Genomic DNA, 72,089 nt, shown 5'->3' with positions numbered 1-72,089 from the left:
TTTAAAAATAATTTTCATTTAACTATAAAAGTGTTCAAATTGTTCAAGAATTGTAAAAATTATTTAGTAATACACAATTATTTTTTACGTGTTCATGCGAATTTTTGAAAATACACGCACAATTGTTTTAATTTGTACATGCATTTTAATAGAAGTCCATACAATTTTCTAAAATGTCCACATGCTTTTCAAAACAATATTCCTGTAAATGAAAAATTGTATTCACATATAAAAAAGTGTATTTCACGTGGAAAGTAAAACCAGCTAGTAAGCTGAGAAAACCGAGAAAACCCCAAAATAACGAAGAAAAAAGACGCTCGGTATTAGTAGAAACAGTGCCACATTCAGAAAGCGGGGCAGGAGTGTGTGCGCGTGCTTGCCCTATCTGAAGAAAATATCAGTGGAAAATATCCACTCAAAAAATCTGAAGAAAACATACTAAGATCGTGCCAAGTGTAACTCAATTACTATGCAGCTTTTTTTCGTTTGAGAAATCGATCATTATGCCGCCTAAAGCAGTCTTTAGTCCCGGGCCTCCCAGATGTGCCGGATGTGGACCATTTTTGCAGTTTTTCATGGGTAGCGTATGACGACGGTTGTCGGTTCTGCCATTTTCCAAAAGTTTTCTTTTATCGCTACATTTTTTGTTGCATTTTTTATTTCATTTTCCTTTGTATTATTTTCCCTGTTGTTCGTCACCATTCTTTGATTTATCTCGCTTTCTGTTTCTTTTCTGTTTTGCCTTTGATTTTCTCATTCGTAATTGTTCAACGGAAATGCGATTTTTTTCTAATAATATGCATGAACTTGTTTTTTATTTACATAAACATTTTTTGAAATGCATAGCACTTTTCAAATTACATGAACACTTCCAAAGTTACTTGAATACTTCTTTGAGAATGCAAGAACACCTTTAGAAACAAATCAATAACACATTTTCAAATTACATGAATATTTCCTTGAATTATACGAATATTTTCTAAAATACGTCAACACTTCTTAAATTACATGAATATTTTTAAATTATGTACGGGTTATAAAAAAACTTGATTTTTTTAAACGATGAAGATTTTTTAAAGCCAACATATTTCAAAATGCATGAATTTTGTTAATATTATATTAATATTTTATTTAAATAGGAGTACATTTTCAAAATTTATATTAGCTCTTCTTAATGAAAAATAAACAAACATTTTCCAAAAGTACATCAACTTTTTTAGAACAAACAAAACATTTCAAAATTAGTTGAATATTTTTCTACAATTACGCAAACATTTAAAACAATTTAAAACTTCTAAATTACACAATTTTTTACAACTACACATTTTTAAAGCAAAAATACATGAACAAATTTCAAAGGTAACAAAGCCTTTCTAAAATATACATACTTTAACTTATATTTTGTTTCAATATGCTAGAAAGAAAAAATATTGTACCAGTTGTAGCCTATCGAGTTCTTGTTGCAGGCGAACTGTTGCTATTGCCCACATCAAAGCGGCCAGGGGTTCTTGTGCTACTGGGCGTCTGGGCCAACCCAGTGTTGTACCTTGTAGCTGTCGAGCGAGTTTTTTCTCTCTATCATTTGTTATCGGTTTCTCACAGTTTTTGCATTCCTTTTTTCTCTTTTAACCATTCCTTTTTCCTTTATTTTTTTATAGTTTTACTATTTTTTTTGCTTTTACCGGTTTTCTTCATTTTTTAGTTTCTAACATTTCCGTTTTTCATGCACATCGTATAATTTTCATATACACCAGAATCATTTTGTATACACATTTAACATATTTCAAATAAATAAATAATATATTTGATCAATGATGTCTAATTTTTTAAAAATATATTGTACATTTTCCATATAAATCTGAAACATATCTCAAATACATGATTAACATTGTTTATACATGTCTAACATTTTCCAAATATATGATTAGCAATTTTTCCAAATTAAAGTTTTTGAATAGGTGCTAAATATTTTACAAATACACGTTGAATCATTTTTTGATTGGTAGAAACCATTTCTAAATTACACAAACATTTTTGTACATTGTATAAACAATTTTGTACATTGTATAAATATTTTTGAAAATGCACGATTATATATTTGAAATATGTGAACACTTTTTTATTTTTAGCTAAATTGTTTTTAATGGTAAGTTCTTTAATTAACCTACCATTCTGATATGGTATAAACATTTTTTTTAAATGCCACCTGCATTTTATTGAATGCTATCATCATTTATAAAATATTATGCTAACAAATTTTCTAAACTGCGTCAACAATTTCAATTCATGGTTTTTTTTAATTTATTGAGTAAATTTATGATTTTAGAACTAAATGAGCTACTTGGGCCGACCCACTAGTGATGATGCCTGAGGCGAGATGAGCTTGTGTCATGTTATAACTTATGAGCGAGACAAACGTCGTCCCATGAATGGTGCATATATAGCAACTGGAAAACGAGACTAATGAAAATCAACGTTGGCGTGTGTGTTATATGCAGAGATGAAACATGGGCATTCCAAGGAGCTTCGGTGATGGTTATCAACAACATCACCGATCTCCAGGTGCTAGAATCCCTCGACATAAGAGAAGGCGAGGCTCTCGTAGAGGACCTATATATTCAAAAGTTCACAGTTGCTTCAGTCTGTGAAGTGGTAGTTGATGCGATTAGAGAAGGTAGTAGTGCCACTTTTGGTGCACTAGTTAGAGAGATGGTGGCTAGAGCTAGAGAGTTTCAAGTGTATAGCTTTAGCCATGAGTTTAGAACCTCAAATGTCAAGACTCATAATCTCGCAAAGTATGCTTTATCCCTATGGTTTGTCATGTGTTGTTGGGCCACCATGCGACCTTGTATTCATTGTTGTAAACATCCAGATGTCGTAATAAAGTTTTGTGAGATTCTTAAAATAAAACAGGAACAAATATCTGACGCTCTTTGTGACAAGTTGTTGCTGTTTCACACGCGCGCAAGCAACAAACCTCGATGGGCCGGCCCATTACCTACAATACAACCAAAGTGGGAGGGCAACAACAGCCTCGTTTTTTGTTTTGTTATTTTTCACATTTTTTTCTCTTTGTTTTTTGCTTTCTTTTTTTAGTTTTGTTCATATTCCAAATATTTTAAATAAATATAGTACATAAATCACTCTAGATAAAACATTGAAAATATTGACCAAACATTTGAAAAATGTTAAATGCGTATAGAGAAAATATTTATCACGTATATGAAAAATGTATAAAAAATTGTATGAAAGTATTAATCAAGAATTTGGAACAGTTCAACAAGTGTTTGAAAAATATTAATTAGGTATTTGGAAAATGATAAATGTATAGAAAAAATGTTGACCATGTATTAAAAAATGATGAAAGTTTTTTATCATGCATATAAAAATGTTAATCAAGCTTTTGAGAAATGTTGAGCAAATATTTTAAAGACATTATTCAAGCATTTGAAAAATGTTAAATGTGTATAGAAAAAAATTGATATGGTGTTAACAAAATGTTAATCAAGTATTTGAAAATGTTTAAAAATATGTATAGAAAAACTGTTGACTATGTATTAAAAAAATGTAATCTTATATTTAAAAAAATTTAATCAAGTATTTGAAAAATGTGTATAGAACAAAATTTCCAACGTATTCAAAAAATGTCAAATTGCTATTGAAAAATATTAAACGTGTATTAGAAATATGTTATTGACATATACAAAAAATGTAGAGTGAAAAGCAAAACAAACATAAGAAAAAACAAAAGAAAAAACAGAGAAGAAATAAGGAAGCCAAACAAAAAAACAAAGAAACAAAAAGAAAAAAAAAGATGAGAAACGAGAGAAAGAAACAAAACCGAAGAAAAAAGGAAAAGCAAAGGAAAATCAGGAAAGAAGTAAGAAAACCAGAAAAGAAAAAGAAAAGAAAAGAAAATCCCAATAAGAACATAGAAAACCGGTGAAATAACAAAAGAAAAAACCCTGAAAAACCCCGGAGAAGAAACAGTGGGAAGCCCGACTCGTTTCGCCTTAAGTAGTCCCGCTCTACTACTCTTTGCGAACCCGAGGCAAGCCCCACTTGGTCTCAACTAGGAGACCAGGGTTCGAATCCCCCACGCGCTCCCCGAAATCACTAACTGAAGATTACTCGTTGCAAAGATCATTCCCACTTTGCCAGCTTGTGACAAGTGGCGCGCTGCATGTGCGCCACTTGTCACAACCTGGGAGTTTTCCCTTATTTCGTAGATTCGTTTAATTAAAATATTTTATCTCTTAAACCGTGCGTCCAAATCTAAAACCGTTTTCACCGTTGGATTCCTCGCGTCGAGATCTTCAAAATTATATCCCATGTTGATAGGTTTTGACGAACTTTTTTTCAGAAAAAAATAGGACCAAGAAAACCGAACGAAAAAACCGAACCAGGAACACGGGGTTTTTTCCCTTTCCGAAAGAGGCACGCCCATGCCTTTCGCGCAATCACAATCGTGCCTCTCGCGAAAGCAAAACCGTGCCTCTCACGAAGGAAAATAAAGAATAGAAAACACGTTTTTTTTGTTTTCCGAGGAGGCACGACCATGCCTCTCGCGAAAGCATAACCATGCATCTCGCGGAAGCAAAATCATGCCTCTCGCAAAAGAAAAAAAAGAAAACACGTTTCTTTTCATTTCCGAGAGGCACTGCCGTGCCTCTCGCGAAAGCACGACCATGCCTCTCGCGGAAACAAAATCGTGCCTCTCGCGATAGAAAAAAAACAGAAAACACATTTTATTAGAGGCATGGCCGTGACTCTCACGAAAGCATGACCGTGCCTCTCGCGGAAGCAAAACCGTGTCTCCCGTGGAAGGAAAAAAACAAAAAGAACACGTTTTTTCGTTTCCGAGAGGCACGGCCGTGACTCGCGAAAAAACGCGTTTTTCTAGCAACCAGGACGAAACTACACTTCCCACGTCCATTTACTGAGAGAGAACCACCTACACTTGTATTGAGATCAAGGCATTCCAATCCAACCATTTGAACCTTGATCTCTAGCTTCCCCAAGTTACTTTCCACTCCAATAATTATCCTATCCCAAGCCAAATCTCTGAGAGAGTGATTGAGTGTTGAGGAGACTATCTTTTGAAGCACAAGAGCAAGGAGTTCATCATCATCAACAACATCTATTACCTATTGGAGAGTGGTGTCTCCTAAATTGGTTAGGTGTCACTTGGCAGCCTCCAAGATCATGTGGAGTTGAACCAAGGGGTTTGTAAGGGCAAGGAGATCGCATACTTCATGAAGATCTACCCCGAGTTGTAAGTACCAGGTTATTAAGCTACAGTAATCCCCTGCTAATGATGCCATGTCATCATTTTTACTGTTGCTAATCCTCGCTGGCTTTCAAACACCGTTCAAATTTCAAATCCAAATTAAAGTCAAAATTCATTTTTTTCAAACATTCAAACTAAAATGTTCTGGGTGTGGCCAATAAATCATGAGTAATATTGGTGGAGAGGCCACACTTCTATAAAGGGTTTAAGTACTCTAAAATTAAGTAAAAACAATTAAGCACACAAGGTTAAAGAGAAAACAAAATAGAAATATAAAAGGAAAAAAATGAAAAGCTTCCCGTGCCCCCCGGGGCCAAGCCCACTTGGGCCGGCCCAACGCCTCCTCACCCAGGCCGGCCCACTCCTCCTCCCCGGTCACCTCCTCCTCTCTCAGTTCATCCGACCAGGCGCGTCCCGCTCGTCCCCGCCGCACCCGGCTCGGCGCTCCACACCGCCACGTCGCCGGCAAGGGGATAAGCCTCCCCCGGTGCCTCGAGTCCTCCCCCTGCTCCACTCACATACTCGCGCCCCACTCGCCCTCTCTTCCTCTCCACCTCGCGCGCTCTGTCTCGCCCGAGCGCCTCGTCGCCGCCATCTGGCACCACTGCAACGAGCGCCGCCCCCTCTCCCCTCCGACGTGCCCTTCCGCTTCGCCGGCCTCCGCCGCATCTTCTCCGACCACACGCTCGAGCCGGACGCCCCCGCGGCGCCGTCCCTGCCACCGGCTTCTTCCTCGGCTCCGACAGACTCCATCGACGAATCCGGACACCTCGAGCCTCCATCGAGCCCGCTGCCATCCCCTACAGCTCCACGGTGAGCTCCCGCGCGTAACCCGTCGCCGCCTCGTCCGTTTCCATGCGCGTAACCGTCGTCGCCATAGCTCTCGTAGGCCACCGCCGCCCTGCTCCATCGCCGCCATGGCCACCGCTCGTTCCAAGCTAGCCGAGAACGGGCACGTGCTGAGGGCCTCGCGGTGAAGCCGCCCGTGCCCTCCGCTTGTCCTCCCATGTCCCCTTGCTCCGGATCCGTCTGCGCTTGACTCCGGCCGGCGCGTCGCTCGTCACCGCCGTCCCCACGGGCCTCCCCGTAGCCTCCCGCTACCTCTATCGGACGCGCGCGACCGCCAGCTGCTCGTAGGGCCTCTTCGCGCGCTGACCCGTGCCCCGCATCACCGAATCCGCCATCGCCGGCCACCGCCGCCGCCGCCTCTGCTCGACGCCGCCGTCATTGCAGCCCGCCTCAGCCCGAGCTGAGGCCACCGCTGGATGCGCCGCTCCTCCCGCTTCCGAACGAGCTCGGCCGCGCTCGAAACGGCCCCCTGTGGCGCGTTTCCAGCGAAGTCCCGAGCCCTGCCGCCGTGATCTGCGTTGCCAGAGCTTCACCGCCGGCTGCGCCGACGTGGCCGCCTCGGGGCTACCCGCTGGGTCACTGACCGGTGGCCCCCGCGTGCCCCCTGACCTGTTCACCCAGTCAATGGCTGACTGGGAATCGCCCAGTCACTGCCAGTGGGCCCCGCGTGGGCCCTCTTGACTGGTCAGCTGGTCAGTTGACTGCTCATGCGTTGATGACGGCATGCCGACGTCATATTCCTTTTTCTGACTTAATTTAAATGATAATAATATTAGAAAATCAATTAAAACTTTGAAAATTAATATAAAATAATCTATAACTCGGATGAAAAAGTTTTCTACGTGAAAGTTGCTTAGAATGACGAGACGTATCCGAATACGCGGTCCGTCGTCTGGCACATACCCCTAGCATAGCGAACATGCAACCTCCCCCCTTTGGTCCGTGTGTCCGAAAATGCCAAACTTCGGGAAAACTTTCCCGGATGTTCTCCCCCTTCACCGGTATCGTGTAGTGTCGCGTTAGAACACTCCTACCGCCGCGTATTGCCATGTTATGCCTTGTGATGCTCTATGTGCCTTGTATTTATTGTTTCTCCCCCCTCTTCTTCTTCGGTAGACCCCGAGACCGCTGTTGATGCCGCTGTGATCGACTACGTCGACGACGACCCCTTCTTCCCTTTCAGCGGAGCTTCTAGGCAAGCCCCCCTTTGATCATCCCGATATCGCCCATTCTATTCTCCCATGCTTGCATTAGATTTTGCTACTGTTATTGTTTGCTCCTATTCTGATGCATAGCCTGCTTTCGTAACCTGCTTATTGTTACCTACCTGCTTATCCTAAACTTCTTAGTATAGTTGGTTAGTGATCCATCAATGATCCCCACCTTGTCCTTGTTGCCCCTGCTTCATCATCGACGACTCGATCAACATGATCGACGACCAGAGCCCGACACCTCACATCACATCACGCCCCTTTTGGTGCTCGACTCTGCAGAGCTACTATCGAGTGCCGAGGGTGATACCTCATAACGCACTCCTGGTGATGACTCTATAGTGTAGCTATTCGGTCATGGTCATTGAGGGTGATTCCTCCTTTACCACTCCCGATACGACTCTGTCGTGCAACCCATCAAGTGTGAACCTTGAGGGTGGTTCCTCTTACGTTCACCTTGACGATTACATCGAGTGAAACCCACCAAGGGTGATTCCTCGGGTTTTCCCCTTGATGTTTGGACACACGGTTACCTTGGCTTTACTTGAGACCTTTGGGAAAGTCGGGCGGGCCCGGAGAGCACCCGCAAGATAATTACGTGGCACGGCCGAGCATTCTGGGCCCTTGCCGTAAGTCCACGAGACAGGGTGACGGGTCACATCGATCGTGAGTCTCTGCTCGTCTCCGCAAGCTAATAATACACTATGGTTTGGGTATTTGTTCTGAGTTGGCCTTTACGCACTAACCACCACACGAGAATAGTTATGGGCCTCGACGACGTAGTATCAACCGAAGCTTTGTCAGACGTCAGTTCAGCATTGCGGCATGGCTGGGACGGCACCATCCTGTAGTGGTGGAGCCTGGACCCGCCCTGCGCGCAACGACCCAGAGTGCAACGGGCGATGGGCCCAGACCCCGGAGTGCTTAGGATGTAGACCGACGGGGACCTCTCTGCTGAGCTTAGGTAGGGCTACGACATGTTGATTTTCCGAGGCCAGGCATTGACCCAGGAAAGTGTGTCCGGCCAGAGTAATCAAGCGCGTTGGAAAACATGGTGCACCCCTGCAGGGAAGAGTATCTATTAATAGCCATGTCCACGATAACAGACGTTCAGACTTATATCCTGATCTATTATAACTAGAAATGGATACTTGAGATATGTGGCTCCGGGATTGCTTTCTCGTAGGGAGTCGAGGAAGGATCTCTGGGCATTAATGCTACAACATGCTTGTTAATTATAAACTGCTATTCTTTACTCTTCTACATGCTGCAAGATGCTTGGAGCTGCTTGAAGATGCTAGTCTTCGATAGGCTAGGCCTTCCCCTCTATTCTGGCATTCTGCAGTTCAGTCCACAGATACAACCCTTCCATTTGATACCAATGCATACTTAGTATAGATCTGATGCTTGCGAGTACTTTGGATGAGTACTCACGGTTACTTTGCTACCCCTTTTCCCCCTTCTTTCTTCTTTCCGGTTGTTGCAACCAGATGGTGGATCCCAGGAGCCAGATGCCACCCCAGACGACTACAACTACTACTATCCGGAGGATGCCTACTTCTACGTGGAGACCACCGACGACCAGGAGTAGTTAGGAGGTCCCAGGTAGGAGGCCTCGCCTCTTCGATCGTGTTGCTTTTGTGCTAGCCTTCTTAAGGCATCCTTGTTTAACTTATGTCTGTACTCAAATATTGTTGTTTACGCTGACTCTTGTGTATCGAGCTATGTATTCGAGCCCTCGAGGTCCCTAGCTTGTAATATAAAGCTAGTATTCTTTCAATTTGTGTCTAGAGTTGTGTTGTGATATCTTCCCGTGAGTCCCTGGTCTTGATTGTACACATTTGCATGTATGATTAGTGTACGATTGAATCGGGGCGTCACACGAGTGAGGCTAGTCCTTCGTGGGCGCAAGCCATGGTGGAATAGACAAGGTTGCTTCTTTGTGGACCCTTTGTGGGTGGAGCCCTCCGTGGACTCGCGCAACAGGTACCCTCCGTGGGTTGAAGTATCCATAAACGTGGATGTACGATAGCACCACCTATCGGAACCATGCCAAAAATCACCGTGTCTTCACTGCATTTGATATCTTCGATCCCACCTTTACGTTCATATGTAAAGTCTTTACTTTCCGCTGCACAACTCTTAGACTTGCATGTGTAGGGTGTTGCTTGACTTTGTAGAATTGCTAAAACTTGCCAACAACTAAAATTGGTAAAAGGGTAGGTTTTTATTTGGTTAAGTAGTCTAATCACCCCTCTCTAGACCTAGTTTCGATCCTACAAGTGGTATTAGAGCCTTGGTCTCCATTGCATTGGTTTCACAACCTAGGATAGTATGGCGTCTAGTAAGGGAACATATTGTAGAAGCTATGATGAAAGCTTTTGAAGAAAAACTAGAGTCGAAAGTTTCAATACCTAGGAAATTATATGATGAATGGGAACCTACTATTACAGTAAGGATTAAATATTATGAATGTAATGCTTTATGTGTTTTAGGTGCTAGCATTTCCACTATACCAAAATCTTTATGTGATGTACTAGGTCTCGTTGATATGGATGAATGTTCCCTTAATTTGCACCTAGCGGATTCCACTATTAAGAAACCATTATGTAGAATAAGTGATGTGCTTATTCTTACTAATAGTAATTATGTGCCCATGGATTTCATTGTACTTGATATTGAATGTAATCTTATTTGTCCTATTATACTTGGTAAGCCTTTCCTACGAACCATAGGTGCTATGATCGATATGAAAGAAGGAAACACCATGTTCTAGTTTCTATTGAAGAAATGAATGGAACACTTCCCTAGAAATAGAATTAAGCCACCATATGAATCAATTATGAGGGCCACCTATGGAATGAAAACTAAGGAAGACAATACTTGAAACTGTGCATTATGCCTAGCTAGGGGCGTAAAACAATAGTGCTTGTTGGGAGGCAACCCAATAGCTATCTAAGTTTTCTTGTTTTCTTTTCTGTTTTGAGTGTTCACACAATTATGCTACTTTATGATCGTGTTTTTATGTTTAGTTAGTGTTTGTGCCAAGTAAAACCTTTGGGACAATTTGGTTGATACTTGACTTGATTATGTGAAAAAACGGAAACTTTTGCACCTAGTGCTTGAATATCTATGACTTACTGGAACATGAGAAAATTCTGATTTTTTACAAATTATTTATATAAAAATTTCCCACATTTTCCTATTTTTCAGAGTTTTTGGAGTTCAATAAGTATTAAGTTTGTTCAGATCATTATAGACTGTTCTATTTTTGACAGATTATGTTTTCCTTGATAATTTGCTTGTTTTGACGAATCTATGGATTATATCGGGGGGTATAAATCATGGAGAAGTTAGAATATAGTAGGTATTATGCAATAATAAAATATGAATGTGTTCATAACAGTACAAAAAGTTTATGATTTGTTGGTTATAATAATGATCTCATGAGGTTTCTCTTGAGTTTTGTGTCCTGAAGTTTTCAATTTTGGGTGAGATCATGATGGATGAAGGAATAAGGAGCGGGAAGACCCTAAGCTTGGGTATGCCCAAGGCACCCCCAAGTAATATTCAAGGAGAACCAAGCATCTAGGCTTGGGGATGCCTCAGAAGGCATCCCCTCGTGCTGATAGAGGCGAAGGTGTCCCGATGTTTCGATGAGATAGCAATCGTTTTCTGTGGGAGTCGACTTTGACGATCCGACTACGAATGTGCGAAGACGTCGCGCCTTAGCAATCGCAAAACCAACTTCCGAGGGGTTATTGACCACACCGGAGCACGGTCAACCTAACCACGAGGGTCTATTTCCTGCGAGCAAACGAAGAACAAGCAAGAAACTGAGATTGTAATCTAGATATTGCGAATAAAAGAGGAAAGCTTTATTAATGAAGGTGGGGTTCTGTGACGCCTTTGTCTGGTCGTTGAACACAAACGAAGTACGCGAAGTTGCAGCTATGGCGAACTTTTAATCTAAACAAAACCCAAAGTCTAAACGGTGCCCTAAGGGCTGTATATATGGAGGAAGAGGGGGAATTTCGTGGCCCTTGGGGAAGGGGTCCGAAACCAACCCTATCTCTTGTTTCCCCACACATACGGACTCTAAAAACAGCCTATACTTATGTATTTCGAAATTACATGGGCCTGGCCCAATAATAAGGTGACGCAGCACCTAAAATAGCCTCTGGACGAAATTTATGAAGTGGCATCTTGTATATTTAGTCCAAGGCTTCATGCACTCCTTATGGTGGCTTCAAAGTCCTGAAATCATCACTTGTAACTCCGTTCTTGTTCCCCTTGCGCATGCCATCAACTCCATGCTTGTTCTTGCTCCAATGTTCATCCTTCTCCAGGCTAGGCCCTTCATTTGTAAGCAAAACAAATGTATCCAATTTAGGCAGCATCATATTGTCATGAACAGTAGAATCATTACCAAGAAACGAAAGTACCTGGTAATTTAATTGGCGTGCGCGAGCTCTAGTAATTGGTCCAGTATATGTAACAGTAGGGGCTGTGGGTGTAACAATGGTATTGATGTCCTCATCATCCTCCCCTTCTTGAAATGAAGTCGTCCTCGACGGAAGCTCATCTTCCTCACCCAAATAAGGCTTAAAATCTGCAATGTTAAAAGTGGGACTAACCCCAAAATCTGCAGGTAGCTCAAGTTTATATGCATTATCATTTATTTTCTCTAAAACCTTAAAAGGACCAGCAGCACATGGCATTAGCTTTGATTTGTGCAAATTGGGAAATCTATCCTTACGCAAATGTAACCAAACAAGATCTACAGGTGTAAACACAACATGTTTTCTACCCTTATCTCCCGCAAGTTTATATCTACCATTCATACGCTCAATCTTTTCCTTAGTTAACTCATGCATTTTTAAAATCAATTCAGCATGTTGTTTAGCATCAAAATCAACCTTCTCCGAAGATGGAAGAGGCAACAAATCAATAGGTGCACGAGGTAGGAAACCATACACAATTTCAAAAGGGCACATCTTAGTAGTAGAATGCAACGAACGATTATAAGCAAATTCAATATGAGGCAAGCATTCTTCCCACATTTTCTTATTATTCTTCAAAACAGCCCTAAGCATAGTAGACAATGTTCTATTGACTACTTCAGTTTGTCCATCAGTTTGGGGGTGACATGTAGTACTAAAAAGCAGTTTAGTCCCCAACTTAGCCCATAAACATCTCCAAAAGTGGCTAAGAAATTCAGTATCACGATCTGAAACGATAGTATTTGTCACACCATGCAAGCGAATAATTTCACGAAAGAACAAATCAGCAACATTAACAGCATCATCGCTTTTATGACATGGTATAAAGTGTGCCATTTTCGAGAATCTATCCACGACAACAAATATGCTATCCCTCCCCTTCTTTGTTCGAGGTAAACCTAAAACAAAGTCCATAGATATATCCTCCCAAGGAACACTAGGTACAGGCAAAGGCATATATAAACCATGAGGATTGAGTCGTGACTTAGCTTTTTGACATGTAGTGCAGCGAGCAACAAAACGCTCAACATCCCGTCTCATCTTTGGCCAAAAGAAATGTGTAGCAAGTATATCCTCCGTCTTCTTCACGCCAAAGTGTCCCATTAGTCCTCCTCCATGCGCCTCCTGCAACAACAAAAGACGAACGGAGCTAGCTGGAATGCATAGCTTGTTAGCACGAAACACAAATCCATCGTTAACGACGAACTTGTTCCATGTTCTACCTTCTTTACAATTCTGCAATACATCTTTAAATTCAGCATCATGCACATATTGATCTTTGATGGTCTCCAAACCAAATATTTTAAAGTCAGGTTGTGAAAGCATAGTATAACGACAAGACAATGCATCAGCAATAGCATTTTCTTTACCCTTCTTGTGTTTAATGACATAAGGGAAAGTCTCAATGAATTCAACCCATTTAGCATGTCTACGGTTCAGTTTTGCTTGACTTTTAATGTGTTTCAAGGATTCATGATCAGAATGTATAACAAATTCTTTGGGCCATAAATAATGTTGCCATGTTTCTAAGGTCCGAACAAGAGCATATAATTCTTTATCATAAGTAGAATAGTTCAGACTAGGCCCACTCAATTTTTCAGAGAAGTATGCAACATGTTTGCCATCTTGTAATAACACACCTCCTAATCCAATTCCACTAGCATCACATTCAAGCTCAAAAGTCTTATTAAGATCAGGAAGTTGGAGTAAAGGAGCATGTGTCAACTTATCTTTCAAAACCGTGAAGGCTTCTTCCTGTGCGGTACCCCAAACAAAAGGCACATCCTTCTTTGTAAGCTCGTTGAGAGGTGCAGCAATGGTGCTAAAATCTCTCACAAAACGCCTATAGAAACCACCGAGTCTAAGAAAACTCCTCACTTGTGTGACCGTTTTGGGCTGCGGCCAACTCTCAATAGCTTCAATCTTGGCTTTATCAACTTCAATTCCCTGTGGAGTAACAACATAGCCAAGAAAAGATACTCGGTAGGTGCAAAAGGTGCACTTCCCAAGGTTACCAAACAAACGTGCATCACGTAGAGCAATAAAAACAACACGTAAATGTTCCAAATGTTCTTCCAAAGATTTGCTATAAATCAGTATATCATCAAAATAGACTACCACAAATCGTCCAATGAAAGCACGTAAAACTTCGTTCATTAGTCTCATGAAAGTACTAGGTGCATTAGTTAACCCAAAGGCATGACTAACCACTCATATAAACCAAACTTAGTTTTAAATGCTGTTTTCCATTCATCTCCCAATTTCATACGAATTTGATGGTATCCACTACGCAAATCAACTTTGGAGAATATTGTAGAGCCACTCAATTCATCAAGCATATCATCTAGCCTAGGAATAGGATGACGATAATGAATAGTAATATTATTAATGCCTCTACAATCAACACACATACGCGACGTACCATCCTTTTTAGGCACTAGTATAATAGGAACAACACAAGGACTAAGAGATTCGCGTATATAACCTTTGTCGAGCAGCTCCTGTACTTGACGCATAATCTCCTTCGTCTCCTCTGGATTGGTACGGTATGGTGCACGGTTGGGTAGCGATGCACCGGGAATTAAGTCAATTTGATGCTCAATCCCTCGAATAGGTGGTAATCCCGGTGGCACGTCTTGTGGGAAGACGTCAGCGAACTCCTGCAAAATGTTAGTGACAGCAGGGGGCAAAGAGGAAGGCACGTCCTCGAATGAAAATAATGCCTCTTTGCACACAAAAGCATAGCAAACAGATTTGCTAAAACTAGCTCATCAATATCAGATTTGGTGGCAAGTAAACATGCACTTTTCAATTTAATTTCAGAAGCAACACTAGATGGTTTATTATTAGGCTTCATTTGTTGCTCAAAATCTATTGCCACAATCTGATTTTCACTCTTATTTTTCTGCTGTTTTGCTTTATTAGCTCTATTAATATCATCTTTCAAAATGGAATCAGGAGTCATAGGAAGCAAAGTAATATTTTTATCCTTATGAACAAGAGTATACTGATTGTTTCTACCATGGTGTACATAATTTTTATCAAATTGCCATGGTCTACCAAGTAATAAGGAACATGCTTGCATAGGTACCACATCACAATCAACATAATCAGCATATGTAGAGATACTAAAATGCACATGAACAGTACGTGTTACCTTAACCTTGCCGCTGTTGTTGAACCATTGGATGTAGTAAGGATGTGGATGTGGTCTTGTGGTGAGAGATAGCTTCTCCACCATCTCCATGCTAGCCAAGTTGTTGCAGCTCCCTCCATCTATGATGACGCGAATAGAACGTTCCTTCACAACTCCCTTTGTATGGAACAAATTATGCCTCTGATTTTGCTCAGCTTGTGTAACCTGCACACTCAAAACACGTTGAGCAACTAAACATTCATACCTGTCAGCATCTTCAGGAGCCATGTATTGCGTCTCATGATCAGAATCATCTCCACCGTGTTCTTCACGTGTAATAAGAGCCAAAGTCTCCTCATCATAGTCACTAGCGGACTCATACCCACCATCCTCAGTAGCCAATCATCACACGCTGAGATTTGCATTCTCTCGCATAATGACCTCTTCCCTTACAACGACGACAAATAATATCACTTGTGTGGCCTGTTGATGCCATGGAAGAAGAAGAGCTCTGTGCAGGCCCGACAGGTGTGCTCTTGGCAGATAGTGGTGGTTGTGCCTGCTTTCTTGTATCACGGTTGGAGGTGGCACCTGATGGAGGTGATGGTGCAGTGGAAGTAGAGGATGCATGTGGTGTCCATGATGAAGGTCGACCTGCAGAAAAGTTAGTTCGCGCCAATGCCTGTCGATCCTGCACTTCACGTTCAGCTTTACAAGCAAGATGGAATAAATGAGTGATATTATTATAATCCTTATACTCTAGAATGGTCTGAATCTCTCTATTTAATCCACCCATAAAATGTGCAAGCATAGCTTCATTATCCTCAACAATACCACATCTAATCATGCCAGTTTGTAATTCCTGATAATATTCCTCTACATAATTTTTTCCTTGTCTTAAATGCTGCAATTTTTGAAGTAATTCACGTTGATAATATGGTGGAACCCAACGAGTACGCATAGCAGTTTTCAAAGCAGCCCAAGTAGTTGGAATATTATTCGGATATAATCTACGATGTTCAGACCACCACACACAAGCAAAACTAGTGAAAGCATAAAGTGCAACAGCAACACGTCTCTCCTCGGGATAATCTAAACATGTAAAACGTTGTTCGGTTTCTAACTCCCAAGTAAGATATATATCAGGAACATATCTACCCTCAAATGGTGGAATATTCAATTTCAGTTTAGGAAGATGGTCATGATCTCGTACCTGAAGGAGAGCCCTACCATTGTGATTATTTGCGTGTGGACGACCTGGCGGTTGTGGTGCTGGTGGTTGCACATAGTTCTGATTTTGATCAACCTCATCCTCGTAATCTCCCGCATAATCATCCTCCGCCTCATCAGCAGGAGCCACAGAAGTATCAACAGCAGCACCAACAGTTTGGCCAGGCTAAAGAAGGACACGGCTCGCTCGGCGGAGGGCTGTTTCGCGACGTGGAGGTAGTCGTCGTCGTTGTTGTTGTTGTTGTTGTTGTTGTTGTTGTTGTTGTTGTTGTTGTTGTTGTTGTTGTTGCTGCAGAGGTGCGGCAGGTGCAGCTGGTGGTGGAAGACGCGCAAGCAGTTCATTGAATCTGTTATCGAGCTTTGTTTCGAACGTCTTCTCAAGGCCAGTGATCTTCTCCATGGCCTCTTCAAAATTGTTCAGCACATCTTGCACCTGTTCAGTCATCATTTGCTGAAACTTATCATGAAGCTCCTTGTTCGTTAAGTTCTCCCAGTCAATCTCGTCGGCTTGTGATCCTGGCATGGTTAGCAGCAATAGAAACACACAAGAATATGACCGTACAGACTACTAACGAGTGGTGGTGGTGGTGGTGGGTGTCACAAATCTGTCAAGCAAATCTCAAATTCTTACCAGTTCTTACCCAGCAGCAGGTGGTCATCGGCAACCGATGTAGTCAAAACTCTCAAAGCTTGGATAGAGCGATTACCAGGGAGAGTCAAACGCACGATGTAGATGTATGTGGAGCTGGGAAGGCTTATAATATGGTAGCAAAAAGGGTCAGCAATAATCAATTCAGAGATGCAAAGTTGAATAAACGCTCAACGACGGTACTGTGCTGGTCCTAGGCTAGACCGTGCTAGAGACGCGAGCCTAGAACACTAACAAAATCACGGTGCTGCACGTAAACAAGGGAAAAGCACACTCTGGAACTTTTTTCGCTCTGTTTTTTTGGCGCTTTTTTTTGCGCTCTTCTTCTTTTTTTGCGAAAAATCACTATAATGGCGAATGTCTCAGAACTCTTCCCAGGTCAAAATGACAGGATGGGCACGAAATTTTTTGACTATTTTTTCGGAAATCAGGGCAGCGACGACGAAACAGTGCGACAAAAAATCACTATGATGGCACGTGGCTCAAAAGACTCAGAAAAGCCTAAAAATAGGATAGGGAAAAATATTTTTGGTCACGGAAATTTCTAAACTGCCCGGGGGTCTCCAGACTCTTCTTTTTCCCGAGACCTACTCAGGCAAGGAAACACGAATTGGAAATTAGATGGATCTCGAAAACAAACCTAATATGAAAAGAACTCGGATTGGTGGTGGATATATGGTGGTAGGATATGGCAGCGGTGGTGGTATATGGTAGCGGTGGTGGTATATGGATACGGATCGGTGGTGGTATATGGATACATATTGGTGGTGGTATATGGATACGGATTCAGAGCGGTGGTGGTAGATGGCAGGGGTGATGATGATGGTGCGGCGGCGGCGTGACAACTTATGACCAGAACTCAAAACTCTAAAAGACTAGACTCTAAGACCAGCAACTTGACACGACGATGCAACCGCAAATTCAACAAAGCAAAAACCCTAAAAAGATTATGCAAAGGCTCAGATTGCTTCGGATATGATGAACTAACCCTAATTTTTTTGTGGCTTTTTCGTGGAATGTAGGTATGAAGAACAGACTCGATCTAAACTACGAAAAACTGTAAAATCTCACTGAGCATCCTGGAAATCTGATACCACTTGATAGAGGCGAAGGTGTCCCAATGTTTCGATGAGATAGCAATCGTTTTCTGTGGGAGTCGACTTTGACGATCCGACTACGAACGTGCGAAGACGTCGCGCCTTAGCAATCGCTAAACCAACTTCCGAGGGGTTATTGACCACGCCGGAGCACGATCAACCTGACCACGAGGGTCTATTTCCTGCGAGCAAACGAAGAACAAGTCAGAAACTGAGATTGCAATCTGGATATTGCGAATAAAAGAGGAAAGCTTTATTAATGAAGGTGGGGTTCTGTGACGCCTTTGTCTGGTCGTTGAACACAAATGAAGTACGCGAAGTTGCAGCTATGTCGAACTTTTAATCTAAACAAAACCCAAAGTCTAAACGGTGCCCTAAGGGCTGTATATATGGAGGAAGAGGGGGGAATTTCGTGGCCCTTGGGGAAGGGGTCCGAAACCAACCCTATCTCTTGTTTCCCCACACATACGGACTCTAAAAACAGCCTATACTTATGTATTTAGAAATTACATGGGCCTGGCCCAATAATAAGGTGACGCAGCACCTAAAATAGCCTCTGGACGAAATTTATGAAGTGGCATCTTGTATATTTCGTCCAAGGCTTCATGCACTCCTTATGGTGGCTTCAAAGTCCTGAAATCATCACTTGTAACTCCGTTCTTGTTCCCCATGCGCATGCCATCAACTCCATGCTTGTTCTTGCTCCAATGTTCAACCTTCTCCAAGCTAGGCCCTTCATTTGTAAGCAAAACAAATGTATCCAATTTAGGCAGCATCATATTCTCATGAACAGTAGAATCATTACCAAGAAACGAAAGTACCTGGTAATTTAATTGGCGTGCGCGAGCTCTAGTAATTGGTCTAGTATATGTAACAGTAGGGGATGTGGGTGTAACAATGGTATTGATGTCCTCATCACGTGCGTTGATGAATCTATCCCTGACGTCACAACAGTGATTGGCCTGGTGCTCATATTTGTTAGACAACTGTTGTATCTCAGATTGTAAATACACTAACTGCCGAGGAGATATGGAGAGCATGTTCTTCCTCAATTCCTTATCCTTCTTCCGTTTTTGTTTCTTCACCCGCTTAGCATGACCAATCTTGTGTTTCTCATTTAAGATGAAGGAAGTCAGCACATGACTAGGACCTGGAGGCAGGTCGAGGTCGTCAAGTGGTGTGTTAGGCTTCTTACACCATATATTAATAAAATCAAGGATCTTCTTCGGATCTAGTAGCATAGGGACTGAAGGATTCTTGATGATGGTAGCTTGTTCCTGTTTTCTTCTCAGGAATTCGGAAAGCTCGTCTTCATCAGCCATCCCGTGTTCGTCAGCTTGAGGCACTACATCCTTGCTCTTGGGACTTGGTCTGACGCCACGACTTGCAGTAATCTTGGTCTTCGGCTTGGGCATTGTTGAAGAAATGTACCCACTAGCTGAGGCAGTTGATGTAGCAATGGTGGCTCTTGGAAAGCCTTCGATGCACTTGCAAGATGCGAGCACAACCGATGTTGAAGCTCTAGTTGCAGCCCCTAAAGAACTTGTGGCAAGCGGAAGCGTTGAAGACTTTGTAGTATTTGGAACTGATGCCTTTGAAGTTGATGGCTTTGCCACTGAGGGCTTTGTCTTGTGAGAAGCCTTCTTTGGAATAGCCTTCTTTGGTGCAGTGGCACTAGCACCAACTTCAGTTGAAGCCTTTGTGGCTCTGTTGAATTTGTCAACAACCTTCTTTGTCCGTTTTGCCAACTTGGCATGGCGTGTAGCCTATTCTTTGGGGAATTCTTCACCCCTTCTGATGCTCATGCAGTCAGCAACTTGACATTCAACAAGTGGTGGCCTCTTGCATGGAGGCTTAACTACAAAGTCCTTCATGTACTTTGGAGTTACATATCTATATTCTCTCCATTCATACATCCAGTATCTCTTGATTTTCTGCACACGCGTTTTGCGTTGCTCCTTGGTTTCCTTTCCATGAATTGCTTCATCAGGTGTGCAGTACCCTGAGTAAATCTCCCCAGGGATCTCGAAAGCAGTTTGCTCCTCCTTCCTCTTTCCTCCTTTATGAGGCTTTTTACCATCTGACATGTTCTTCAACTAAGGTTTATGAACTCTTGATGACTCTGAAGATGTTTGAAGGTTTTCCTCAAGCAATGCTGCAAATGAATTAATTTGATAAGAACCTAGAGATTCGACGGCAGACATGTGTACATGTGAACAGAGTATAGTTGCAAGGAAATTGGGAAGAGTCACATGCGTTCTCGGATGTTTTTCAAAGTAAAATAGTTGAGGAAATTGACCCTTATCGTCTTGAAGAAATTCACTAAGTGTTCTTGACTTGGGTTCCAGAATTGTATCAATTGAAGCAATTGCACAATTGAGGAATGTAATAGTTAGACATAACTTAGTTGAAATACTCAAGACTGACCAAAAGGAAGTGCTGAAGAATTGAGAGTGAGGTAAAAACATCAATTGAATATTTTTAGGTAGTGGTGAGATCAAACTAGGTAGTAAAAGTGAACTTTTAATTACTCCAAGGATGAACTCGATGAACTGGGCGATGAAATGAAGAAAATTGTTAGTTCAGATCTTCCATGCCCTAACTTGGCGATGAAAGACAGCTACGGCGGCGGCAGAGGTGAAGAAATCCATGGCTGGTGTGAGTACGTCGATGAATAAGTCAAGGCAGTGAAGCTTTTCTTCTCCGGCGGCGATGAAATCCAGCAGCGGCTCTAGGGTTCGGGAGTGAGAGTGACACGGGCGAGGGACCAAAGTGAAATTAGGTTGACAGGGTCAAGCCTATTTATAGCCGCGGTGAAAACTCAGCGGTCCAAAGATGATAAGCTCCTGGCAATTCGCATCTCTGTGACACGCGTCACGCATGCGATTTTGATGTGCTTATCCACGCGAAGGATGGGCAGGACTAAGTTACTGTGTCAACCGCCAAAAATGATTTGAATAATTCTTAAATGTGTTCGCAATTTCTTCAGTTGTCAAGGATACAGTGAAGACTTTGAATGGTGTCAAATAGAACGCATATGAAGAATTTGTGAACAGAGTGGGTTGAGTTTAACATAGAGGGGAGCAGGTCCGATCACATTCACATAGGCGAAGAAATCGACTTGAAGAATTAGCTATATGTGAATGTTGTTGAGGACATGGAAAAAAATTCTGTGCCACTTGAAATCGGGCACACATGCAAATGCCAAGCATAATATCTGGCCTGGATGCACATAGGTAAAGCAATGCACCAATGATGGAGTGATATACCTTCTGATCAAAATCTTTACCATTTTCGTTAGTGCACAGCTGACCATTGGTAGGCATTGGAATTTTGAGGCCTTTGCAGTCTTGCATGCCGAATTTCTTCAGGCAATCTTTGAGGTATTTATCTTGAGAATTGAAGATGCCATTGGGTTGTTGATGAATTTGAAGACCAAGGAAGAATTTCAATTCTACCATCATAGACATCTGATATTCTTCATGCATCATATATGCAAATTCATCATTGAAACACCTGTTAGTGCAACCAAAGATAATATCATCAACATATATTTGGCATATGAACAGTTCACCATCATAAGATTTTGTGAAAAGGGTAGGATCAAGTGAACCGGGTTTGAAGCCCTTTTTCTTCATGAATTCCTTCAGTGTATCATACCAAGCCCGTGGGGCTTGCTTGAGGCCATAGAGAGCCTTGTTGAGTCTGAACACCGTGTCAGGATGCTTTGGATCCTCAAAACCTGGTGGTTGAGAAACATATACTTCTTACTCAAGCTTACCATTGAGGAATGCACTTCTCACATCCATTTAATATAAGAGAATATCATGATGGTAGCGTATGCAAGCAGTATATGAATATCTTCTAGCCTAGCAACAGGTGCAAATGTTCATCGAAATCAATACCCTCAATCTGTGAGTAGCCTTATGCTACAGGACGGGCCTTGTTCCTCACCACTTGGCCATTTTCGTCTTTGTTGTTGTGGTAGATCCACTTGGTGTCGATGACATTATGCTTGCGTGGATCGATACGCTTGACAAGCTCCCACACGTTGTTGAGCTCGAATTGATGCAATTCATCTTGCAAGGCTTGAATCCATTCAGCCTCCAGAATTGCTTCATCAACTTTTGTGGGCTCTCTGATAGAGTCAAATGCAAAGTGCCCATAAAAGTTAGCTAAATATGAAGCTCTTGAGCGAGTGAGGGGACCAGGTGCATTGATGTTGTCGAGGATCTTCTCAATCTGCACTTCATTAGCTACTCATGGATGAGCTGAACCAGGGCCTTGTTGTTGTTGAGCATTTTCCTGAGTATCATTTCCTTCAGGATCAACAGTTTCTTCGTGACGGGGAACGATTACTTCTTCATCGGCTATTTCTTCACTGGGCACAATTTCACCAATGCCCATCAGCTTGATAGCTTCCTCAGGAGGCATGTCGTGTAGCACAGGAGGAAGGTGCTCTCTTTGCGAGCCATTAGTTTGATCGAACCACACATCTACATTTTCAAGAACCTTGTAGTCGTAGGAGTTGAAGACTCTGTAGGTGTGCGAGCCCTTTCCGCAACCAAGCATAAAACCCTCATGTGCTTTTGGTGCAAATTTAGAACTGTGATGAGGATCTCTAATCTAGCATTTAGCACCGAAGACTTTGAAATAACTCACATTGGGTTTCTTCTCAGTGAGGAGCTCATATGAAGTCTTCTTGAGGAATTTGTGAAGATATACTCAATTTATGATGTGGCATGCAGTATCAATTTCTCAGGCCACCCATTGACGAGAAGTCTTGTATTCACCAAGCATAGTGCGAGCCATCTCGATGAGTGTCTGGTTCTTGCATTTTGTGACCCCATTCAGCTCAGGGGTATATGGAGCAGATAGCTCATGAGTGATACCAAGTTCCTCAATATAGTCATCAAGCCCTATGTTCTTGAACTCGGTGCCGTTGTCGCTTCTGATGTGCTTGATCTTGAGACCATAATTCATCATGGCCCGATTGGAGAACCGTCTGAAGACATCCTGCACTTCAGTCTTGTAGGTGATGATATATACCCAGGTGTAATGAGAATAGTCATCAACTATGATGAATCCATAGAGTGATGCTGCATTGGTTAGTGTGGCATAAGCCATGTGAAGTAATTCAAAGGGACAAGTAGTGGTCATGATTGTCTTTGTTGAATGCTTGGATCTGGTCATCTTTCCAGACACACAAGCACCACAAAGGTGATCTTTGACGAATTTGAAGCCCCTGATGCCAATGATGTGCTTCTTCTTGATGAGTGTGCTCAACTTTCTCATGCAAGCATGTCCAAGTCGTTGATGCCAAAGCCAGCACTCTCAAACTTTTGCCAGTAGACAAGTGGCAGGCTGAGGAACTAGTGAGAAATCTATAATATATAAATCACCTCTCTTAAAGCCTTCAAAGACTTTGGACTTGTCAGATTCCATTATCGTGATGCATCTATATTTTCCAAAGATGACAATCATATCAATATCACAAAGCAATTAGACAAACATGAGGTTATATCCAAGGGACTCGATGAGCATCACCTTTTCCATGTGTTGATCCTTCGAGATAGCAACCTTACGTAGACCTAATACCTTGCTTTTCCTTTGTCAGCATAGGTGATATGCTTCAGATGAGACGGAGTAAGGGGGTCACCCGTGAGGAGATTCCTATCGCCAGTCATGTGATTCATGCAGCCACTGTCCATAACCCATTTAGTGGCTTTTGGTGTGTCATCCTGTAGAAGCATTAGTCTGACTTACAAATTCATATACTCTAGAGTGAAGAATATGATGATCAATTCTGTCATTGAATTTCATCAATAGAACACAACTAGTAGCATAGGAGATGTGTGAAATGAAAGATTCATTTCATCATGATTATCTTGCATCCAAACAAGCATATGTTAGGTCTTCAGAAAATTCATCAGACATTCATTGTTGTCTAAATACCTGACCCTCTAGAAGAGACCAGTTCTTCTTCTTAACCACCCACATTTGAATGGGTGGCTGAGAAGCAATGTAGAGCAGAGCATTGATAGAGAACTTAGGCATTGACGAATGTGGAATATGCATTTCTCTTCACAGGGGGTTATAGTACTCAAATGAATATGCAAAGAAATTCTTTGAATTTTTGTGCACACAGAGGTTTGAAGAATAATGCACATATTCCTCAGATCTCTGTTTCTTTCCCTCCACAAAAGTATTAGTGTGATCATAAGTAGATCTTCTTCCATTTGACGACTTTGGTCCATGTGAAGTATTCGTCCTGGGGTTTTTCTTCTTCTTTGGTGGAGTCATGATGACATTCACCTGAAGATTTGAAGGACACTTTTGGGCACCCAGATTTTCTTCACTGGGGGACCGTTCCTGCAGTTAGTACCAACAAATCTAGAAAATACTTCACCATTCTGATTTTGAACAGTTTGTAATTGGAGTTGAATGACTCATCTAAAGAATGCGAAGTATCACAGTTGTAACCAGATAAAGTGGACGGATCAACTAGAGGTCTTTTTGCAGCAACCCACGTGGTTTTCGGACACTTCTTAGGTTTCCAATATGACCCATCAGCATTGAGCTTTCTCTCAAAAGCAATACCCTCTTTCCTATGGTTCCTATTCAGAATCTGCTTCTTGAGCACATCACAAAGAGTTTGGTGCCCTTTGAGGCTTTTGTACATGCCTATGACATACAATTTCCTCAATCTTGCATGTTCGTCAGTAACACTTGTGGTCTCCTCAGGTGAGAGAATTGAAACCACAGAAACATTTGAAGATATAGTAGTAGCTGAAGCATTTGAACATTCAGCTGAAGAATTTGCATTTTCATGTTCAAGGCATTTTAAGCATGGTGCAACAAATTCTTCCTGAGTAGTACTCATCTGTTGAGCGAGTAATGAATCGTTCTCTTTATAAAGATCATCATGAGACACAAGTTTCTCGAAATCTTGCTTCCTTTGAAGAAATTCATAGGACAGTTTCTCGTGTTCGGCTGAGAGGGCCACATGATGACTTTCAAGTTCATCATACTTTGACTTAAGACGTCTGAGTTCTTCAGACAAAGCTTGACTATGATCCATTTCCTCACCTAACAAATCATCAATTTTGTCTAGTAGTTTTTGCATCTTTTCCATAGCAGTTTATTGCTCAGTTGCAAATTTAGCCAATTTCGTATAGCTAGGTTTTGCCTCACCCTCTGAGTCGTCATCATTGGAAGTATTAAAGTAAGCTTGTCATGAGGTTACCTTAGCACCTCTTTCCATGAAGCAATAGGTGGGAGTGTAGTCATTAGCATAGTCCTCAGAGTTGGCGGAGTCACCATTGCCTTCAGCATTGAAGATGGAATTGCTGACGAACTCAGTAGCGAGGCTAGGCTCGCCACCCCAGTGTCGGTCTCCTCCTCAGATTCCCCGGCTTCCTCTTGATCAGATTCTACCTCAAAATCCATTTCCTTCCCAATGAAAGCACGAGCTTTGCCAGAACTGCTTTTCTTGCGTGATGAAGATTTTGATGAAGACTTTGAGGATTTATTCTTTTTGTCATCAGAGTCATCATGTGTTGGTTCAACAAACCCTGGCGTATGTTACCTGGATCATACACAGGCTCAAGGGCAAGGTTACAACTGATAACCCACAAGTATAGGGGATCGCAACAGTTTTCGAGGGTAGAGTATTCAACCCAAATTTATTGATTCGACACAAGGGGAGCCAAAGAATATTCTCAAGTATTAGCAGTTGAGTTGTCAATTCAACCACACCTGGATAACTTAATATCTGCAGCAAAGTATTTAGTAGCAAAGTAGTATGGAAGTATCGGTAACGGTGGCCGAAGTAACAGTAGAAGTTTTGTAGCAAGCGTAACAGTGGCAACGGAAAAGTAACTAAGCAAAGATCAATATGTGAAAAGCTTGTAGGCATTGGATCAGTGATGGAGAATTATGTCGGATGCGATTCCTCATGCAACAGTTATAACATAGGGTGACACAGAACTAGCTCCAGTTCATCAATGTAACGTAGGCATGTATTCTGAATATAGTCATACGTGCTTATGGAAAAGAACTTGCATGACATCTTTTGTCCTACCCTTCCGTGGCAGCAGGGTCCTATTGGAAACTAAGGGATATTAAGGCCTTCTTTTAATTGAGTACCGGACCAAAGCATTGACACCTAGTGAATACATGAACTCCTCAAACTACGGTCATCACCGATAAGTATCCCGATTATTGTCACTTCGGGGTTAATGGATCATAACACATAATAGGTGACTAATGACTTGAAAGATAGGATCAAGAACTCATATATATATTCATGAAAACATAATAGGTTCAGATCTGAAATCATGGCACTCGGGCCCTAGTGACAAGCATTAAGCATAGCAAAGTCATAGCAACATCAATATCAGAAAATAATGGATACTAGGGATCAAACCCTAACAAAACTAACTCGATTACATGGTAAATCTCATCCAACCCATCACCGTCCAGCAAGCCTACGATGGAATTACTCACGCACGGCGGTGAGCATCATGAAATTGGTGGAGGAAGGTTGATGATGACGATGGCGACGGATTCCCCTCTCCGGAGCCCCGAACGGACTCTAGATCAGCCCTCCTGAGAGAGTTTAGGGCTTGGCGGCGGCTTCGTATCGTAAAACGCGATGAATCCTTCTCTCTGATTTTTTTTCTCCCCGAACGTGAATATATAGAGTTGGAGTTGAGGTCGGTGGAGCATCAGGGGGCCCACGAGGCAGGGGGCGCGCCCAGGGGGTAGGCGCGCCCCCACCCTCGTGGACAGGGTGTGGGCCCCTTGGTCTTGATTCTTTCGCCAGTATTTTTTATTAATTCCAAAAATATTCTCCGTGAAGTTTCAGGTCATTCCGAGAACTTCTATTTCTGCACAAAAATAACACCACGGCAATTCTGCTGAAAATAGTGTCAGTCCGGGCTAGTTCCATTCAAATCATGCAAGTTAGAGTCCAAAACAAGGGCAAAAGTGTTTGGAAAAGTAGATACGATGGAGACGTATCAACTCCCCCAAGCTTAAACCTTTGCTTGTCCTCAAGCAATTCAGTTGATAAACTGAAAGTGATAAAGAAAAACTTTTACAAACTCTGTTTGCTCTTGTTGTTGCAAATATGTAAAGCCAGCATTCAAGTTTTCAGCAAAGATTATGAACTAACCATATTCACAATAACATTTAGGTCTCATGTTTACTCATATCAATGGCATAATCAACTAGCGAGCAATAATAATAAATCTCGGATGACAACACTTTCTCAAAAACAATCATAATATGATATAACAAGATGGTATCTCGCTAGCCCTTTCCGAGACCGCAAAACATAAATGCAGAGCACCTCTGAAGATCAAGGACTGCCTAAACATTGTAATTCATGGTAAAAGAGATCCAATCATAGTCATACTCAATATAAATTAATAGTAATGGCTGCAAATGACAGCGATGATCTCCAACTGGTACTTTTTAATAAGAGGATGATGACTCAACATAAAAGTAAATAGATAGGCCCTTCGCAGAGGGAAGCATGGATTTGTAGAGGTGCCAGAGCTCGATCTTGAAATAGAGATAAATAATATTTTGAGCGGCATACTTTCATTGTAAACATAACAACCGAGAGATCTCAATATCTCCATGCTACACACATTATAGGCGGTTCCCAAACAGAATGGTAAAGTTTATACTCCCCCACCACCAACAAGCATCAATCCATGGCTGGCTCGAAACAACGGGTGCCTCCAACTAACAACAGTCCTGGGGGAGTTATGTTTGCATTATTTTGATTTTGAGCATGGGACTGGGCATCCCGGTGACCAGCCATTTTCTCGTGAGTGAGGAGCGGAGTCCACTCCTCTTGAGAATAACCCGCCTAGCATGGAAGATACAAACATCCCTAGTTGATACATGAGCTATTCGAGCATACAAAACATAATTTCATTTGAAGGTTTAGAGTTTGGCACATACAAATTTACTTGGAACGGCAGGTAGATACCACATATAGGAAGGTATGGTGGACTCATATGGAATAACTTTGGGGTTTATGGAAGTGGATGCACAAGCAGTATTCCCGCTTAGTACAAGTGAAGGCTAGAAAAAGACTGGGAAGCGACCAACTAGAGAGCGACAATAGTCATGAACATGCATTAAAATTAATAAACATTGAGTGCAAGCATGAGCAGGATATAATCCACCATGAACATAAATATTGTGGAGGCTATGTTGATTTTGTTTCAACTACATGCGTGAACTTGTGCCAAGTCAAGTCACTCGAATCATTCAAAGGAGGATACCGCCCTATCATACCACATCACAACCATTTCAGTAGCATGTTGGCATGCAAGGTAAACCATTATAAACTCCTAGCAATTAAGCATGGCATGAGCAACTATAATCTCTAATTGTCATTGCAAACATGTTTCATTCATAATAGGGTGAATCAGGAACGATGAACTAATCATATTTACAAAAACAAGAGAGGTCGAGTTCGTACCAGCTTCTCTCATCTCAATCAGTCCATTATATATCGTCATTATTGCCTTTCACTTGCACGACCGAACGGTGTGGATAATAATAATAGTGCACGTACATTGGACTAAGCTGGAATCCGCAAGCATCTTAATACACAGGAGAAGACAAGATAATATGGGCTCTTGGTTAAATCAACAATAATGCATATAAGAGTCACTACAACATTTTCATTATAGTCTTCTCCTCTCGACCCCCAAAGAACAAGAAAAGAAATAAAACTATTTACACGGGAAAGCTCCCAACAAGCAAAAGAAGAACGAGAAATCTTTTTGGGTTTTCTTTTAATTATTACTACTATAGGCATGGAAAGTAAACTAGCTAGAAGCTACAACTATTTTGTTTTGTTTTTCTCAATGTTTTTCAAACACACAAGAAGAAAGAGAGAAAAAAGAAAATAAACTAGCATGGATAGTACAATGAAAAAGTATGAGCACCGACAACTGGAATGAGTGTGTGAACATGAATGTAATGTCGGTGAGAAATACGTACTCCCCCAAGCTTAGGCTTTTGGCCTAAGTTGGTCTATGCCCATGGATCAAAGCTACTCTGTCCGGTGTACTGAGGAGGATCCTCGGGGTGCCACTGGTTGACGATCTCCTCCGGATCCCACTGATAAATAGACTGATGGTGAGGATCAAGTGGTGGCTCCAGCTCGGGCTCTGGAGCTAGTGTTAGGCTCTGGTAGGCATGAATAGCCTCCGGCAGAACAAGGTACTGCCTGAAAATATGTTGAACAAAGAAGGAGCAGGCAAGGTGATAGTCTCAAAGTAATTTTTATCAAATATCAGTCTATAGTTAAGCAACTTTTTCTTATTCTTAACAATAAAATCATGTGCTACCATACTCTTATAGTCTAGAAAAATAGGAGGCAGCAACTTTTCCTCTTTCTCATAGTGTCTAATAGGTAGCTCAAAATATTTAGCAAGACGCGAAGCAAAGATACCTCCAAAGATGGGACCCTTCGTATGGTTTAGATTTAACCGCTTAGCAACAATAGTGCCTAAACTAAAAGTGGTATCACAAAACAAAGCATGGCGCAGAATAACAATATCAAGGGCACTAAGATTTCCACAGTTCCCGCAACCAATTAAGCATCTACTAGCAAATATTGCAAAGTAACATAGAGCAGGAAAGTGTATGCTAGTAATTCTTGCATCGGAAACCTTCCTCGTCTCCCCTACATCGATCATATCAATAAACCCTTCCACATCGTTACGATGTGGTTCCTCTATGCTGCCCTCAAAGGGCAACTTGCAAACCCCACGAAAGTCATCAAGTGACATCTCCTTATACTCATCATATAAATAAAAATCCACCGAAGGTGGTGATTTCCTAGCATGGAAATGAAATTTTTTCACAAAAATATTAGTGAGTAGGAGATACTGATCGAGCTGGTCGTGGAGGAAGTCGGTGAGGCCTGCAGCCAAATAATAAAAATCATCATGAATCCCGGCTGCTCTCAAGAACTCATCACAAGGCCATTCACACGGCCGAACCTCCGCGGTGCGAGGGATATTATATTTGGGCTTCTTATCCTCTTCACTTTTCTTATCCTTCGAGCTTCGGCTCGAAGAGCCCCTCAATAATCTCTTCATCATTTTATGATTTTTTTGAATTTTTTAGTAACTCAAAATAAAAGTGAACCAAACTCAACAATATTGATAGCAACTACTCCCACAAGTGCCTAGAGACTATATCATGCATTAAAACTACTTGGGACCAAATAAATTTGACATGCAAGCTCAATAATAGGGTCACGTAAGCAGCAAAATTTGAAATAAATAAAGCACTATAACAAAAACTAATTGGACCATTGGAGGAGTCACATACCGAAGAACAATCCCCCAAAGCAGTTTTGTGAGTGGAGCTTTGAGCAAGGAGATCGAAAATTGCAGCAAAACGAGCAAGAACACGGGTTTGAGCTGGTTGGTGATTTTTTCTGGAGGAAGAAGGAGTGTGTGGCTACTGGAATAAGTGGAGGGGGCCACCAGGGGCCCACAAGGCAGGGGCGCGCCCTGGACCCTCGTGGCCAGGTGCTGGCTCCCCCTGATGTGTTCTCAGTGCCAGATATTCTTAAATATTCTAGAAAAAATCATATTTCATTTTCGGGGCATTTGGAGAACTTTTATTTTTGGGGTATTTTTTATTACAAGGATAATTCAGAAAACAGACAAAAAATACTATTTTTGCTTTATTTAACCTAAATAACAGAAAGTAAAAGGAGGGTACAGAAGGTTGTGCTTTCTAACTTCATCCATCTCATGCTCATCAAAAGGAATCCACTAACAAGGTTGATCAAGTCTTGTTAACAAACTCATTCCGAATCCCATAAAACTGGTGAATTTTCGAATAGCACTAGGTTACCTCAACGGGGATATGCACATCCCCAACAATAAGAATATCATATTTCTTCTTGACAGGAGGAAGAGGAAACTCAAAACCTCCAATAGTAATCGTTGGAATTTTTCCAATAGAATTGATACTGTGGACTTGAGGTTGTTTCCTCGGAAAGTGTACCGTATGCTCATTACCATTAACATGAAAAGTGACATTGCCTTTGTTGCAATCAATAACAGCCCCTGCAGTATTCAAAAAGGGTCTACCAAGGATAATCGACATACTATCGTCCTTGGGAATATCAAGAATAACAAAGTCCGCTAAAATAGTAATGTTTGCAACCACAACAGGCACATCCTCACAAATACCGACAGGTATAGCGGTTGATTTATCAGCCATTTGCAAAGATATTTCAGTAGGTGTCAACTTATTCAAATCAAGTCTACGATATAAAGAGAGAGGCATAACACTAACACCGGCTCCAAGATCACATAAAGCAGTTTTAACATAGTTTCTTTTAATGGAGCATGGTATAGTTGGTACTCCTGGATCTCCTAGTTTCTTAGGTATTCCACCTTTAAAAGTATAATTAGCAAGCATGGTGGAAATTTCAGCTTCCGGTATCTTTCTTTTATTTGTAACAATTTCTTTCATATACTTAGCATAAGGATTCATTTTAAGCATATCAGTCAAACGCATACGCAAAAAGATAGGTCTAATCATTTCAGCAAAGCGCTCAAAATCCTCATCATCCTTTTTCTTGGATGGTTTAGGAGGAAAAGGCATGGGTTTCTGAACCCATGGTTCTCTTTCTTTACCGTGCTTCCTAGCAACGAAGTCTCTCTTATCATAACGTTGATTCTTTGATTGTGGGTTATCAAGATCAACAGCAGGTTCAATCTCTACATCATTGTTATTGCTAGGTTGAGCATCAACATGAACATCATCATTAACATTATCACTAGGTTCATGTTCATTACCAGATTGTGTTTCAGCATCAGAAATAGAAATATCATTGGGATTCTCAGGTGTGTCAACAACAGGTTCACTAGAAGCATGCAAAGTCCTATCATTTTTCTTTTTCTTCTCTTAGAAGGACTAGGTGCATCAACATTAGTTCTCTGAGAATCTTGCTCAATTCTCTTAGGGTGGCCCTCAGGATACAAAGGTTCCTGAGTCATTTTACCCCCTCTAGTCACAACTCTAATAGCATTATCATTCTTCTTATTATTTAATTCATTGAGCAAATCATTCTGAGCTTTAAGCACTTGTTCTACTTGAGTGGTAACCATAGAAGCATGTTTACTAATGAGTTTAAGTTCACCTTTAACTCTAGACATATAATCACTCAAGTGTTCAATCATATAAGCATTTGTTTCAATTGTCTACCAACATAAGCATTGAAGTTTTCTTGTTTAACAATAAAATTATCAAACTCATCTAAGCATTGGCTAGCAGACTTATAACGAGGAATATCACCTTCATCAAATCTATAGAGAGAATTTACCTTTACTACCTGTGTCGGGTTATCAAGACCATGTATTTCTTCAATAGGTGGTAAATTCTTAACATCTTCAGCTTTAATACCCTTTTCTTTCATAGATTTCTTTGCCTCTTGCATATCTTCAGGACTGAGAAATAGAATACCCCTTTTCTTCGGAGTTGGCTTAGGAGTTGGTTCAGGAAGTGTCCAATTATTTTCATTAGTCAACATATTATTCAATAGCAATTCAGCTTGATCAACTAGTTCTTTCCCTGAAAACACAACCAGCACAACTATCCAGGTGGTCTCTGGAAGCATCGGTTAGTCCATTATAAAAGATATCAAGTATTTCATTTTTCTTGAGAGGATGATCAGGCAAAGCATTAAGTAATTGGAGAAGCCTCCCCCAAGCTTGTGGGAGACTCTCTTCTTCAATTTGCACAAAATTATATATTTCCCTTAAAGCAGCTTGTTTCTTATGAGCGGGGAAATATTTAGCAGAGAAGTAATAAATCATATCCTGGGGACTACGCACACAACCAGGATCAAGAGAATTAAACCATGTTTTAGCATCACCCTTTAATGAGAACGGAAATAATTTAAGGATATAGTAGTAACGAGTTTTCTCATCATTAGTGAATAGGGTGGCTATATCATTTAATTTAGTAAGATGTGCCACAACAGTTTCAGATTCATAGCCATAAAAAGGATCAGATTCAACCAAAGTAATTATCTCAGGATCGACAGAGAAATCATAATCCTTATCAGTAATATAGATAGGTGAAGTAGCAAAAGCGGGGTCATATTTCATTCTAGCATTCAAAGATTTTTCTTTCAGCTTAGCTAATAATTTCTTAAGATCATATCTATCATTGCAAGCAAGAAAGTCTCTAGCAGTTTCTTCATCCATAACATAACCCTCAGGCACAACAGGCAATTCATATCTAGGGGGAGAATCTTCATCATCACTTTCATCAATATTATCAGTTTCAATAATTTCATTCTCTCTAGCCCTAGCAAGTTGTTCATCAAGAAATTCACCTAGCGGCATAATAATATCAAGCATAGAAGTAGTTTCATCATAAGTATCATGCATAGCAGAAGTGGCATCATCAATAACATGCGACATATCAGAATTAATAGCAGAAGCAGGTTTAGGTGTCGCAAGTTTACTCAAAACAGAAGGTGAATCAAGTGCAGAGCTAGATGGCAGTTCCTTACCTCCCCCCGTAGTTGAGGGAAAAATCTTAGTTCTTTCGTCTTTCAAGTTCCTCATAGTGATCAGCAGATATAAATCCCAAGTGACTCAAAGAATAGAGCTATGCTCCCCGGCAACGACGCCAGAAAATAGTCTTGATAACCCACAAGTATAGGGGATCGCAACAGTTTTCGAGGGTAGAGTATTCAACCCAAATTTATTGATTCGACACAAGGGGAGCCAAAGAATATTCTGAAGTATTAGAAGTTGAGTTGTCAATTCAACCATCCTTGGATAACTTAATATCTGCAGCAAAGTATTTAGTAGCAAAGTAGTATGGAAGTCACGGTAACGGTGGCAGAAGTAACAATAGCGGTTTTGTAGCAAGCGTAACAATGGCAACGGAAAAGTAACTAAGCAAAGATCAATATGTGAAAAGCTCGTAGGCATTGGATCAGTGATGGAGAATTATGTCGGATGCGATTCCTCATGCAACAGTTATAACATAGGGTGACACAGAACTAGCTCCAGTTCATCAATGTAACGTAGGCATGTATTCCGAATATAGTCATACGTGCTTATGGAAAAGAACTTGCATGACATCTTTTGTCCTACCCTCCTGTGGCAGCGGGGTCCTATTGGAAACTAAGGGATATTAAGGCCTCCTTTTAATAGAGTACCGGACCAAAGCATTAACACTTAGTGAATACATGAACTCCTCAAACTACGGTCATCACCGATAAGTATCCCGATTATTGTCACTTTGGGGTTAACGGATCATAACACATAATAGGTGACTAATGACTTGCAAGATAGGATCAAGAACTCACATATATTCATGAAAACATAATAGGTTCAGATCTGAAATCATGGCACTCGGGCCCTAGTGACAAGCATTAAGCATAGCAAAGTCATAGCAACATCAATCTCAGAACATAATGGATACTAGGGATCAAACCCTAACAAAACTAACTCGATTACATGGTAAATCTCATCCAACCCATCACCGTCCAGCAAGCCTACGATGGAATTACTCACACATGGCGGTGAGCATCATGAAATTGGTGATGGAGGAAGGTTGATGATGACGATGGCGACTGATTCCCCTCTCCGGAGCCCCAAACGGACTCCAGATCAGCCCTCCCAAGAGAGTTTAGGGCTTGGCGGCGGCTCCGTATTGTAAAACGCGATGAATTTTTCTCTCCGGTTTTTTCTCCCCGAACGTGAATATATAGAGTTGGAGTTGAGGTCGATGGAGCACCAAGGGGCCCACGAGGCAGGGGGCGCGCCCAGGGGGTAGGCATGTCCCCACCCTCGTGGACAGGGTGTGGGCCCCCTGGTCTTGATTCTTTCGCCAGTATTTTTTATTAATTCCAAAAATATTCTCCGTGAAGTTTCAGGTCATTCCGAGAACTTCTATTTTTGCACAAAAATAACACCATGGCAATTCTGCTGAAAACAATGTCAGTCCGGGTTAGTTCTATTCAAATCATGCAAGTTAGAGTCCAAAACAAGGGCAAACGTGTTTGGAAAAGTAGATACGATGGAGACGTATCAACAACTTACAAGACAAGGCCAAGCAAAAGCTATAGCTCTTTGAGAAATCAAAGGGCTGATCAAGAAGACCAAGACAAGCCAAGAGAGCAAGATATCATTAAGGAAAAACTTTCCTTGCCGGGCAGGCGAGCCTGGCGAGGTCGGGGTCACCCCAAGGACAAGATTCAAGACTCCCCCGGCAAGCTTGCCGGGCGCACCGAAGGCGGATTTCCCCGCCAAGGCTCCACCGCTCCACCTCACAGCAACGCAAGTCACATACTAGTGCGGTGTCAAGCCCCTGAGTGACTAAGTAGCTGTCCTCTAGCACGTGGCAGCCAGCTCAGAGGGAGAAAACTTCCAAATGACACCCGTCCAGAGACATGTCACGCAGACAGGCGAAAAGGTGGCTGAACAACATGGCAAGGCTTGCCAGGCTACACCTACGATGTGACACTAAGCGGTGCATTTAATGCACTCTGTCCTGTCTGCAGAGTGAGGTATGATAGCACTTTTTGCTATCTAATCAGTGGATAATGACCTCTTTGCCACTATGGTAACATGTTGGCCTATAAAAGGAGGGCCATGGAAACCATAGAAAGGATTCAGACCCTTGTACACTCGTACGCACGTAGCTGCTCCCGTCCCGAGGCGACCTTGCCGGGCTCGAGTGTTGCGTCTCCACCATGGTCTTTCCATCAAATCCACCAAAGAAGGAGTAGGGTTTTACGCCTCGCAGCGGCCTGAACCTGGGTAAAAACTGCTCGTGTCATTGCTACCGTGCTGCTTTAAAGTCTCCGCTCTTTGTGCAACGCACCCTTCCCCCTACCGAACCACAAGGGGCTGATGGCCCCATAGGTGGCCGTGTTGAATCACGACATCTTTGGCGCGCCAGGTAGGGGGTTGCGCTTGTGCGAACTCGAGGGCGTGAGCAGCGCGTCATCTTCATCATCGTTTTCTTCATCGACATCTTCATCATCCATGGCGCCCAAGAATAAGTCCGGTGCCATAGCTCACCCGTCCACCTCGAAGGCCCCCGCGCATGCGTCCACTGATGCCATGGGGGCTACAGGGGCATGGACGCCACGGGGGACACGACCGGCGCAGGCGGCATTGTCATCGTTCCCCCTGGGGCCGAAGCAGGAGCATGAGGCGCCGGAGGAGGGCATCGACAACAGCATCCCAGCGGCCACGCTCCACAAGATATGGGTGGGGAAAATATTCCATCTCCGCCTCTCCACCCCACTGAGGGGCGCAGCCGCAGCGATGACGCCCGCTCTTGTGCGAACCGCAACCCCCTAGCTGCCTCTGCTGCCGGAGCGGCTACTGGGCACGCGCCGTCCCCAGAGCGAGCCTGCCAAGGTGATGTGCTGAATGGGGTCGCCAACCCCCAGGCGCATCCACCTTGCCGCCGCCCCGCCCTGGCAACTAGCTCGCGGCTACGAGAACACGGTGCTGCCACTACTGGCACCGTCAGAAGCCAGGCGACGTCACGATCTACATCACCGTCTATGCCAAGCACTGCCTCAGAGGCCATGGCGCGGGCCCAACTCTTGTTGAGTTTTCTGCCAACGGCCGATCAGATGGATGAATGGAGAGCCACCATTCAGAGTCTGATTGGTTTCGCTGAGGCGGGAGAATCATAGCGAGCAGGCTCGTCACGGCCTCCGCAGGCAGCGACAACGGCCCGAGCCGCTGGTCGTACTGATGGGGCCGCCCCTACGATGTAGTACCCTCCACGACATCCAGTGCAGGGGCCGCAACCAGCGCCGCACGGACAAGAATGCAACGAGGCATTGATGGCTTCGTCTAATCCTCGAGCCCATCAGGATCAGCGACGAGTCCTGGAGGAAATGCAGAGGGAAGACGCGCGAGTTACCATCGAACGCCGCCGCAAAACCCGCCGCCAGTCTGATAGGCTCAAGGACCCCGACGTCGACGAGCCCGTGCCCGGTGGAGACGGATACCCGTCTTTCGAGGCTGGGTGCCTGATACGTATCCAACGTATCTATAAGTTTTGGTTGTTCCATGTTGTTATATTATCAATCTTGGATGTTTTATAATCATTTTATATCATTTTTTGGTACTAACCTATTGACATAGTGCCAAGTGCCAGTTGCTGTTTTCTGCATGTTTTTACATCACAGGAAATCAATATCAGACAGAGTCCAAATGCAATGAAACTTTGTAGAGATTTTTTTGGACCAGAAGGAACGTAATGGGCCCTGGCTGCGCCTGGGGGGTGCCTCGAGGGAGGCACAACCCCGCAGGGTGCGCCAGGAGGCCCAGGCGCGCCCTGGTGGGTTGTGCCCACCTCGGGTGCCCCCCGGACTGCCTCTTTGCTCTATCAATACCCTACTATTCCAGAAACCCTAGGGGAGTCGACGAAATATTGATCCAGCCGCTGCAGAGTCCATAACCACCAGATCCAATCTAGACACCATCTCGGATGGGGTTCACCACCTCCATTGGTGCCTCTCCGATGATGCGTGAGTAGTTCTTTGTAGACCTTCGGGTCCGTAGTTAGTAGCTAGATGGCTTCATCTCTCTCTCTGAATTCTCAATACAATGGTCTTTTGGAGATCCATATGATGTAACTCTTTTGCGATGTGTTTGTTGGGATCTGATGAACTTTGAGTTTATGATCAGTTATATCTTTTTATATCCATGAAAGTATTTGAGTTTCTTTGATCTCTTTTATGCATGATCTCTTATAGTCTCGTATTTCTTCTTCGATATTTGGGTTTTGTTTGGCCAACTTGATCTATTTATCTTGTAATGGGAAGAGGTGCTTTGTAGTGGGTTCGATCTTACGGTGCTTGATCCCAGTGACAGAAGGGGAACCGACACGTATGTATCGTTGCTACTAAGGATAAAATGATGGGGTCTATCTCTACATAGATAGATCTTGTCTACATCATGTCATCGTTCTTATTGCATTTCTCCGTTTCTCCATGAACTTAATATACTAGATGCATGCTGGATAGCGGTCGATGTGTGGAGTAAAAGTAGTAGATGCAGGCAGGAGTCGGTCTACTAATCTTGGACGTGATGCCTATGTAATGATCATTGCCTGGATATCGTCATGATTATTTGAAGTTCTATTAATTGCCCAACAGTAATTTGTTCACCCACCGTTTGCTATTTTTCTCGAGAGAAGCCACTAGTGAAACCTACGGCCCCCGGGTCTCTTTCTCATATATTTGCCTTTGCGATCTACTTTTTCCTTGCATTTATTTTCAGATCTATTAAACCAAAAATACAAAAATACCTTGCTGCAATTTATTCTTATTTATTTTATTTGGCCTTCGATCTATCAATTTACTACAAATTTATCTCACGTCCGTTTGCCTCTCTTGAGGCGCCTGTGACGCCCCCGATTTGACCGTACACTAATCATGCACGCAAATGTGTATGATCAAGGTCAGAGACTCACGGGAAGATATCACAACACAACTCTAAAACATAAATAAGTCATACAAGCATCATAATACAAGCCAGGGGCCTCGAGGGCTCGAATACAAGTGCTCGATCATAGACGAGTCAGCGGAAGCAACAATATCTGAGTACAGACATAAGTTAAACAAGTTTGCCTTAAGAAGGCTAGCACAAACTAGGGATATAGATCGAAAGAGGCGCAGGCCTCCTGCCTGGGATCCTCCTAACTACTCCTGGTCGTCGTCAACGGCCTGCACGTAGTAGTAGGCACCTCCAGTATCGTAGGAGTCATCGTCGACGGTGGCGTCTGGTTCCTGGACTCCAGCCTCTAGTTGCGACAATCAGGTAGAAAGGAAAAGGGGAAAAGAGGAAGGAAAGCAACCGTGAGTACTCAACCAAAGTACTCGCAAGCAAGGAGCTACTCTACATATGCATGGGTATAGGTATAAAGGACCATATCAGTGGACTTAACTGCAGAATGCCAGAATAAGGGGGGGATAGCTAGTCCTGTCGAAGACTACGCTTCTGGCAGCCTCCATCTTGCAGCATGTAGAAGAGAGTAGATTGAAGTCCTCCAAGTAGCATCGCATAGCATAATCCTACCCGACGATCCCCTCCTCGTCGCCTTGTTAGAGAGCGATCACCGGGTTGTATCTGTCACTTGGAAGGGTTTGTTTTATTAAGTATCCGGTTCTACTTGTCATAAGGTCAAGGTACAACTCCAGGTCGTCCTTTTACCAAGGGACACGGCTATTCGAATAGATAAACTTCCCTGCTGGGGTGCACCACATAACCCAACAAGCTCGATCCCATTTGGTCGGACACACTTTTCTGGGTCATGCCCGGCCTCGGAAGATCAACACATCGCAGCCCCACCTAGGCACAACAGAGAGGTCAGCACGCTGGTCTAAATCCTATGCGCGTAGGGGTCTGGGCCCATCGCCCATTGCACACCTGCACGTTGCGTACGCGGCCGGAAGCAGACCTAGCCTAGTGGCGTTCCAGTCCAATCCGGCGCGCGCCGCGCGGTCGCTGACGTCACGAAGGCTTCGGCTGATACCACGACGTCGAGTGCCCATAACTGTTCCCGCGTAGTTGGTTAGTGTGTATAGACCAAATGGCCAGACTCAGATCAAATACCAAGAACTCGTTAAGCGTGTTATTTTGAAGTAACCGCGGACGCCGTCCAGGGCCAGGCCCACCTCTCGCCTAAGTGGTCTCAACCTGCCCTGTCGCTCCACCACAAAGATCCACTTGCGGGTACTCCTACGAGCCGACCCGACTTTAGTCACCACAGGTGTCATGTATAGATTATATAAGTATATACCCGTGATCACCGCCCAAGTGATCACGGCCCGATAGTACAGCACAGCAGACGGACAAGAATGTAGGGCCACTGATGGAAAACTAGCATCCTATACTAAGCATGTAGGATTGCAGGTAAAGGTAACAACAGTAGTAGCAAGGACAGGCTATGCATCAGGATAGGATTAACGGAAAGCAGTAACATGCTACACTACTCTAATGCAAGCAGTATAGAGAAGAATAGGCGATATCTGGTGATCAAGGGGGGGGGCTAGCCTGGTTGCTCTGGCAAGTAGGAGGGGTCGTCAACTCCGTAGTCGAACTGGGCAGGAGCAGCGTCGGTCTCGGGGTCTACCGGAGAGAAGAGGGGGAAGAAACAGTAAATATAAAGCAAATATAGCATCACAAAGCATAACATGGTAATATGCTGTGCCGGGTGTGACCTAACGTATGGCTACACGATAAAGGTGGAAGGGGAATTCAACCGGGAATGTATTCCCGGTTCCGGACCTGTGTCAGACAGATGATCGGAGGGGGAATGTTCCATGTTCAGATAGTTAGAGGCATCTGACAGGTAAACGGACCACGTATCCGAATTCGTTGGATTTTTCTGAGCAACTTTCATGTAGAAAACATTTTCATCTGAGTTACGGATTATTTTATATGAATTTTTAAAGATTTAAACATTTTCTGGAATTATTTAAATTAACAGAAATAACAGAAAAGGAATATGACGTCAGCATGACATGAAGATGACGTCAGTAGTCAACAGTCACACTAACCAGGTCAAACCTGACCAGTGGGGCCACCGGGACCCACATGTCAGCATCTATGGGTTAATCAGTGGATTAATTTGTCTAACAGTACTAGTTAGGGGTGTGGGCCCCGTTAGTCAGTGACTAATTAGTGATTAAAACTAATTAACAGATTAATTAATGTTTTATTTATTTATAAAACCTGTTTAATTAGCGCGGGGGCACACATGTCAGTGGCACTGGGGGCGGTCACGTCAGTGTTGACCCAAGTCAACAGGTCAAAGGGGACCCCTGGGCCCACCAGTCAGTGGCCCAGGTGGTGCCTCGTGGACGCCACGTCGGACACCGGCCGGAGATGTGCCGGAGTTGACTCTGGCGAGTCAAACGCGGCGGCGGGGCTCGGGATGGGCGCGGGTTTCGTGCACAGGGGGTCTGCGGGGTTGTGGCTGGGCGCGTTCGACGCGGCTCGGCGCCGCGCGTCCAACAGTGGTGGCCGGAGTGGTTGGAACGGACGGGGGCGAGCGCTTCGAGCTCGCCGGCGGCGAGGTGCTTCGGGCGAGCAACGGCAACGGTGGTGCGGCGCGTTCGTGAGCGAACTGAGAGGATGGGCAAGGCGTACGCTTTGCGGCGAGGCCAACGGTCGCGAGCCCGTGACCATTTGGTCACCGGAAGCACGCCGGCAGCGAGCGGAGGCGGCGACGCGTTCGGGCGTTCGTTGAGGTAGGTGCTAAGGGGCACGGGGAGGGAAGCAAGTGGCATGGGCGGCTTCAGCGAGCGGTCCTGAGCACGCTCGTGTGCTCGGGTGAGCATGACGATGCCCACAGCAACGGCGGCGAGCTATGCGGCGGAGCTACGTTCGGGCGGCGATGGTAGCGGCGGCTACGGTGGTGGATTCGTGCGGGGGGAGCGAGGAGAGAGACGCGGTGGCTCACCGGGAGCCGTAGGGAAGTGGCAGCGTGCTCGGGGAGGCTTATCGGAGGCGTACGGCGGCGGGGATCGACGACGGCCAGGGTCGGGGAGGAGCTCGATCCCGAGGCTGTGGTGGCGCCGGGCTCGATCCAGAGGGCGGAGAGGAAGTAGAGGAAGTCGGTGGAGCAGTCGGGCTCGTCGGAGAGGCACTCGGGGCTTGGTGGCCGTGAGGACGGGCGAGGCACGGCGGCGACCGCGTCGGCCTCCTCTCCAAAACGAAGGAGAGGGAGAGGGAGAAGGGGGAAGTGGGTGAGGGGGAAAGATCTCGGCGGGAGCCAGGGCGCCGATGCTGGCGTCCTTGTCCTCCCCGCGGCGCCTGTAGCGGCGTTGTCGGCGAGGTGGGTTCGGCGGCGACCGTGGGCACGGTCGGAGGAACAGGGAGGGGGAAGGGGCGACCCAGCGGGGAAGGTGGGCCGGCTTGCTAGGACGGGCCGAGGCCCAGGGGCAGGGGGGCTTTCTCTCTCTCACCTCCTCTCTTTCTTTTAGTTTTTTTAACTTCTATTTCAAATAGTTTAGGCCAGTTAAACACTTTGCAAATATGTTGGTTCACCACCAATATTAAATATGCATTATTTGGTACAAGATGAACATTTTAGTTTTGACTTTTGGAAACTTTATTTGTTGACATTAATTTGAACTTGAATTTTGAAAGGGTTTGGCCTAACGGTAGATTAGCAACAGTAACCATGGTGACGTGGCACCATTAGCGTGGGATTACTGTAGCTTAGTTACCCGGGCGTTACAAAGCTCCTCCACTACAAGAAATCTCGTCCCGAGATTTAGGAGGTAGAAGGAAACAGTGCGGGGTTTTCATCACGCAGGCGATCCTCGCGTTCCCAAGTGGCTTCATCTTCAGAATGGTGCGACCACTGGACTTTGAGGAACTTGATCGCCTTCTGACGTGTGCGGCGTTCAGCTTGGTCGAGAATGCGGACCGGATGCTCCTTATAGGAGAGGTCCTGCTGCAATTCGAGCACTTCATGATCCACTGCTCAGATTGGGTCCTTGAAGCAACAGCGGAGCTGTGACACATGGAACACATCGTGAACCTGAGAAAGGTTCGGCGGAAGCTCGAGTTGGTATCCCACTTTTCCATGCCTTTCGAGAATAGTGAATGGGCCAATATATCGAGGAGCTAGTTTGCCCTTGATTCCGAAGCGGTGAGCACCCTTCATTGGTGTGACTCGAAGATAAGCCTTTTCACCAGGTTGATAGACCATGTCTTTATGATGACGGTCATACTAACTCTTCTGACATGACTGAGCAGTCTTGAGATTCTCACGAATAATGTGGACTTGTTCTTTGGCATGTTGGATAATATCCGGACCGAAGAGTGGACGCTCCCCAGTTTCTGACCAGTTCAGAGGGGTTCGGCACTTTCGTCCATATAACACTTCGAAGGGGGCCATCTTCAGACTAGCTTGATAGCTATTATTATAAGAGAACTCAGCATACGGGAGAGATTCCTCCCATTTCTTGCCGAAGGAAATAACACAAGCTCGAAGCATGTCTTCGAGAACTTGGTTGACGCGTTCAACTTGCCCTTGCGACTAAGGATGAAACGCATTACTGAATGACAGATGAGTTCCCATAGCTTCTTGGAAACTTGCCCGGAATCTTGAAGTGAATAAGCTGCCATGGTCTGAGCTGATAACCAATGGAATACCGTGGAGTGAAACAATCCTGGACATATAGAGCGTTGCCAGTTGATTAGCAGTGATCGTTTCTTTGACCACCAGAAAATGTGCAACTTTGGAAAGCCGGTCAATGACGACAAGAATATCATCATTACCTTTCTGTGATTTGGGAAATCCAGTGACGAAGTCCATCTCAACATGGTCCCATTTCCATTCAGGAATAGAGATAGGTTGCAGAGTTCCAGCAGGCCTTTGATGTTCTGCTTTGATACGACGACAAACGTCACACTCAGCAACATAACGAGCAATGTCTTGCTTCATATTAGACCACCAGAATCTCTGACGGATGTCTTGGTACATCTTTGTACTACCAGGATGGATACATAGGGGCGTATCATGAGCTTCTTTCATAACTTCCTGAGTCATATCCAGGTTTTTCTCTGCACATGGCACCACTAGGCGGCCCTTGAAGTACAAAGTGCCATCTTCAGCAATAGTGAAGAATGAGGGCTTTCCTTCTGCGAGGTAGCGCTTAATCTTGTGGGCTTCAGAGTCATATCCCTGTATTCTCTTGATGGAGTCCAAGAGATCTGGTTCGACGGCCAGGGTATTGAGGGAACCCTGGGAAACAACACGGAGGTTCATCTTGCGAAACTCCTTAGGAGGGGGAGCGAGTGCACCCGAGGAACAATATGGAGGTTCAGCTTCCTAAATTCTTCAACAAGCGAGGGCTGAACTTTGTGAACCTGGAGGTGGTTGCAGTAAGACTTGCGGCTCAAGGCATCAGCCATTACATTAGCCTTGCCTGGCGTATAGGAAATACCCAAGTGAAAGTCTGCAACAAGCTCCATCCATCTCTGCTGACAGAGGTTCAGGTCTGGCTGAGTAAACAGATACTTCAGACTTTGGTGGTCAGTGAAGATCTCGCAACGATTACCGAGAAGGTAATGTCGCCACTGCTTCAGCGCATGAATGACAGCAGCAAGTTCGAGGTCGTGAACTGGGTAGTTCTCTTCGTGAGGGCGCAATTGCCGAGAGGCATAAGCAATCACTTTGCGGTCTTGCATTAGGACACAGCCTAATCCTTGACGGGAAGCGTCGCAGTAAATGACGAAGTCCTTCTTAGTATCAGGTGGAGCTAGAACTGGGGCAGAAGTCAACTTGTCTTTGAGTGCCTGGAAACTTTCCTGACATTTGTCTGTCCATTGGAACTTGACGCCCTTATGCAACAGGTTAGTCAGAGGCCTGGCGATCTTGGAGAAGTTCTCGACGAATCGACGGCAATAGCTGGCGAGACCGAGAAAACTTCTGACTTGCTTAACGTTCTTGGGAGGAGTCCAATCAAGGATAGCCTGGACTCGTTCAGGGTTGACGGCAATACCATCCTTAGAGATGACATGCCCAAGATAGGTTACTTCCGGTAGCCAGAATTCACATTTGGAGAACTTGGCATATAGTTGATGCTCTCGTAGCTTTTCCAGCACAAGTCGAAGATGTTCAGCATGTTCCTCTTCGTTCTTGGAAAATACCAGGATATCATCCAGATAAACCACGAACGAACTTGTCGAGGTAATCCATGAATATATAGTTCATCAGACGAGAGAAGGTGGCTGGAGCATTGGTTAAACCGAAAGACATGACGGTGTACTCGTATGAACCATATCGAGTCACGAAGGCGGTCTTTGGGATATCCTCTTCGCGAACACGGATCTGGTGGTAACCCAACCTCAAGTCGAGCTTAGAGAACACTGATGAACCCGCCAGTTGATCATATAGATCATTGATCCGAGGAAGAGGGTATTTATTCTGAATGGTAGCTTGGTTTATAGGACGGTAGTCTTGAACTAATCGGTTTGTCCCATCCTTCTTCTTGACAAAGAGAGAAGGTGCTCCCCAAGGAGAGAAACTTGGGCGAATGAATCCTTTGCGAAGAGATTTGTCGATTTCCTCCTTAAGCTCAAGGAGTTCATGCGGCGGCATTTTGTAGGGTCGCTTGGCTATAGGAGTGGTGCCTGGTTTCAAGTCGATGATGAATTCGACAGCTCTAGCAGGGGGAATCCCTGGAAGTTCTTCAGGGAAGACGTCGAGGAATTCACGCACGACGGGAATGTTTTCAATGCCCTCGAGTGGTGCGGCGTTCAATGCATTCAATGCATAGAGCCTGGCCTCGGCATTTTGCACCAGATGAGCTTGGTAAGCAACTATTTCATCTGAAGGGTGAAGTAGATGAACGGTCTTAGTGGCGCAAACTATAGAAGCAGTATGCGCTTTCAACCAATCCATCCCCAAAATGAGGTCGATGTTAGACGACTTCAGGATAATGGGAGAGGCATAGAATTCCAGCCCTTCGATTTCCACGGGGACATCGATGCCAACCAGGGAGGTTTGACACTGTCCCACGGGGGTTTTGACCAATACCGAGGTGTTCATCTCCTCACATTTAACGTCGTGCTTGTATGCAAAATCTTCTGACATGAATGAATGCGATGCACCTGTATCAAATAAAACGGATGCTGGTACTGAATTTACGAGGAGTGTACCCATCACAGTAGCAGGTTGGTCTTGAGCTTCATTGAGATCAACGTGGTTGGCATGAACACGACCATAAGACTTGGCCTTGTTGCTGCGGGGCTGGTTGCTTCCATGGCCAGTTGCTGGAAGGGCCAGTTGATTCTGGTTCTGGTTGCATTCTCTAGCACGGTGTCCTGGTTGACCACACCTGAAGCACAAACCATTATTGGGAGTGGGAACAGGAGCTTGGGGTGGTGGGGCTGGAAGTCTTGACTGCCTAGATGGTGGTGGAGGCAGACGAGGTGCAGCATAGGTCTGCCTTGGGGCAGATGCATTTGGACGGTACATGCTGTTCGGGATCCATATCTTACGCTTCTGTGAGGGCGGGCCCGAAGATGAGCCCGTGTCACGGTTGCGCCTGTGGGAGCTCTGGTATTCCTGCAGACCAGTTTCGACATTGATGGCCTTGTTCACCAAGGTGGCGAAATCAGCAAAGTCATGCACTAGAAGTGCGAGCTTGATGTCAGCTTGAAGGCCATCACGAAACTTCTCCTGTCTGCGTGCATCAGTTGCAATGTCCTCTTCAGCATAGCGAGACAAGTCCAGAAACTCCCGCTGATAAGCTTCAACAGTTTTGTTGCCTTGGGTGAGGTTGCGGAACTCACGCTTCTTCCGGTCCATGACTCCCTGAGGAATGAAGCGGGCACGGAAAGCAGCTTGGAAGTCTGGCCAGGTGATGATTGTTCCAGCTGGCAGAGTACGCCTGTGGCTGTCCCACCATTGAGCTGCGGGTCCCTTCAGAAAGAAGGAAGCAAAGGTGACATAGCTGGCAGGGGCTACATCGGCAGACTCCATCTCATAGGTGATGTCACGGAGCCAGTCATCAGCATCCAGAGGCTGAGTTGAGCTGCGGTACACAGTTGGATTGAGGCGCATGAAATCCTGCAGAGTTACTGGGGTTGGTTGCTGGTCCATATTGGGGCGAGGAAACTGAGCCATCATATTTTCCATGAATTGGCGGTTCAGTTCGAACTGTTGGATCATACCAGCCATGTACTCAGGTGGTGGTGGGGCATTGCCACCACTACCACGACCACCTGGTCTAACCATCCTGCTAATATATAACAGGGGTAGTTCAGCATTGAGAAATTTGCAAAGACAAGAATCATTCATGATGAAACATGCATAATGAAAGGAGCACGATAGCTACCACATAGTAGTCGACATAACTTACAAAAGGGGTCATGCATAGAGTTCAGTACACAGAGTTCAGTACATAGACTAAAACAACATAGGCGGCACACAGGCTCGCGGCGAATGCATCTAACACTAACAAGCAAGCCTACATCAGTCCCAAGAGGTACTGTGGAGGTAGGTGTAGCCTGAAAGCTGGTAGTGTCGCATCGGGCTCCACGTCAGCAACCTGGGGTCCGCGAATACTCTGGTGCAGAACCTGATGCTCAGGTGGCAGAAGAGGTCCAAGTGCGGGAGAGTGGCCTCCCACATCTGGCCAGCCGACACCCTGGGGCATCACAGTCCTGGCTGGGTAGATCGCAGAACGGGGCAGCTCCCTAGATCGGACAAAGGGGTGCAACAGCGTCAGAGCACGGTAAAGGTGCTGACGGGTGGTGTACAACTCGTGGCGAAAGAGCTCGGTTAGCTCGATCCAGCCCATCAGCATGCAGAACAGGTTCTGATGGTAGAAGGGCTCTCGGGTGACAGTGGAGTAGGCAGCAGTATAGTATCCCTCCGCACCAACATCAGATGCGATAGCAATGTGCCTGAAAGGGGAGGTGTCCAACTCCCGATACTCTCCACGAAGACGTGTCAGAGCAGCATAAGCAGCATCGTGGACAGCCATATCGATGGTCACTCCAACACCATGAGCGGTGTGCAGCACAGTAGTGGAGTCATACTCCCGCGAGTAGAGGTGGACGATGGCACGGTACTGCTCCTGGTTAAAGTCCTGGTACTCCTCGTAGACGGTGTACTCAGGGTGCCAGCGATAACCCAGATAGGTCATCATCTCAGCTAGCACAGCAGGTGATCCCGAGGCACCAATGGCCGTCGTGTGGCGCACGACCTGCCTCGTGGGTTCCATCTGAAAGCAAAGATGTTTCAAAGGAGTCAAATGACAGTGTGTGAATTGTTCAAAATACTATTCTAAGAAATAACTATGGCTTATCCAACTTTGGGGTGAATGCGGTCACGGGATCCTAGTGTTAGAGTTAGTAAATTCGTTTAACCCGAGTAGAAGAGAGTTCAGAGTCCCAGAGTAAAGGTCGAGGAGTAAAAGATCCTAGTACCACCCAATGGCGACGTGGGCCCGTAAGACACACAGCCATGTTAGTAAAAGTTTTGTAATGTCTAGACTCGACTTCGGCCAAGGAGTGTGGAAAGGGGGATTCCTACAGGCAGTCGGCTCTGATACCAACTTGTGACGCCCCCGATTTGACCGTACACTAATCATGCACGCAAATGTGTACGATCAAGGTCAGGGACTCACGGGAAGATATCACAACACAACTCTAAAACATAAATAAGTCATACAAGCATCATAATACAAGCCAGGGGCCTCGAGGGCTCGAATACAAGTGCTCGATCATAGACGAGTCAGCGGAAGCAACAATATCTGAGTACAGACATAAGTTAAACAAGTTTACCTTAAGAAGGCTAGCACAAACTGGGGATACAGATCGAAAGAGGCGCAGGCCTCCTGCCTGGGATCCTCCTAACTACTCCTGGTCGTCGTCAGCGGCCTGCACGTAGTAGTAGGCACCTCCAGTATCGTAGGAGTCGTCGTCGACGGTGGCGTCTAGTTCCTGGACTCCAGCCTCTGGTTGCGACAATCAGGTAGAAAGGAAAAGGGGAAAAGAGGAAGGAAAGCAACCGTGAGTACTCATCCAAAGTACTCGCAAGCAAGGAGCTACTCTACATATGCATGGGTATAGGTATAAAGGACCATATCAGTTGACTGAACTGTAGAATGCCAGAATAAGGGGGGATAGCTAGTCCTGTCGAAGACTACGCTTCTGGCAGCCTCCATCTTGCAGCATGTAGAAGAGAGTAGATTGAAGTCCTCCAAGTAGCATCGCATAGCATAATCCTACCCGACGATCCCCTCCTCGTCGCCATGTTAGAGAGCGATCACCGGGTTGTATCTGGCACTTGGAAGGGTGTGTTTTATTAAGTATCCGGTTCTAGTTGTCATAAGGTCAAGGTACAACTCCGGGTCGTCCTTTTACCGAGGGACACGGCTATTCGAATAGATAAACTTCCCTGCAGGGGTGCACCACATAACCCAACATGCTCGATCCCATTTGGCCGGACACACTTTTCTGGGTCATGCCCGGCCTCGGAAGATCAACACATCGCAGCCCCACCTAGGCACAACAGAGAGGTCAGCACGCCGGTCTAAATCCTATGCGCGCAGGGGTCTGGGCCCATCGCCCATTGCACACCTGCATGTTGCGTACGCGGCCGGAAGCAGACCTAGCCTAGTGGCGTTCTAGTCCAATCCAGCACGCGCCGCGCGGTCGCTGACGTCACGAAGGCTTGGCTGATACCACGACGTCGAGTGCCCATAACTGTTCCCGCGAAGTTGGTTAGTGCGTATAGACCAAATGGCCAGACTCAGATCAAATACCAAGAACTCGTTAAGCGTGTTATTTTGAAGTAACCGCGGACGCCGTCCAGGGCCAGGCCCACCTCTCGCCTAAGTGGTCTCAACCTGCCCTGTCGCTCCGCCACAAAGATCCACTTGCGGGTACTCCTACGAGTCGACCCGACTTTAGTCACCACAGGTGTCATGTATAGATTATATAAGTATATACCCGTGATCACCGCCCAAGTGATCACGGCCCAATAGTATAGCACAGCAGACGGACAAGAATGTAGGGCCACTGATGGAAAACTAGCATCCTATACTAAGAATGTAGGATTGCAGGTAAAGGTAACAACAGTAGTAGCAAGGACAGGCTATGCATCAGGATAGGATTAACGGAAAGCAGTAACATGCTACACTACTCTAATGCAAGCAGTATAGAGAAGAATAGGCGATATCTGGTGATCAAGGGGGGGGCTTGCCTGGTTGCTCTGGCAAGTAGGAGGGGTCGTCAACTCCGTAGTCGAACTGGGCAGCAGCAGCGGTCTCGGGGTCTACCGGAGAGAAGAGGGGGAAGAAACAGTAAATATAAAGCAAACATAGCATCACAAAGCATAACATGGTAATAAGTTGTGCCGGGTGTGACCTAACGTATGGCTACACGATAAAGGTGGAAGGGGAATTCAACCGGGAATGTATTCCCGGTTCCGGACCTGTGTCAAACAGATGACCGGAGGGGAATGTTCCATGTTCAGATAGTTAGAGGCATCTGACAGGTAAACGGACCGCGTATCCGGATTCGTTGGATTTTTCTGAGCAACTTTCATGTAGAAAACATTTTCATCTGAGTTACGGATTATTTTATATGAATTTTTAAAGATTTAAACATTTTCTGGAATTATTTAAATTAACAGAAATAACAGAAAAGGAATAAGACGTCAGCATGACATGAAGATGATGTCAGTAGTCAACAGTCACACTGACCAGGTCAAACCTGACCAGTGGGGCCACCGGGACCCACATGTCAGCCTCTATGGGTTAATCAGTGGATTAATTTGTCTAACAGTATTAGTTAGGGGTGTGGGCCCCGTTAGTCAGTGACTAATTAGTGATTAAAACTAATTAACAGATTAATTAATGTTTTATTTATTTATTTATAAAACCTGTTTAATTAGCACGGGGCCCACATGTCAGTGGCACTGGGGGCGGTCACGTCAGTATTGACCCAAGTCAACAGGTCAAAGGGGACCCCTGGGCCCACCAGTCAGTGGCCCAGGTGGTGCCTCATGGACACCATGTCGGACACCGGCCGGAGACGCGCCAGAGTTGACTCCGACGAGTCAAACGTGGCGGCGCGGCTCGGGTTGGGCGCGGGTTTCGCGCACAGGGGGTCTGCGGGGTTGTGGCTGGGCGCGTTCGACGCGGCTCGGCGCCGCGCGTCCAATGGTGGTGGCCGGAGTGGCTGGAACGGACGGGGGCGAGCGCTTCGAGCTCGCCGGCGGCGAGGTGCTTCGGGCGAGCAACGGAAACGGTGGTGCGGCGTGTTCGTGAGCGAACTGAGAGGATGGGCAAGGCGTACGCTTTGCGGCGAGGCCAACGGTCGCGAGCCCGTGACCATTTGGTCACCGGAAGCACGCCGGCGGCGAGGGGAGGCGGCGACACGTTCGGGCGTTCGTTGAGGTAGGTGCTAAGGGGCACGGGGAGGGAAGCAAGTGGCATGGGCGGCTTCAGCGAGCGGTCCTGAGCACGCTCGTGTGCTCGGGTGAGCATGACGATGCCCACAACAACGGTGGCGAGCTATGCGGCGGAGCTGCGTTCGGGCGGCGATGGTAGCGGCAGCTATGGTGGTGGATTCGTGCGGGGGGAGCAAGGAGAGAGACGCGGTGGCTCACCGGGAGCCGTAGGGAAGTGGCAGCGTGCTCGGGAAGGCTTATCGGAGGTGTACGGCGGCGGGGATCGACGACGGCCGGGGTAGGGGACGAGCTCGATCCCGAGGCTGTGGTGGCGCCGGGCTCGATCCAGAGGGCGGAGAGGAAGTAGAGGAAGTCGGTGGAGCAGTCGGGCTCGTCGGAGAGGCACTCGGGGCTCGGTGGCGTGAGGACGGGCAAGGCACGGCGGCGACCGCGTCGGCCTCTTCTCCAAAACGAAGGAGAGGGAGAGGGAGAAGGGGGAAGTGGGTGAGGGGGAAAGATCTCGGCGGGAGCCAGAGCGTCGATGCCGGCGTCCTTATCCTCCCCGCGGCGCCTGTAGCGGCGTTGTCGGCGAGATGGGTTCGGCGGCGACCGTGGGCACGGTCGGAGGAACAGGGAGGGGGAAGGGGCGACCCAGCGGGGAAGGTGGGCCGGCTTGCTAGGACGGGCCGAGGCCCAGGGGGCAGGGGGCTTTCTCTCTCTCACCTCCTCTCTTTCTTTTAGTTTTTTTAACTTCTGTTTCAAATAGTTCAGGCCATTTAAACACTTTGCAAATATGTTGGTTCACCACCAATATTAAATATGCATTATTTGGCACAAGATGAACATTTTAGTTTTGACTTTTGAAAACTTTAATTGTTGACATTAATTTGAACTTGAATTTTGAAAGGGTTTGGCCTAACGGTAGATTAGCAACAGTAACCATGGTGACGTGGCACCATTAGCGTGGGATTACTGTAGCTTAGTTACCCGGGCGTTACAGCGCCGTACCCCGGAAGGGATTGACAACCCCTTTAACACGTCGGGTTGCGAGGATTTGTTATCTGTGTGCAGGGGCTGTTTACGTTGTGTTGCTTGGTTCTCCTACTGGTTTGATAACCTTGGTTTCATATCTAAGGGAAATACCTACCGCCACTATGCTGCATCATCCCTTCCTATTTGGGGAAATACTGACGTTGCTTCAAGCGACATCAGTGCCCCGCCTTCACTCGCGAGCTATGGCAAGTTCTTGGGCCGTCTGCCCGCATGTTCAAGCCGCCGGAGGGAGAGATGAGAAGGTATCTACCAACTACTTCCGTTTGGCACTCTAGCCAAACATGAGGTCGTGGTTGATGCACTTGCCTGAGAACTCCATCTCGACCTGCGCTGACATGTGCTATGAGTTTGTTGGCGCCTTCACGGGCGGCCATCAAGAAGTGGGACGACCAAGTGACTTGCAACTCCTCCCATAGAAGGAAGGGAGAGTTTGCGAAAATACATGCAGAGGTTCAGCCGGGTGCACAGAAACATTCCCGACATCTAGCCAGCAGTTGTGATAGTTGCATTCCAGTCCAACATGCGCAACCGCAGGGTACGTTCTAAGATGAACGTCTGGTTGCCCAAGACTGTGAAGCAGTTGTACACTTTGGCAGATAAGTGTGCCGGAACAGAGGAGGGGAGGCGACTCCCCATAGAAGAAGGTGACATCGATGTTGAGTCAGAAGAAGACGATGATGCCACCAGGCAGAAGAAGAAGAAGAAGAAGATCAAAAAGCACAACAAGAAGCAGAAGGATAAAGCAGTGTTGGCCATCGAAGGATCGAGCGCCCCTAGTACCGACAAGAAGGCCAAAATCGAGGCTCCCGATATGGAAGTTGCCGCGTGCACTGATTGTCGGGAAGCGGCGGCTGCCGAGAAGGCCGGGAAGGCTGACGGGCCGTACTGCAAGATCCATCGAACCAAGGGCCACGATCTCCAAGAGTGTCATCAGGTTGAACAACTCGTAAAGAAGCAGAAGGCTGAGTACGGGAAGCGTGAGAAAGAGAGAGACCAAGGTGGCATTGGCGGGAAGGGCCCGGAGTGGCAGAGGAGGTCACCCCGGTAAGGCCCCTCGGCGGCAAAATGGACCCGCCAAAGGCCATGGGAAGAAGGAATGTGATGATGAGAGTGATGAAGGGTGAAGAGGAAACCAGCGAGCATGTGTTCCAGTAGGCCACTGACGGCCTATGCATTGACAGGGGTGCGTCCTTGTACTCCTCTCACCACCAGCTTAAATAGTGGGCATGTGAGGTCAATGTTGTGGAGCCAGCGGCAGATTCTCGGAACCCACTCAAATGGTCCCGCACGCCCATCATCTTCATCAAAGAGGATCACCCTGACCGCACCACTGTGGTAGGGTGCTTGCCGTTGTTGGTTTCACCAACAATCCGCAACCTCAAGGTCATGAAGATGTTGGTCGACGGCGGGGCCGGCTTGAATCCGATTTCTCCCAAGGTGCTCGACAACCTTCAGATTGCAGATGAAGAGCTCAAGGTTACTGGTACTTTCCAAGGGATCAACCCCGACACGAGTCATCCTAAGGGGAAGATCACACTCCCGGTAACATTTGGAGGAGAGTTAAACTACCGAACTGAGAAGGCCATGTTCGATGTGGTTGATCTCCCTCTGCCTTACAATGGAATCATTGGTCATCCAGCCCTGGCAAAATTCATGGCGGCATCCCACTATGCCTACAATACACAAAAATTGCCAGGGCCGATGGGTGTCATTTGCATTCCATCGGAAAAGAAGGACGCAATCATATGCGTGGATAGTATCGAGAAGCAGTTGCTGCTGAAGCCACGGAAGCTATCGCTCCCGCCAAGGAAAGGAAAAAGGAAAGAACACTAGCAAGGATATCGGCAAGGAATCCGGGAAGCGCGACCCTCCGGAGTGCGCTGCGCCTGTTGATGATTTGCCAGAGAGCTCCAATAGCAAGAAATCAAAGGTTGTCGCGCCTGCAGTGAAGAAGGTCCCGGCAGGGCTGGTTGGCGCTAATGGTACGTTCACCATAAGCTCCACCCTTGACGACAAATAGGAAAGCGCACCCGTTACCTTCCCGCGGGCGAATGTCGATGTGTTTTCTTGGCAACCATATGACATCGCGGTGTTCCTAGGGAGGTAATCGAGCACCACCTTGTTGTTTGCCCTCATGCCCGACCCATCAAGCAGAAGGTCCGGAAGCAAGCCTTGGAGCGGCATCAGTTCATTGCCGAAGAGATCAAGAAACTTAAAGCTGCTGGTTTGGTCAGAGGAGTGATGCATCCCACATGGTTAGCAAACCCAGTGGTGGTACGCAAGGCGAATGGTAAATGGAGGCTTGATGTCGCTTGAACTACGTCGGTATTTCCCCAAAGCGGAAGGGATGATGTAGCATAGCTACGGTAGATATTTCCCTCAGTTATGAGACCAATATTATCGAACCAGTAGGAGAACCACGCAACACTATGTAAACGGTACCTGCACACTGATGTCACTTGAAGCTACATCGGTATTTCCCCAAAGAGGAAGGGATGATGCAGCACAGCGGCGGTAGGTATTTCCCTCAGATATGAAACCAAGGTTATTGAACCAGTAGGAGAACCAAGCAACACAACGTAAACAACCCCTGCACACAGATAACAAAAACTTGCAACCCGACGTGTTAAACGGGTTGTCAATCCCTTCCGGGTACGGCGCCTCAAGATAGGCAAACGAACGTGAGATAAATTGTAGTAGATTGATAGATCGAACGCCAAATAAAATAAATAAGAATAAATTGCAGCAAAGCTGTTTTTGTAATTTTGGTTTAATAGATCTGAAAATAAATGCAAAGGAAAAGTAGATCGCAAAGGCAAGTATATGAGAAAGAGACCCGGGGGCGTAGGTTTCACTAGTGACTTCTCTCGAGAAAAATAGCAAACGGTGGGTGAACAAATTACTGTTGGCAACTGATAGAACTTCAAATAATCATGACGATATCCAGGCAATGATCATTACATAGGCATCACGTCCAAGATTAGTAGACCGACTCCTGCCTGCATCTACTACTATTACTCCACACATCGACCGCTATCCAGCATGCATCTGGTGTATTAAGTTCATGGAGAAACGGAGTAATGCAATAAGAACGATGACATGATGTAGACAAGATCTATCTATGTAGAGATAGACCCCATCGTTTTATCCTTAGTAGCAACGATACATACGTGTCGGTTCCCCTTCTGTCTCTGGGATCAAGCACCATAAGATCGAACCCACTACAAAGCACCTCTTCCCATTGCAAGATAAATAGAGTAAGTTGGCCAAACACCCAAATATCGGAGAAGAAATATGAGGCTATAAGCAATCATGCATATAAGAGATCAAAGAAACTCAAATAACTTTCATGGATATAAAAAGATAGATCTGATCGAAAACTCAAAGTTCATCGATCCCAACAAACACACCGCAAAAAGAGTTACATCATATGGATCTCCAAGAGACCATTGTATTGAGAATTTAGCAAGAGAGAGGAAGCCATCTAGCTACTAACTACAGACCCGAAGGTCTACAAAGAACTACTCACGCATCATCGAAGAGGCACCAATGGAGGTGGTGAACCCCATCCGAGATGGTGTCTAGATTGGATCTGGTGGTTCTGGACTCTGCGGCGGCTGGATCAATATTTTGTCGATTCCCCTAGGGTTTTGGGAATATTGGATTATTTAGAGAGCAAAGAGGCGGCCCGGGGCACCCGACGTGGGCACAACCCACCAGGGCGCGCCTGGGCCTCCTGGCGGGCCCTGGTGGGTTGTGCTCTCCTCGGTGCACCCCCAGCGCAGCCAGGGCCCATTTTGTTCCTTCTGGTCCCAAAAAAATCTCCATAAAGTTTCGTTGCATTTGGACTCTGTTTGATATTGATTTCCTCGATGTAAAAAACATGCAGGAAACAGCAACTGGCACTTGACACTACGTCAATAGGTTAGTACCAAAAAATGATATAAAATGACTATAAAATGATTATAAAACATCCAAGATTGATAATATAACAACATGGAACAATCAAAAATTATAGATACCTTGGAGACTTATCTGAATCCCCAAGCTTAACTCCTACTCGTCCTCGAGTAGGGAAGTGATAAAAACAGAATTTTTGATGTGGAATGCTGCCTATCATGTCATATCATATTCTTTTCTTTATAGCATGGACATTTGGACTTTTATATTGTTCAAAGCAATAGTCTAGTTTTGACATGATAATTTAAATACTCAAGCATATCAGGCAGGAGTCTAGGTTAGAGAATGTTCTTGATGACCCACTACCTATTGATGATAGCTTTCCTGATGAACAATTGAATGTCATAAATACTTCTCGTACTGCTCCATGGTATGCTGATTACGCTAATTACATTGTTGCTAAATTTATACCACCTAGTTTCACATACTAGCAAAAGAAAAGGTTTTTCTATGATTTGAGACATTACTTTTGGGATGACCCACATCTCTATAAAGAAGGAGTGGATGGTGTTATTAGACGTTGTGTACCTGAGCATGAACAGGAACAGATCCTACGCAAGTGTCACTCCGAAGCTTATGGAGGACACCACGCTGGAGATAGAACTGCGCATAAGGTATTGCAATCCGGTTTTTATTGGCCTACTCTCTTCAAGGATGCCCGTAAGTTTGTCTTATCTTGTGATGAATGTCAAAGAATTGGTAATATTAGTAGACAACAAGAAATGCCTATGAATTATTCACTCGTTATTGAACCATTCGATGTTTGGGGCTTTGATTACATGGGACCGTTTCCTTCCTCTAATGGGTATACACATATTTTAGTTGCTGTTGATTACGTTACTAAGTGGGTAGAAGCTATTCCAACTAGTAGTGCTGATCATAACACCTCTATTAAAATGCCTAAAGAAGTTATTTTTCCGAGGTTTGGAGTCCCTAGATATTTAATGACTGATGGTGGTTCACATTTAATTCATGGTGCTTTTCGTAAGATGCTTGCTAAGTATGATGTTAATCATAGAATTGCATCTCCATATCACCCACAGTCTAGTGGTCAAGTAGAATTGAGTAAGAGAGAGCTCAAATTAATTTTGCAAAAGAATGTTAATAGATCTAGAAAGAATTGGTCCAAGAAACTTGATGATGCATTATGGGCCTATAGAACTGCATATAAAAATCCTATGGGTATGTCTCCGTATAAAATGGTTTATGGAAAAGCATGTCACTTACCTCTCGAATTAGAACATAAGGCATATTGGGCCATTAAAGAGCTCAATTATGATTTCAAACTTGCCGGTGAGAAGAGGTTATTTGACATTAGCTCACTTGATGAATGGAGAACCCAGGCCTATGAGAATGCCAAACTGTTTAAAGAAAAAGTTAAAAGATGGCATGACAAAAGGATACAAAAGCGTGAGTTTAATATAGGTGATTATGTATTATTATACAACTCTCGTTTAAGATTTTTTGTAGGAAAACTTCTCTCTAAATGGGAAGGTCCTTACGTTATCGAGGAGGTATATCGTTCCGGTGCCATAAAAATCAATAACTTCGAAGGCACCAATCCGAAAGTGGTGAACGGTCAAAGAATCAAACATTATATCTCAGGTAATCCTATAAATGTTGAAACTAATATTATTGAAACCGTAACCCCAGAGGAATACATAAGAGACACTTTCCAGAACGTTTCAGACTCCGAAAAGGAATAGGTACGTGGTACGGTAAGTAAACCGAATCCAAAACATTTCTAATGGTGAATTTTCTCCGTTTTGGAATATATAAGAAAATAGGAAAATAAGAAGCAGTCCGGGAAGGACACGAGGCCTCCACGAGGGTGGAGGGCGCGCCCCCTGCCTCGTGGGCACTTCGTGTACTCTCCGGACTCTGTTTTCTTGCACGATCCTTCTTTTGGTCGGTAAAAATTCTTTATATAATCTCCCGAAGGTTTTGACAACCGTATCACGCAAATATCCCCTGTTTTCATTTCGAGCTGTTTTTCTGACAGATCTAGATCACCATGACGTCTCCAAGCGCCCCCAAGGACAAGTTCTTCGAGAAGGTCATCAACCCCTACCCCGCGGAGGTGCTGCAACACCCTCAAACCATTGAGATGCGTGATGGGTTGCTGCACATCCGTGATGTTGAGGGACCAAGGATGACCGGAAGCGTGGAGACGAGGCTCGAAGCAATGGAACAACAAGTTTTCAAGTGCCAGGGGATGGTGGAACGTGGACTCAACGCCAACCACATGATGATCGCTGAGTTCACCAACAACCACATGCTGGATGCCAATAACATTGGGGAAACCATCTTCAAGCTTCACGAGAAGATCGAGCATCTCCAAGCCCAAATCTATGACCTGCAAAACCAAAACTGTGAGTTGAATATAGATTCAAGAGGATGAGTTTGGCTGCAGATTTGAGGATCCCGGAGACTCGATCATCCTTCTATGATGGTGAGCCTATGCCTTGGAAGATGGACGACAAGCCCACACCATCAACAACTCCACCATCTTCTTCACCAGCAAAGGAGATATAATCACATGGGTATGGGCACTCCCCTTGGCAACTGCCAAGCCTGGGGGAGGTGCCTTGGTATCGTATCACCATCACACTCCTATCTTTACCGTTTTTCTTAGTTCGATCCTTTTTAGTAATATCTTGATCTAGTAGAATAAAGTTTTAGTATGATTTAGTTTTGAGTTTTGCTTTATGATCCCTCTATGTAATCGAGTCCGTGAGCTATATATAATAAAGATTAGTGTTGAGTCAAGGGCTTGATTATTTTGCTATGATCTTGAGGGAATAAAAGAAAAGAGAAAGAATAAAAAGAAGTAAAGAGATCATATTGATCTTATGGAGAGTAATGACTTCACATAGAAAGAGTATGATGATTAAAAGTTGTTGAGAGTTGACAAACATAGCCTTGGTCATCGTTGCAATTAATAGGAAGTAATAAAGAAAGAGAGGTTTCACATATAAATATACTATCTTGGACATCTTTTATGATTGTAAGCACTCATTAAAATATGACATGCTAAAGAGTTGATGTTGGACAAGGAAGACAACGTAATGGGTTATGTTCTCTTATATCTGAAATAAAGTATATTGTCATGGATCATCCAACATGTTGAGCTTGCCTTTCTCCCTCATGCTAGCCAATTCTTTGCACCAAGTAGAGATACTACTTGTGCTTCCAATACCCTTAAACCCAGTTTTGCCATGAGAGTCCACCATATCTACCTATGGATTGAGTAAGACCCTTCAAGTAAGTTGTCATCGGTGCAAGCAATAAAAATTGCTCTCTAAATATGTATGATTTATTAGTGTGGAGAAATAAGCTTTATAGGATCTTGTGATCTAGAAGAAATAAAAGTGACGGACTGCATAATAAAGGTCCACATCACAAGTGGCAATATAAAGTGACGTTCTTTGGCATTAAGATTTCGTGCATCCAACCATGAAAGCGCATGACAACCTCTGCTTCCCTCTGCGAAGGGCCTATCTTTTACTTTTATCTCTTACCCTTATGCAAGAGTCATGGTGATCTTCACCTTTCCTTTTTACATTTTATCCTTTGGCAAGCACCTTGTGTTGGAAAGGTCCTGATGTATATATATATATCCAATTGGATGTACGTTAGCATGAACTATTATTGTTGACATTACCCTTGAGGTAAAAGGTTGGGAGGCGAAACTATAAGCCCCTATCTTTCTCTGTGTCCGATTAAAACTCCTTAACCACAAGTATTGTGTGAGTGTTAGCAATTGTGAAAGACTAAATGATAGTTGAGTATGTGGACTTGCTGAAAAGCTCTTACATAGACTCCTTCCGATGTTATGATAAATTGCAATTGCTTCAATGACTGAGATTATAGTTTGCTGGTTCTCAATGAAGTTTCTGATTCATACTTGACATTGTGAATAGATTATTACTTGAGCATAAGAAATCATATGACAATATCCATATATGTTGCTGTTATAAGAATGATCATGATGCCCTCATGTCCGTATTTTATTTTATCGACACCTCTACCTCTAAACATCTGGACATATTTATCGTTATCGGCTTCCGCTTGAGGACAAGCGAGGTCTAAGCTTGGGGGAGTTGATACATCCATTTTGCATCATGCTTTTATATCATTATTTATTGCATTATGGGCTGTTATTACACATTATGTCACAATACTTATGCCTATTCTCTCTTATTTTATAAGGTTTACATGAAGAGGGAGAATGCCGGCAGCTGGTATTCCGGGCTGGAAAAGGAGCAAATATTAGAGACCTATTCTACACAGCTCCAAAAGTCCTGAAACTTCACGGAAGTCATTTTTGGAATTAATAAAAAATACTGGACGAAGAAAATACCAGAGGGGGGCCACACCCTGGCCACGAGGGTGGGAGGCGCGCCCTACCCCCTAGGTGTGCCCCTGCCTCGTGGGCCCCCTGGTGGCCCTCCGGTGCCCATCTTCTGCTATATGAAGTCTTTCATCCGAGAAAAAATCATAAGCAAGCTTTCAGGAAGAAACTCTGCTGCCACAAGGCGGAACCTTGGCGGAACCAATCTAGGGCTCCGGCAGAGCTGCTCTGCCGGGGAAATTTCCCTCTGGGAGGGGGAAATCATCGCCATCATCATCACCAACGCTCCTCTCATTGGGAGGGGGCCAATCTCCATCAATATCTTCACCAGCACCATCTCCTCTCAAACCCTAGTTCATCTCTTGTATCCAATCTTTGTCCCAAAGCCTCAGATTGGTACCTGTGGGTTGCTAGTAGTGTTGATTACTCTTTGTAGTTGATGCTAGTTGGTTTATTTGGTGGAAGATCATATGTTCAGATCCTATATGCATATTAATACTCCTCTGATTATGAACATGAATATGCTTTGTGAGTAGTTACGTTTATTCCTGAGGACATGGGAGAAGTCGTGCTATTAGTAGTCATGTGAATTTGGTATTCGTTCGATATTTTGATGAGATGTATGTTGTCTTTCCTCTAGTGGTGTTATGTGAACGTCGTCTACATGACACTTCACCATTGTTTGGTCCTAGAGGAAGGCAATGGGAAGTAATAAGTAGATGATGGGTTGCTAGAGTGACAGAAGCTTAAACCCTAGTTTATGCGTTGCTTCGTAAGGGGCTGATTTGGATCCATATGTTTCATGCTATGGTTAGGTTTACCTTAATACTTCTTTTGTAGTTGCGGATGCTTGCAATAGGAGTTAATCATAAGTGGATGCTTTTCCAAGTAAGGACAGCACCCAGGCACCGGTCCACCCACATATCAAATTATCAAAGTACCGAACGCGAATCATATGAACGTGATGAAAACTAGCTTGACGATAATTCCCATGTGTCCTCGGGAGCGCTTTTCTGTATATAAGAGTTTGTCTAGGCTTGTCCTTTGCTACAAAAAGGATTGGGCCACCTTGCTGCACTTTACTTACTTTTGTTACTTGTTGCTTGTTACAAATTACCTTATCACAAAACTATCTGTTACCGATAATTTCAGTGCTTGCAGAGAATACCTTGCTGAAAACCGCTTATCATTTCCTTCTGCTCCTCGGTGGGTTCGACACTCTTACTTGTAGAAAGGACTATGATAGATACCCTATACTTGTGGGTCATCAAGACTCTTTTCTGGCGCCGTTGCCGGGGAGTGAAGCGCCTTTGGTAGGTGGAATTTGGTAAGGAAATTTTTATATAGTGTGCTGAAATTTACTATCACTTGTTACTATGGAAAGTAATCCTCTGAGGGGCTTGTTCGGGGTATCTTCACCCCGACCGGTAGAGCAAATAGTTGCTCCTCAACCTACTGAACCTACTGAAAATGTTTACTTTGAAATTCCTTCGGGTATGATAGAGAAACTGCTAGCTAATCCTTTTGCAGGAGACGAAACATTGCATCCCGATTTACACCTAATCTATGTGGATGAAGTTTGTGGATTATTTAAGCTTGCAGGTATGCATGATGATGTTATCAAGAAGAAGGTCTCCCCTTTATCTTTGAAGGGAGATGCATTGACATGGTATAGGCTATGTGATGATATGGGATCATGGGACTACAAGCGATTGAAATTGGAATTTCATCAGAAGTTTTATCCTATGTATCTTGTTCATCGTGATCGTAATTATATATATAATTTTTGGCCTTGCGAAGGAGAAAGCATCGCTCAAGCTTGGGGGAGGCTTAAGTCAATGTTATATTCATGCCCCAATCATGAGCTCTCAAGAGAAATGATTATTCCAAATTTTTATGCTCGGCTTTCTGACAACAATCGCTCCATGCTCGATACTTCTTGTACTAGTTCTTTTATGATGAAGACTATTGAGTTCAAATGGGATCTATTGGAAAGAATTAAACACAACTCTGAAGATTGAGATCTCGACAAAGGTAAGGAGTCAGGTATAACACCTAAGTTTGATTGTGTTAAAACTTTTATGGATACCGATGTGTTCCGTAAATTTAGCACTAAATATGGACTTGACTCTGAGATAGTAGCTTCTTTTTGTGAATCTTTTTCTGCTCATGTTGATCTGCCTAAGGAGAAGTGGTTTAAATATCATCCTCCCATAGAAGTAAAAGTAGTTGAACCTATTAAAGTTGAAGAAAATAGTATCACTTATAATGATCCTATTGTTCCTACTGCTTATGTTGAGAAACCACCTTTCCCTGTTAGAATAAAGGATCATGCTAAAGCTTCAACCGTGGTTCGTAAAAGCAATATTAGAACTTATACACCCCCTGAGCAAGTTAAAGTTGAACCTAATATTGCTATTGTTAAAGATCTCTTGGCTGATAATATTGATGGGCATGTTATTTATTTCTGTGAGGAAACTGCTAGAATTGCTAAACCTGGTGCTAAAGATAAACATAGACCTGTTGTAGGCATGCCTGTTATTTCTGTTAAAATAGGAGATCATTGTTATCATGTCTTATGTGATATGGGTGCTAGTGCTAGTGCAATACCTATTTCCTTATACAAAGAAATTATGCATGATATTGCACCTGCTGAGTTAGAAGATATTGATGTTACCATTAAGCTTGCCAATAGAGATACTATTTCACCAATTGGGATTGTTAGAGATGTTGAAGTCTTGTGTGGGAAAGTTAAATATCCTGCTGATTTTCTTGTTCTTGGTTCCCCACAAGATAGTTTTTGTCCCATTATATTTGGTAGACCCTTCTTCAACACTGTTAATGCTAAGATAGACTACGAAAAGGATGTTGTTACTATTGGTTTGGATGATATGTCTCATGAGTTTAATTTTTCTAAATTCCGTAGACAACCCCGTGATGAGGAATTGCCTAGTAAGGATGAAATTATTGGTCTTGCTTCTATTGTTGTGCCTCCTAATGATCCCTTAGAACAATATTTGCTAGACCATGAGAATGATATGTTTATGAATTCTCGGGGGTTGGGTGCGACATATGCCAATGGATGGCTTATCATGGTGGGAGCGAGTAGAACGTCACCGGTGCCTGGAAGCGGGATGAGGCGTAGACACGAACACCGACGCACTTTACCCAGGTTCGGGGCTCTCCTAGGAGATAACACCCCTAGTCCTGCTCTGCGGGGTCTCCGCATGATCACTAAAGCACTAGTGAGTACAATGGTGCTCCTCGAGCTGTATGCTAGAGGTAGAAGAAGGCAGGGCTTGCTCTCCTCTCCCCCTAGGTGCTGGTCTAATTCTAACAGGTTCCAACCCTTTGCATGGGTGCCCTGGGGGGTTTATATAGGCCTACCCCCAGGGGTACATTGGTAATCTGGCCGGGTGTAGGACCTGGAAGTCAGTGTCTCTGATCGCCGGCTTCTCCACCGGCTGCTGGGGCCCGCCGCCTGGTCTGGTACGGAGCCGACAGGCCGCCCCCGCCGCTCGCAGGTCTTGCCGGCTGCTGATTACTGTAGCCGTAATGCTAATGACGCTGGCTCGATCAGGAGAGCGTGGCTACAGTCCCGCCGCCTGGTGGGTGATACGTCTCCAACGTATCTATAATTTTTGATTGTTCCATGCTATATTATATTCTGTTTTGGAAATTAATGGGCTTTATTATGCACTTTTATATTATTTTTGGGACTAACCTATTAACCGGAGGCCCAGGCCAGAATTGCTGTTTTTTGCCTATTGCAGAGTTTCGCAGAAAAAGAATATCAAACGGAGTCCAAACGGAATGAAACCTTCAGGAACGTGATTTTCGAAATGAACGTGATCCAGATGACTTGGACCCCATGTCAAGACATCAACCAGGAGGGCACGAGGTAGGGGGGCACGCCTACCCCAAGGGCACGCCCTCCACCCTCGTGGGCCCCACGTTGCTCCACCGACGTACTTCTTCCTCCTATATATACCTATGTACCCCCAAACTACCAGATACGGAGCCAAAAACCTAATTCCACCGCCGCAACCTTCTGTACCCGTGAGATCCCATCTTGGGGCCTTTTCCGGAGCTCCGCCGGAGGGGGCATCGATCAAGGAGGGCTTCTACATCAACACCATAGCCTCTGTGATGATGTGTGAGTAGTTTACCTCAGACCTTTGGGTCCATAGTTATTAGCTAGATGGCTTCTTCTCTCTTTTTGGATCTCAATACAATGTTCTCCCCCTCTCTCGTGGAGATCTATTCGATGTAATCTTCTTTTGCGGTGTGTTTGTTGAGACTGATGAATTGTGGGTTTATGATCAAGTTTATCTATGAACAATATTTGAATCTTCTGAATTCTTTTATGTATGATTGGTTATCTTTGCAAGTCTCTTCAAATTATCAGTTTGGTTTGGCCTACCAGATTGATCTTTCTTGCAATGGGAGAAGTGCTTAGCTTTGGGTTCAATCTTGCGGTGTCCTTTCCCAGTGACAGTAGGGGCAGCAAGGCACGTATTGTATTGTTGCCATCGAGGATAACAAGATGGGGTTTACATCATATTGCATGAATTTACCCCTCTACATCATGTCATCTTACTTAAGGCGTTACTCTGTTCTTATGAACTTAATACTCTAGATGCATGCTGGATAGCGGTCGATGTGTGGAGTAATAGTAGTAGATGCAGGCAGGAGTCGGTCTACTTGTCTCGGACGTGATGCCTATATACATGATCATACCTAGATATTCTCATAACTATGCTCAATTCTGTCAATTGCTCAACAGTAATTTGTTCACCCACCGTAAATACTTGCTCTTGAGAGAAGCCACTAGTGAAACCTATGGCCCCCGGGTCTATTTTCCATCATATTAATCTTCCAACACTTAACTATTTCCTTTGCCTTTTATTTTACTTTCTTTACTTTGCATCTTTATCATAAAAATACCAAAAATATTATCCTATCATATCTATCGGATCTCACTCTCGTAAGTGACCGTGAAGGGATTGACAACCCCTTATCGCGTTGGTTGCGAGGATTTATTTGTTTGTGTAGGTGCGAGGGACTCGTGCGTGGCCTCCTACTGGATTGATACCTTGGTTCTCAAAAACTGAGGGAAATACTTACGCTACTTTGCTGCATCACCCTTTCCTCTTCAAGGGAAAACCAACGTAGTGCTCAAGAGGTAGCAGTGGGAGATCAATGTAGCCACTCCGTGTCTCATCTGGTTAATGGTTCGTGTGCCCTGAAGAAGGAGCGGGTCGGCTGCCAGAAGCTGGCCTCCCTCAAGGCCGACTGGTCAGGCATTCGCCGTCTTCCGGGCTCTCGCTGCCAGGTGGGACCCGCTGTCTTCAGGCCGTACGGACAGACGGTCGTGGGTGTGGGGCTCCGCCTGACAGGTGTGACGACAGGGGCGGAGTGGCAACAGTACCGCGCCGGGCAGAGATCCCCGCCTGTACGGAGCACTGTGGCCACGCTTGTCCCTGGATATGGGGGTGATGGGCTACACTATAGCCTTGCCCCGTCTTGTCTTCTTAATGGGGGCAGACTTCGAGGGCGGCACAGGCCGACTGCTAGGAGCCGGCCTCTCGGGAGGCCGCCTGCTGGGAGTCGGCCCGTCTTGGAGCCGCCTTCCTTAGCTCAGCCGTCTTCAGGCAGCCGGTCGTTCCACCATCCGGCCACCAGAAGGCGGTGCTTCATCTTGACGTCTTGAGGGGCGCAGCTGGCCCCGATGCCTTGAAAGGTTCTGGGACTCGGGTTAGGCTACCCGTGGCCCATCTCTCCGACAGTAGTCCCCGAAGCTGGTGAGGTGCCGCGGCTGAGGAGCCGAGGAGCCTCATCAGTTACCTCCTCCAGATGCTCTGGAAGGAAGCTTCATCCGACTCCCAGCAAGCCGGCTGGTAGGAGTCGGCCACGTCCAGTCGGGTCCGTCTGGAATTTCGAGCGCAACGGCGGGAGCTAGGTGGCATGTTAGTTAAGCTTCTAGGCCCGCCGCCCGTCGTGGGCATGCCACATGGCGCCAGTCAGCCGGGCCAGCCTACCAGCCCACGCGCGTGATGGGACGCGACTGCAGGCTGGCCCCACCACCACCGGGCCTCGGCACGCGAGCGGATCCGCTGCGGCCGAGGCGGGCGGTTGGGGTTTCCCCGCAGAGTTACTGCGCGCAGTAACTCGCGCGGTAAAGGCGGGGACGTGGGGTCATGGGCATAGTTAATCCCACGATCCCACGCCCGCCCCCTCGGCTTCATAGCCCGTAGGCTATAAGTAGGGGGAGGAGAGGGTGCAGCATAGCACGCGCGCCCCTCCACCCCGCTCTTGCCTCCTTCTTCTTCTCGCAGCAGTGCCCCCGAGCTCCGCCGGAGCGCTGCCGCATTTTGTCTCCGAACCCTCTTGGCCCCGCCCCAATCTCAGCTCTCCCGCTGCGCAGCTCTCTTCGTCGAGCTCTCCATGGTGCGCGAGCATGGAGGAGACTGGGACGGGTCGAATGTCCATGAAGACCACATCGCTTTCCTTCGTGACACGCGGCGCCTCCCTGGCGCAAACTACGTGAAGGAGCGCGTGCCTCCAGCGGGGGAGATCTCGCCGGCGCCGGGGGAGAACAAGCGGGTCGTCTTCCACTCGCACTTCATCCACGGCTTCGGCTTGCCGGTGAGCGGCTTCCTCCGCTCGTTCCTCGAGTTTTATCACCTCCAGCCTCATCACCTTATGCCCAACACGGTGATGCTCCTGGCCGCCATCGTCACGATGTGCGAAGGCTATCTCGGCATCCTCCCCACCATCAAGCTGTGGGGAGAATTCTTCTACACCAAGCTGGGCACCTCCGTCCGGGAGGTGGTTGCCCAGTGTGGTGCCTTCATCGCGGTGCGCCGGCCGTCCTCGAAGAACGCCTTTCCCACCATCAAGCTGCCACAGTCGGTCAAGATGTGGCAGCAATCTTACTTTTATGTGGAGAACGTCAACTCGGCAGTCGACTTCCTCAACATGCCGGCCGAGCCTCGGGCCAGCTGGGGCTACAAGCCGAAGCCGGTGTCAGTAGACGGCGCCGCCGCCATGCAACGACTCCGGGAGCTGACCAACACCGAAGGCCTCAAGGCGTCTGATTTGTTGGTTGCCTTCGTCGTGCGCCGGGTTCTCCCGCTCCAGGGCCGGCCTCACCTGATCAGCCGGATGAGCGGGCATCGCGACCCGTGCCGGCTAAGCACCAAGGAGATGCCGGCTGCCGAGGTGGCTAACTTGGTGAACGAGATCTCCGGCCTCAAGCTGGAGGGGTCCTGGCAGTTTGGCAAGCCACCGTATTCCCGCGCGGACCCGCCACCAGCCGTAAGTCTTTCAGTCTCTCCTTTCTTTAATACTTCATCTTGATTCCATCTGGTGGTCTTGAGCAGTCGGATTCTTGTCCTTTGAAAGAGATCTTCATGTCCGCGGCGACAGCCGCCATCGTGGGGCCGGGTGGTGACTATGCGCCGGACCGGGCCGTGAGCGACGTGGACGACCCCGACTTGGGGGCGGCCGCCTTGGAGGACACCGCAACAGGCGGTGTCTATGGAGCCGGTGGCTCCGAGGAAGGCGGCATCGAGACCTGGCCTGACGACAACGATGAGGAAGACGAGCCGCACCCATCACGAGGCGCGGGCAAGGCAGACGCGGGCCCCTCCGCCGAGCCGACTGCTCGAGGCGGCACGTGGAAGCGCAAGCAAGGCGCCGCCTTGTTCGGCAGCGCGCCGAAGAAGGCCAAGAACCCGACTGCCGCAACCCGACGGAAGGAGGCCGCCGCGAAGGCGGCCAAATTTCAGAAGCTCCAGAAGGTGCCTCCCATGGTGTCGGCGTAAGTATCTTTCCTTGTGCTTTTCTTCTTTCCTTGTTGATTCTTTCTGAGTTTCCTTTGCTTTATTTTCTTGACTTAGGGCCCCACTCTCTCTTGAGAAGTCGGCCGCTGCCTCCATCGTTGGGTCGGTGGAGACCTCCACCACCACCAGGCGGATCGATCCGGCCGCCGACCTCCGTGAGGCGACGGAGCAAAATGCGCGGGAGGCGCGCAAGGAGCAGGAAGCCGCCCGCCTGGAGAAGGCGAAGGCGGACATGGCGGAGGCCGCCGCTTTGAAGAAACTGGCGGAGGCCGAGCCTGCTGCCGCGGCGAAGAAGCAGGCTGAGGAGGCCGCGCGCCGATAGTCGGCGTTGTTCGTCGTCCCCCTGAACTCCACGCCGCCACCGCCAGATTTTGTGGCGCAGACCGGGGGAGCCGGCAACAAGAACCCGGTCATGGAGAGGGACGGCGGGGACGTCGTCATGCCGGACGCGGCCATGCCTCCACCACCACCATATGAGGAGGCGCGGGACAAGCAGCCGGCTGATTCGCCGGCGCCACCAGTCGGAAGCGAGATGGTGATGGTCCCAACTCCTGAGGTCCGCACTCCGTCACGCCGCCGGATTGTGAAGGCAGCCTCGGCGCCACGTCCGTTGGAAGCCAGCGCCGCGAGCTCATCGATCCCGGACGCCGAGGCGACCAGCGTCGTGCCCATTGGCTGGGTGCAGGGAGGCGGGACGGGCCCTTTGAACCGGGCAATCCTAGACGTCCAAGCCAAGCTTCAGGCCGAGGCCGACGCTCTTAAGCGTTGCAACAACGCGTTCTTGGAGTCGCGAGCAGCCGTCCGGGTATACTTCTTGCTTTTTTGACTTTTATATTACTCCGCGGGGGCGTGCCAGTGCACCCACTGGGTGTAGTCCCCGAGTTTCGGGCCGGCTGCTGAGCAGGCGGCTCGGAACTTTTAATTGGCAAGCTCTGAGTACTAACATTATCTGATATCTTCACTGCAGGATTATCACAACCTTCGTGCGACCGTCTTCAACTCCAAAGTCCAGGAGCTAACCCAACGGGCCGTCGACTTGTTGGAAAGCCAGAGTAAGTCTTGTTTTCTTTCTCTGCGGGGGCGCGCTGGCGCACCTGCGGGCTGTAGTCCCCGAGATTCGGGCCGACTGCTGAGCAGTCGGGCCGGATCTCCCAGGCGACTATTCTTCTTCTTTGTTGATATTGATGACTTCTTTCTCTGCGAGGGCGCGCTGGCGCACCCGCGGGCTGTAGTCCCTGAGATTCGGGCCGACTGCTGAGCAGTCGGGCCGGATCTCCCCGGCGACTGTACTTCTTCTCTGTTGGCTACTGACGCCTTTTTCTTCTTTTACCTTTGTAGAGGCCAACGCCGCCCTGCAGTAGCAGCTGGGCGAATCCAACACCGCACTGCGTGCCAAGAAGGCGGAATGCAGCAAGCTGGCCGAAGAGCTCGACCAGTTGGTCGCACAACTGGCAGAGCTTCTCAAGAAGGCCCAGAAGGAGGCGGAGGACAAGGAGGCCGGTCTCCTTGCTGAGTTCGAGACCGAACGCTCCTCCTGGACCGACAAGGAGGCAACGCTGACTGCCGGCTTTGGCGAGATTGAGGGCATGGTTGACGGTGAGCTTCCTTCTTTACTCTTTCTTCGAGCCGCCGGCTTCTGATCAGACCGGCTTCTTGTTCCTAATTTTGGCTTTTTTGCTTTTGTGCTTGAGCAGACTTCTTCCCTGGTCACTCCGGCGCTGCCAATCAGGCCATTGAGGATGATCGCGAAGGGCGGAGGGCAGCGGGCGCGGAGATCGCTGCTGACGCCCCCCGGACCCTTAGCGAGCAGTTTCTCAGCATACAGGCCCGTCTTCGGCCGGCTCATCGGATGCTGCGCCGACTTTAGCGTGTCGGCGCTCAGGCGATCGCCGCCTTGTGGCCAGACATGCCGGCTCCGCGCATGCCCAGCCGGACCGCTGACTGGCTGGAGGTGGCGGCCGACCGTCTTGAGGCCTGGAAGGGCTCCTCGGCCCGGGCTGGAGCGCGCCGGGCCTTGGAGTTCGTCAAGGCGTGGTACCCCAGGCTAAATCTAGCCCAGTTGACCACGTTTCGACAGGAGGCCCAGGAGGAGCTGGTGGCAGTGGAGGATGATCTTTTCAAGCGGGCAGCGGCAATCGCCGAGTACACCAACACCAGCGTCTTCATCCCGGAGTGGGCCGAGAACGGCGCCGAGGCGCCACCAGAGTGGTTCGGGCTGAACCCGGAGGACGGCAAGGACTCGGCCGAGGTGATCGACTCCAGCGGCGAGGAAGAAGACGAGGAGGATCAAGAAGGTGAAGAGGAGGCTCCAGAGGTCGGAATGGACGGCCAGCCTTAGCTCGACCGCGCCTCCAGCAATGAGCCATGACCGAGCGAGCCGGCTGCTACTGAAGGCGACCAAGCAGTGACTGACCAGCCGGCCGCTCCACCAACCGGCACCACCGACTCCACCGTTTCACCGATCCTGTCTGCTGCTCCATAGGCTGCCAGTTTATCTTTGTTTTTATCTGTCTATCAGTCTCAACAAACTTTGTTAACTTTGCATAATTCCACCTGCGGGGTGTATTTCGAAATTTTGTTGAATGTTGGCCAAGGGCCTTTTGATATGTAAATATGCTCGCTGAATTCTATCTTTCCTTGCTTTCTGCTTCTTGGCTTTTTCCTTTGCCGTCTTCCCTTGGTTGCCTTCTTGCCAGCCGAACAGCCGCTCTGCGGACTGTGGCTGGGTCAAGTACTTAGCTACTTCGGGAGGCAAGTACTTAGCCGATTTATAGTTTTTTAGCATGTTAAGTAGAAGTCGGTCGGCCGGCTGCTCAACAGCCGGTCGACGAGGCGGGAAGCCAGCTTGGACTCTGTGCATGCTTTGGGTCCTTAGCCATTTTTCATGCAGACACCCTTTCTGCCTTAACAGTCGCTCTGCGAGCTGCGGCTTCTGGGGGGATAAAGCTTAAGTGCTACTACATTACTTGTCCGGCTGCAGGAAGCATTACATAGTACAAGGCGGCAAGTCCCCGGGTCGACTAGTCGAACCCGGTGCCAGACGGACTAAGGAAATAACATAATGATAGGCGTAGTACTTGTCATATAGATAAAAGAGGGTAGTCCCCGAGCTCTTCTCGGGGGACCTGGAGTCTTTGCACTTAATACAAAAGTTGGCGTGGTACATACTGCATCAACTGTAAAACCTTCGAAGGAGATTTGCATTCCATGGCCGCTCCGTTTCTTTGCCGGAGTCATCTCTTTTGCGTGCTCTGGGCTTCTGAGCATCGATCAGGTAGTAGGAGTCATTGCCCAACACCTTGCAGATGATGAAGGGCCCTTCCCAAGGTGCCGAGAGCTTGTGCTGGCCGGCTGTTCGCTGGATCAACCGGAGCACAAGGTCTCCTTCTTGGAAGGATCTTGGCTTGACCTTCCGATTGTAGTATCGGCGCAGGCTCTGCTGGTAGATGGTGGACTGGCTGAGTGCCAACAGTCGGCCCTCCTCCAGTAGATCGACGCCGTCTTCTCGCGCTTCTTTGGCCTCCTCTTCAGTGTACATGGTGACTCAAGGGGAGTCGAATTCTATGTCCGTCGGGATGACGGCTTCGACACCGTAGACGAGGAAGAAAGGTGTGAAGCCGGTTGACTTGTTCGGAGTTGTGCGCAGGCTCTAGAGGATGGCCGGCAGCTCGTCGAGCCAGGAGCCGGCCGAACGCTCCAGACACTCGACCAGTCGGGGCTTGATGCCGGATAAAATGAGGCCGTTTGCTCACTCCACCTGGCCGTTTGACTGCGGATGGGCAACGGGCGCTAGGTCCAGTCGGATGCCCTGCGTCACGCAGAAACGGGCCAAGGCGCCTTTGGCAAAGTTTGTGCCATTGTCGGTGATGATGCTGTGTGGTATGCCATACCGGATGGTGATGTCGGAGATGAAAGTCACAACAGTC

This window comes from Triticum aestivum, chromosome 1D (assembly GCF_018294505.1).
Source record: "Triticum aestivum cultivar Chinese Spring chromosome 1D, IWGSC CS RefSeq v2.1, whole genome shotgun sequence".
NCBI classification, from domain to species: domain Eukaryota; kingdom Viridiplantae; phylum Streptophyta; class Magnoliopsida; order Poales; family Poaceae; genus Triticum; species Triticum aestivum.
The sequence above is the reverse complement of the archived record's forward strand: the minus strand, read 5'-3'. Positions refer to the sequence as shown.